At 39.6% G+C, this 70,023-nt stretch overlaps 8 protein-coding genes across 9 annotated transcripts; 3 read left to right on the top strand and 5 right to left on the bottom strand.

Annotated features, from left to right (window-relative positions):
* Positions 1 to 346: 346 nt before the first annotated feature.
* On the top strand, positions 347 to 1,994 carry LOC101309654. The gene is made up of 2 exons (XM_004304148.1): positions 347 to 783; positions 874 to 1,994. Exons 1-2 carry the CDS (start codon positions 621 to 623, stop codon positions 1,785 to 1,787), a joined length of 1,077 nt encoding a protein of 358 aa, XP_004304196.1. The 5' UTR covers positions 347 to 620; the 3' UTR covers positions 1,788 to 1,994.
* Positions 1,995 to 10,296: 8,302 nt separating this feature from the next.
* LOC101292150 (auxin transport protein BIG-like) lies at positions 10,297 to 31,304 on the top strand. The gene is made up of 15 exons (XM_004306005.1): positions 10,297 to 10,583; positions 10,778 to 11,020; positions 11,598 to 11,620; positions 11,757 to 11,922; positions 12,044 to 18,105; positions 18,682 to 19,299; positions 19,412 to 19,592; positions 21,007 to 21,241; positions 21,336 to 25,883; positions 25,968 to 26,190; positions 26,887 to 27,288; positions 27,546 to 27,689; positions 28,009 to 29,028; positions 29,351 to 29,857; positions 30,278 to 31,304. The coding sequence occupies exons 1-15, from the start codon at positions 10,322 to 10,324 to the stop codon at positions 31,112 to 31,114; spliced, it is 15,471 nt and encodes a 5,156-aa protein (XP_004306053.1). The 5' UTR covers positions 10,297 to 10,321; the 3' UTR covers positions 31,115 to 31,304.
* A 1,317-nt stretch (positions 31,305 to 32,621) lies between these two features.
* LOC101309368 (U3 small nucleolar ribonucleoprotein protein IMP3-like) lies at positions 32,622 to 34,720 on the bottom strand. Its single transcript, XM_004304147.1, has 5 exons — positions 34,598 to 34,720; positions 34,345 to 34,500; positions 34,121 to 34,228; positions 33,196 to 33,270; positions 32,622 to 32,979 (listed from the first exon to the last, which is right to left on the bottom strand). The coding sequence occupies exons 2-5, from the start codon at positions 34,476 to 34,478 to the stop codon at positions 32,748 to 32,750; spliced, it is 549 nt and encodes a 182-aa protein (XP_004304195.1). The 5' UTR covers positions 34,479 to 34,500; positions 34,598 to 34,720; the 3' UTR covers positions 32,622 to 32,747.
* A 2,934-nt stretch (positions 34,721 to 37,654) lies between these two features.
* LOC101291856 (uncharacterized protein At1g04910-like) lies at positions 37,655 to 40,086 on the top strand. Its single transcript, XM_004306004.1, has 8 exons — positions 37,655 to 37,949; positions 38,033 to 38,100; positions 38,200 to 38,285; positions 38,387 to 38,540; positions 38,626 to 38,915; positions 39,000 to 39,204; positions 39,286 to 39,443; positions 39,537 to 40,086. The coding sequence occupies exons 1-8, from the start codon at positions 37,655 to 37,657 to the stop codon at positions 39,781 to 39,783; spliced, it is 1,503 nt and encodes a 500-aa protein (XP_004306052.1). The 3' UTR covers positions 39,784 to 40,086.
* A 1,684-nt stretch (positions 40,087 to 41,770) lies between these two features.
* On the bottom strand, positions 41,771 to 45,393 carry LOC101309071 (transcription factor BIM2-like). Its single transcript, XM_004304146.1, has 8 exons — positions 45,267 to 45,393; positions 45,094 to 45,169; positions 44,914 to 44,998; positions 44,060 to 44,129; positions 43,878 to 43,973; positions 42,971 to 43,383; positions 42,262 to 42,391; positions 41,771 to 42,121 (listed from the first exon to the last, which is right to left on the bottom strand). Exons 2-8 carry the CDS (start codon positions 45,155 to 45,157, stop codon positions 42,011 to 42,013), a joined length of 969 nt encoding a protein of 322 aa, XP_004304194.1. The 5' UTR covers positions 45,158 to 45,169; positions 45,267 to 45,393; the 3' UTR covers positions 41,771 to 42,010.
* Positions 45,394 to 53,107: 7,714 nt separating this feature from the next.
* On the bottom strand, positions 53,108 to 55,152 carry LOC101308595. Of its 2 annotated transcripts, none has more exons than XM_004304144.1 (2): positions 55,046 to 55,152; positions 53,108 to 54,633 (listed from the first exon to the last, which is right to left on the bottom strand). In XM_004304144.1, the coding sequence occupies exon 2, from the start codon at positions 54,576 to 54,578 to the stop codon at positions 53,277 to 53,279; it is 1,302 nt and encodes a 433-aa protein (XP_004304192.1). In that variant the 5' UTR covers positions 54,579 to 54,633; positions 55,046 to 55,152; the 3' UTR covers positions 53,108 to 53,276. The 2 variants fall into 2 exon arrangements, with proteins under 2 accessions (XP_004304192.1, XP_004304193.1); XM_004304145.1 differs by lacking the exon at positions 55,046 to 55,152 and having other exon boundaries at positions 53,108 to 53,434; positions 53,540 to 54,845.
* An 8,007-nt stretch (positions 55,153 to 63,159) lies between these two features.
* Positions 63,160 to 64,503, bottom strand: LOC101291558. Its single transcript, XM_004306003.1, has one exon. It carries the CDS (start codon positions 64,501 to 64,503, stop codon positions 63,160 to 63,162), a length of 1,344 nt encoding a protein of 447 aa, XP_004306051.1.
* Positions 64,504 to 65,297: 794 nt separating this feature from the next.
* Positions 65,298 to 66,584, bottom strand: LOC101291270 (putative F-box/kelch-repeat protein At4g22430-like). The gene has a single exon (XM_004306002.1). The coding sequence runs from the start codon at positions 66,582 to 66,584 to the stop codon at positions 65,298 to 65,300; it is 1,287 nt and encodes a 428-aa protein (XP_004306050.1).
* Between the last annotated feature and the right edge of the window lie 3,439 nt (positions 66,585 to 70,023).

The raw sequence follows: 70,023 nt of genomic DNA, 5'->3' as shown, positions 1-70,023 counted from the left end.
CAGGAACAGAATCTCTATTAGTAAGTTCACATTCTGACCTCACTAGATAACATCTCTGCTCAAATGGCATATTCTAACACCATAGAATGATGAGTGTTGTAAACTTTGTTTGATTGGTTAAATATATAGAGTACAACTTCACTTTAGACTCATGATATCTGTGGTTGTTCTACTAATAAGTCTCGTGAACTAACATGGACCCGATTCTGTTTGGCATATTTCTTACACGTACCAACATAGAAACAAACTCCAATTAATATAAAATAAACAAAAACACCAGCAAAGCAAAACTAGGTGCATGCCTCTTTCTTAAATTTAACCAACCTCACATAACCTCACCAATACTACACAAAATAATTACCTTCTCCTTTTGGTACGGTTTGTTTGGTGGTAGGAAAGGATCACCTATACATTCACTGCTTGTAGTTTGCAGTTGACTGGTTTTTCCATGAGTGAAATAAATTAAGAAGCTTCAGGTCAGAAAATTCTAAATTTCAATTTTAACATCCAAATTAACAACCAGAAGAAACTTGAGCCCCAGAAACTTATATAAAAGCTCAACCTCTCAACTCATCTTAGAAATTAAAAGCAATAGAGTTTCTTAGATAGAGGGGTCTAAAATGTCTTGGTTTCTAACCATATTCTTCCTCATTAGTCTCACATTAAGTACTCCTTCAGAGGCTAGCCAGGAGAAGAAGCTTCAACCTGCTGTGGTTATAGGCAAAGTTTACTGTGAGACATGTTTCCAAGATGGGATCTCAAAATCCAGCCACTTCATTTCAGGTAACAAACCCTTTTCACATTTTCAACATTACTCAATCAAATCATATGTCTAAAATGTCATGGTTATATCAATTATCTTTTTTTATGCAGGGGCTTCTGTTGGTGTGGAATGCAAAGATGTGACTTCATCAAAACCAAGCTTTCAAGCACAAGTGAAGACAGATAACCAAGGAGTGTTCAAAGTCCAATTGCCTTTCTCAGTCAGCAAACATGTCAAGAAAATTGAAGGCTGTTCCGTGAAGCTAATTCGCAGCAGCGAACCGTATTGTGCTGTCGCCTCAGCAGCAGCTTCATCTTCACTTCACCTCACGTCAAGGAAGCAAGGCACTCACATTTTCTCAGCTGGGTTTTTCACCTTTAAACCTCTAAAGCAGCCCAACCTATGCAACCAAAAACCAAGCCTCATCCGAAACACCAAGGAAGTTACCACTAATTCAGAGAAACTCTCATTATTTTCTCCAACTGAGGAACTGGCATTTCCCTCACCAGTTCAAGAATCCGACTTTGGTGATTCTATCCGTAATCTGATCCCTTTTCTTCCACCACTACCACCACTGCCTCCTCTCCCAAGCCTTCCAGGACTCCCAGGTCTTCCAGGACTTCCCCCAACCTCAGCAAAACAAACAAATCCCAATTCCAAAACTACTAGTACTACCTCTTCAAAGACAGAGAGACACCTTAGTGACTTGACTGAAAAAGAAAAATTATCCCAACCAGATTTTTTCTTCCCACCAAACCCTCTCAATCCACCATCACTTTTGCCTCCAAACCCTCTTCTGCCAAGCCCACCTCCACTCATCCCAAACCCATTCCAGCCTCCACCAGCACCATTGATTCCAAGTTTACCCCCATTACCAGGTTTGACTCCACCATCTCCACCACCACCATCATTCCCAACAATCCCTCCATTACCTCCATTCCCAACAATCCCTCCATTACCTGCATTCCCATTACCACCTGTACCTCTCATCCCTGGAATGCCTCCCGCTTCTTCCTCTCCTTGATTAGTAACTATATAAAACCATGTATAAGATATATAATTTTCAAATAATGTCTTAGCTTTCACATGTTGGCATCGAGTTTTCTAGGTGTGTAAATTCTTGTAATTTTGTGCAATTGTCAGAGCATATATATAGTAGGATTTGTAAGGTTGTGAGTTGTAAGGACAAAGGAGCTTGTAATGTAGTGGACACAAAATTATTGTAGTTTGGAATAAAACTTTATGTGGATCCCTTATCTATTAGAATTTCGTTTTCTTTGAACATCACCTAGTTATCATCAGATTCTTGGGCTTCAAAGAAGCAAAAATCAGCTCTCATCAGCACAGATGTTGTTCATGTCAGCATTTTGAGCTCTCCGATTTCTAGAATAATTCTTCAAATTTGATCACTGGACAAAACAATGTGTTACAGTTTCAACTGAACGTACAATATGTCTCTGAAACTAATGGAAAACTTATCAACTTATTCTTCTCAAAAACGCTTATCAACTTATAATTACCTTCTACTGTTTTTGGGACAAATATGTATGGTTCGTTTTCGCCATCCCCATTTTGATGAAAATATGATTGGATAAGAAAACTGTAGAGTTATGTGGAAAAGTATCGGCAGAATACAAAATTTCAAAGTTTTCTGAAATTTTTTTTTATGTCTAAAGACTAATCCGTACCAGATGATCATATTAAGGAATGTATCCTTTCTACCTAGCCACCAAAAATAGATTGAGATTTCACTCCGATTAGTGTTGGATGTGTATGGGGTTCCGCACCTAAACTTTTACCAACTCGTCCGAACATGAAACATCTACGGTTGTTATCACTCGAGCCATCATATATAAGTAGAGGGATATTGGTGGAGATATGAGATTATCAGAACCACATTTGGAATTGACCAAAACATAGACAATAGATATAAAATTGCTCCTTTACTCTCCCGTCTCCAATAATGAAATGTGATGGGGTGAGGATCAAAACCTGGAAATATACTGGTTAAATCTGCTTACACCATCTTGCATTCAGAAACAACAGTCGATGGTACGGGGTGACAAATTTGCATTAGATCGAGAAACTGTGACCAAGAAGAACACATCATTTTTTCAAAACAAAAAAGAAAGAAAGGCCCAAAAACAGAGTCCAATGCCCGAGCAAGTCAAAACAGTACAACAACAAAATACCAGAACAAACCCTAACCCTAAACCACCAGAAAACACGAGCAAGCTCCATTTCTGCCTTGGTCTGTCATGTTGCTCCATATATACCTATGCCTACTGCTCTGGTCATCTCCCTGGCAGCATCAGTTCGAGTCGTGAGCAGGTGAAGTACTACTGATTATCCCAAAGAAATCCCTAGTATAGGGAACTTGTGATTGGAGAGTCGAGTTTCCTTGTGATGCCATTGCAGCTGCTGGCTGATGAAAACTGTCTACATCTGCACTACTACTGCCAGCTCCGGCTTGCCGAATCGGGAGTCCCGCTCTTTTGTATATCCTCAATTTCTGCAAATTGAACACACACACATATATATATATATATATATATATATATATATATATGCACGTTATTTGTACTAATTAGCTAGTGTCCATCATCATCATGTTAACCATTGTTGATCGAAAATTCAAGGAAGGACATGCACAGCATTGATAATGACCACACAAGCTTGAAGCGAAGAGAGCATATATAAACAACAGCTAGGATTCCTTCGTAAGTTAGCAAATTAGATAAAGCCAGATAAAACCACATGTCTGTGTATATAGTAGTGGCTCGTCTCTTCGATCAAGTTTTGGTATTGGTATAGATCTCTCTTCAGTTTAATCAGTTACACACTCGCTAACACGGACAAGATTTCACTGTGAGGAAAATTTGCCTCAATCTCTCCTTATAACATAGCACAAGGATCGATGGACTTGGGTGTCATTTTCAAACTCCAAGCACTGACTAGCTAGCTAGAATATTCTCTCATGTGCATGCTATACTGAGATAGGAAACTAAGTCAAGAATTTTTAGATTCTGAACTTCCAATCAAATCGACTAAATATAAGTTAGAGATACATTTACATAAATATAAGCAAGCACCCCATTAAATCTCTAGAATTTTGGTTTTGATGAGTGTACCATTATTTATATTATTCTAACCACTTCACATATGTATTAGTTCTTGTATAAGTTTAGGATTTGCAAATTGCACATTGTCGCAACACGTTGTCACATTTTATGCTTAATAGCAGATAGATTTCAAAGCCAATTACCTGTAGATGACTCTTCACTTGATCGTTCGTAAGCCCATCAACCCGCATCCTATCTTTAACTAGTTTGGGAGTAGCTGCTGCTCAATTTAAAAATATGGGAAATCAAATAAAAAAAATTAAACATACAAAAGGTCAATTATAAAAATTACCATGTTCTCATTTCAAAAAAAAAAAGCCGGACCTTCGGCACCTCCAAGGTCATTTATTGCCTTCATAAATCTTGAATGGAGCTCCGGCGTCCAAATCCGCCGGCCATTTCTCGAGATCTCTATCGGTAAGGGGGATACGTGATTATTTACTATTGGCGTTGAGGCGGTTGAGCAGTCATTGACGTTAATGTTGAAATTAGGCCTCAGATTTGTACTAGTGCCCTCCGGTTCTTCTTTTTTACTCCATTTGCTTGGTCGCACCATCTTCAATGCAAATTCAGTAAAGATATATCAGACGAGAAAACAGATAATCAAAAATTGAAGCTATATATGGATATCGATCTATCCCATTAGTATCGGTACCGAAACCCAATCATGCTTGGAAGGCGGAAAGCTAGGTTTTTCTGGTTGATTTCGGTTCTTCCAAATCAACGGCGCGGTATGGTGATCAGCTTCTACTTTACCATTCTTGATAATCGAAATTTGCTCATGTATCACTTCAATCGCTGTTTCGCAAACCAAAAAACATTAGAGGCTAATCAATATATATTTTTAATTAAATTGAAAAGAATCTAAGAATATCTAAATGGACTAACTAGCTTACCATCCTTCAAGAGAAGCATGCAGTGAGGCAGATTATGATCTCTATCAAATGTCTGAATTCTACGCATTTCTTCCTCATGCTTTCGCAGATAAGTTTCTAGCTTCGACAATTTTGCTGAAGCATTGTTAATTTGAGCAATCTCAATCAGTAGGTTGTTTATGGATTTGGGAACCCAGGAGGGCTTAAGACTCAATGTCAGCTTTAGATCTACAATGTTTGATGTTGAAGCCATTTTTCGTATATCACACAAGATAAATCGATTGGATGATGACTAGAGACCGATAACCTTCGCTAAATTTTTCAACAAAAATCCTGAATATAGTGAAGAGAGTTGTGAAGATATGGAGTAGTGTTTGGAGCGTTATATAGTAAAAGAGAGGAGAGGAAGTGATGAAGACCAGCATCCAGCTGAATTCAAGGTGCACTAAAGAAAAAGTTTATTTGGGAAATGCCATTAAGACAAAATAGATTACACAAGAATAGATTCCCTCATACACTACCCCTCTCATCTTTTGAACAACCTCGTTCTCACCTGACATTTGTGAAACAAAAATTATTTAGAAAATTATAAATGGTAGGTAATAATATATTAATAAAGATACCTATTTTGCAGAGTCCAGTTGCCGCATATATGTTGATAACTTAATATTCCGTTTTACCTTAGCCGCATTTCCATACTGATCGATATAGCTAGTTATTTTACTGATGAGGTCTATATTTTTATCTAGAAAGTAGAAACACTTGTATACAACAGTAGTGTTTTGGGTGTTCTGATAAAAACTCGATCTTTTTTTCTTTTTGAAATCAAACTCAATCTGTTATATATATGCATGGCGCGCACCATGAATATGCGCGCCATGAATATTTTGGTCACAAAAAAACTCTAATTCAGAAATAAATCTATCGTTGCCGACTAATTACCACGTACGTTTTATTACCTTTTTCAGCCATATATGTAATTTCCTTAAAAAGAGTTACCATCTATTCACTTACCTTTTTCAGCCATATATGTAATTTCCTTAAAAAGAGTTACCATCTATTCACTTATTTCCTAAAGTACATTACCCTAATTCAACTCTAAGCAAACCTGTTTAAATTACCTGAAAAAAATAAATAAAAAAAATCTCATCTCTTTTTCAGATACCAAATTGTAGTTGGACTACAAAATTCCATGTATTTCTATTTCCGAAGCCATATTTAGAAAGTTTTTGGTTATTTAATTCTGGTAAAAGAAAATGTGGTTGTTTTACTTTCTATTTCATCATTGAGAATGTAATAGGGAAGAAACCGCTTCCACTAACTAGCTACAAAGTTCTTAGAAATATTTAGCCATGTTGAATGTCTCTTTCCCGGCCGTTTGCTCCATCAGAGTCCTCATGCCTATCCCTCAATCTTGAACAGAAGATTCCTCCCATAAAAGGAGAAACAGATTTGGCCATCAGCTGGTTTGTGCATGCTTGAGAGTTTGTGTATGTAACAAGAAATTTGTTTGGGTGTGAGGGTTTTTGTTCAAAACGACATCAGTTTTAAAGGGTTCATACGTTATAAACGATATCAATTATAATATTTATGTTTCAACTAGTGTGCAATAAAAAAAAATTGAGGTCGAAGCTCCTTAGTTACACATAGGGAAAGAAAACAAGTAGTTGATTAATGATGGAGAACAATAATTGGTAGGGTGATTTATGTTCGAAGACGACCTCTTCGTTGGGTACCAATACTAAGATTATTCATTTGATGTCAAACCAGTCATTGTTGATTACTGATCGATATCGATGATCGGTAAACCAAGCAACCAGCTCAGTTTCGAACATTCGATCGACATCCATTTATTATAACTCATCTAAAACGAAAGGAAGGAAGAGTCGATGGTGAAGAGATTTGCAAATCCAAACAAATTAAGAGAAGTTAGGGAACTAGAAAAGAACATTGTCCAAGGAAGAATAAAAGAGAAAGAAAGAAAGAACAACAAGTAGAATATGAGAGAAGCAAACTCATAACATGCAATTGTTAGGAAATCCGAGTCACCCTCCGAATTCCCTAGCCTAGGACCGAAACCAAATGAAGACAGTAACTAGAAACAATATAACACGAACATAAGATATTTAACGAGGTTCAGTCAAATCCACATGACCTACATCCTCGGATGATGATGATGGATCCACTAAACGAGAAGAAGATTTCAACTGAAGAACAATTTAGTTCTTCCACCCTCAAATAATCTTTCTCCTCACACTCTAGAGTCTCAATAGAGAACTCTCAAATACATATGATCTTCCATAACTTCCAACTCTCAAGATCACTTACAATAGGATTTAGAACCATAACATGAATCTTAAATCATTACTTCTAAGGATAAACTCCAAGAATTCTATATACAGTAGAATAACTTCCCCAAAGCCTTTACAAGTAAAGAATCCAAAACAGAAAATGAATCAGTTTTGAGCCGCAACCCTAACAACAATCACACAATTACGAAGAGAAGACTACTTTTCTAGATCAAATGATATTGAGTAAAAAGCTTTGAAAGTTGAAGAAGAAAGAAAACAAAACAATGAAAAAATAAAGAGATAGAGAAGAATAGAAAAAATAAAATAAAATAAATAAAAATCATGGAGGCTTCTACCTCTAGTTCAAAGTTTAGAGAAAATGTGTGATTTAGTTCAAAGGTTAGAGAAAAGATGTGATTTACCAATTGAGAACCATCATAAAATGTTTTTTCCTATAATTTTCTCAAGAGAGAGGTTAATTTATCGCGGCTAGCTAAACAATGGGGGTTTTGCACTTAACGGTAGAACTAGTTGGGATTGCTATCCTCTCTAGTTGTCTTTTAATTGAGAACTCTATCTTATGTCCTGTGGGTTGTGACTTCCTTTTCTTTGCGGTTGATTTTCATGTGGTGAAGCATAATGTTGGTAGTAGATCATTCATTCATGGGTTTGTTGATGTCGTCAGTGGTGTTGATGGTGGCTCTATGTTCGATATACCACTTTTTGGTGTTTGCGGTGGTAAGTTTATTGGCGAAGGTTGAGAGTTGTTTTTTGGCTCGACTATTGAAAGATAACTAGGATATTCGACATGATTGGTAGCGGTATTGAGGATGTGTGGTGGCCGAGTGCTAATGTCATTTTGATGGGTTGCGTGTGAATAGTTGGTCACCGCTGCTTTAGACGACGACGGTAGGTCAACTGTATTCGTCAATGAAGGTCGAGATGGATGCAATGGAAGCGGCCACAGTCTGAAACCATAACGGGCAAGTCATTGTTGTACAACTTGTTGAACTCCATAATGGATGACATTTTCAACTCAAACATATGTTTTAGTGATAAGATGAACATGTATGATAATAACAAGTGACATTGTGGTCCAGTGCTTGTAATTGAGAAGGTGCTATTTTGCGCCCTGCAAATTGCAAACATAAGGATTTCATTTTGAATTATATAATGTTATTTTGGTCCTTTGGATCCAGACCTAAATATTAGTTTGCCTAACATAAATACGGTTATCATTGTGGTGAAAGGAACATCAAGATAAGCTCCGTACGAGTTGTGATGACTTTGGGCGGGTATATGCGGCTTCTTGGCGGGTTTAGACGGCCTCTAGGCGGCCTTTAGTGTGTTTAGGTTGCTCTTGGCGGGTCTAGCGGCCTCTGGTAGGTTTAGGCGGCCTCTAGGCGATTATGGGCGGCCTCTAGGCGGTTCTGGGCAGCATTTTGGCTGGTCTACGCGACCTCTAGGTGATTATAAGCGGCCTCTTGGCGGGTCAAGGCTGCCTCTACTTGGGTCTAGGCGGGCTATAGGCAAATCTAGGCGGCCTCTAGGTGATTCTGGGCGACCTTTAAGTGGGTTTAAGCGATCTCTGGACGGTTCTGGGCAGCCTCTTGGCGGGTCTAGGCGGCTTATAAGCAGTTCTAGGTGGCCTTTTGGCAGGTCTAGGCAGTCTTTAGGCGGTTCTGGGCGGCCTTTAAGCGGGTCTAGCAACCTCTAGCTAGGCAGGTCTAGGCGGCCTCTAGTCGGGTCTAGGCAGGCTATAGGCAGGTCTAAGCGGCCTCTAGGTGATTCTAGGCAGGTATAGGCAGTTTTTGGCGTGCTCTAGGTGGGTCTAGGCGGCCTTTAGGCGGTTCTAGGCGGGTTTAGCCTGTCTCTACACGAGTCTAGGCTGCCTCTAGGCGATTCTAGGCGGCCTCTTGGCGAGTCTAAGCGGCCTCTAAGCCGTTCTGGGTAGCCTATAGGCAGGTTTAGGCGACCTTTACACGGGTCTAGGCTAGCTATAGGCAGGTCTAGGCTGCCTCTAGGCGGGTCTAAGCGGCCTCTAGGTGGTTCTAGGTGATTCTCGGCGGCCTTTAGGTGGGTCTAGGCAAGTCTAGGCGGGTCTAAGCGGCCTTTAGGCGGTTTTAGGCAGCTCTTTAGGCGGCTCTAGACGGCCTTTAGACGGGTCTAGACAGCTTTTAAGCGGGTCTAGACGGTCTCTATACGGGTCTTGGTGGGCACTCTCTAGCCGAAGATCTTGGAGGTTGCACATTAATTTGGCTGGCTAGTGGTAGATCGACATCTTGATTTTAGATGCAATGCTGAAAAAATCAAAGCTAGTGGTAGCATCAATGGCAACTTGGTACAAGTACTGAGAAACTTAAGAGCAATAATTTTGAACATGAGCTTGTGTTAGGATATTGAGTTTGTTACTCTGCATCTACTTGTCCATATCTAGTATTGCTTATGTAGGAATATTATGTATAAGGCGTAGCCTAGTAGTTATTGTATGAATATTAAAAGGAGCTCATAACAAAAGGGAAGATTGCATTAGAGGGAATTAATATAGACTTAGACACTTATAAATATAATCCTGTGTGTGGAAGCCTATAATATATAACTCATAACTAATAAGACCATGACACTTAATGTAGAATTAAGTATTAATATTAAATGAATATATGTTGGTTTGGTTCGGTTTAATCACTTTTTTAGATGTACAAAACCACAAACTGATATCGTAATGCTTGGTTTTGTGCGGCTTCTGGAACTGATGGCCTCGGTTCCATCTGGTTTCGGTTTCTCATTACCGGTGAGATTTGGCCAGTTTCGATTTTTTCGGTGCCTAAAAGTACAACCCTATTTTGAGAAAATCATTTTACAATTTTAGAATAAAATTGATACATGTCATACATTAACACACTGTATAATTTTCGCAACAAAACATCGTAAGACGAGAGCCGAAACCCCAAATCCGACAGTCAACCTAACACATCACACAACCAAACCCCGTTTCCGACATCCGGTCTCTCCTGCCGCCGGTGCCCGAGCTTCTCCCCTCAACACCACGGCAACAATATTCTCTCACTTTAAAAGACCAAAAGCAAAGAATCAACTTTTGCTTGGTAAAAAAGCAAAACCTCCCTCCCCCGTACCTCTAGAAAAACCCATCAAGCAATTTAAGCACACCACGACTCATCATTCTTATATTTCTTTTTCTCTCTTCCCATTTCCATCTCACTGAAGACTCCCTCTTCGTCTCTCACTCTCACTTTCACACCCGATCGTCTCATGGCCGAGGCCTTGGCCAAGCTCGCCGACTCTCTCTACTCCTCCGACTCCAAGCCCATCGCCGCCGCTGATCTCCTCCTCTGCCTCCGCTCCGACTCCGACTCCATCACTCCTGGCCTCCACTGCCTTCTCCTGATTCTCAAACGCGGCGTCCAGCCCGCCGCTGACGGCAAGCTAGGGCTCCAATCATGGACCGATTCGCAAATTCAAGCTCTATACTCCCTCGCCTACGCCGTCGTCTCCGCCTCCCGATCTCTCTCCGGTACTCCTCCGCTTCATCTCCGTCTCCTTCTTCGCTTTTGCTTCCTGTTTAGCGTTTGAATTTTCATGCTTTTGTAACTGTTACTGATTTCGAAGAGATTCATGTACAAGTAGAACAATCGTGATTGATTTTCTCTCTGTGTTGGTTAGAAATGTGCTTACTTTTTTGTTTGCTTTTGAATTTCGCATACGTAGTGGAGCAAGCGGAAGCGATAATTGTGGCCACTGTGCAGCTGGCTCTGGAATTTGCTGTATGCTATCTGGAAAGATCAGAATTCGGCAGCGACGACATGACTATTCAGGTTTTCGCGTTTTCTTTTATTGTTTTTAAGCTATGTTGCAATGATCTGTTTAGTTTGAAGGCTCTACTTTTGTTTCGTTTCGCATCAGCTTGTATTGTGGTGATTGAACGTAGTAGTATCGCAGTAGGAAGTTATTGTTGAGCTGTATGTGTCCAGTGTCCTTTATGGATGGTGTGAGGGACGTCAGGATGCTTTGACTGGCTCTTTTCATGGTGTTCATGTCCATAAACTGTGCTTTAGTATAGTTTGGCTGTCTAATGTTACTACCGTCTTACTGTTACAAACTTCAAATGTGCGTTCTGGAGTCTACAAGTGATTCAGATGTTTGTTATATATTTTCCGAAAAAAGAAGTAAAACTTTATTAAAGAAACATATATTTAGGTGAAGATAAAGAATGTTTGTCTAAGTCGAGAAGACATAGTAGCAGAATACAGCAGAAGATTCTATGAAGGATAAGTCTGGATGCTCAACAGGCATCAAGTTCTGTTTAGTGATTACTTATAATATACATGTCATGTCATGGTTCTTTGGTATGACATTTTTCCTTTCATTGTTATCATTTTTTTTTTTGTAGGAAACAATGATGTCATATGTCATACCTTTCATTGTTAACATGATGTCATATATGATCAAGAACTTGCCTCTTCAGTCATCGCAAGCTTACCATAAAACCCATTGCAAATCTACTTTCTTCAGTCATTTATTTGTTCAGTTGGCAGAATTAATGTCCTTTATGTACATTTATGTCACTTGTGGTGGAGGATATGGCAATCAACCTTTTGTATTTAATGTTTTGCTGCTATCAGTATGCATGTTTGGGAGGGGTTAATAGTGGGTATACTTATATATTTGGGTTTGTTTGGTTTCGCAGAATAACATGATGCAACTTCTGGAGATAGCATTGGTTGATGGAATGGATAAAGCACCAGAGGCACGGAAGCCTTTCCCTCTAGATAGCCTTGCAGACTTGTCAATATCTGTTACTGGTAGTTCTAGTGGTACCGAGTTTGATAATCATATTAAGTGTGGCCCTCAAGGTATTTTGTGTGGCCTTTTATGTTTATTTATTTATTATTATTTTCTTTCTTGTAAGTCTTAAAGTGTTGCTGCCTCATGGATTTCTTAGGACTTATGATACACTTTTATGTTTACGAGCAGGTGTCAATTGCTCAAGGGCAGAGAAACCGGTGGATCACCTTTTTATGTCTTTAGCTTCTGAGTGCGTACAGTCTGATAGGCAGACCACTGGCTTTGGTGGGCCTACTTTCCACCAAGATTTGAACAAGTTGGTTTTTTTATCCCAGCATTGGGCAGTTGCTCATGTTGGGTGTATTCAACGTTTGCTTTTGCTCTGCAAACAACTTATTGTACTCCCAGATGTGTTTGATGATAAGTTGTCTGGGACAAGCTTCTGCAAGAGACTGTCCTTCACTTTGAGGATTATAAAGCTACTTGGAAGTGTTGCAAAGGACATCCCGTACATTGAATACGATGCTCCCTTGGTGCAAGCAGTTGGCTCTCTTGCTGATGCAATACCCAGGTTGTTTAGACCTGGATTTGAGTTTGTAAACAGCCATGTTCCAGTTGAGGGTAGCTTTGAGAGCCTCAGTCTGTTGTTATTGGAAGACTTTATTGAACTTGTCCGGGTTATTTTCTGCAACAGCAGTGTATTTTTGAACCTCCAAGTCTGCTTGATAGCTTCAATACTGGACAACTTAGATTCTTCTATATGGAGATATAACAATTCTGCTGCTAACTTGAAGCCCCCACTAGCTTATTTTCCGCGGATTGTTATTTACATATTGATGCTCATTCACGACCTTAAGAGGCAAACTAATCGGGCTGTCAATTGGAAGGAGTACGACACAGAACTTACTGGCAGTAATATCAGTTCTCTTGATTCCCCTTCATGCTTGGTTCATTCTGAGAAAGTTCCTTTACTTCAGAGGTACACGTTCGAACAACTTGTGAGGATAATCTTCCCTTCCTCAAATCAGTGGATGGACAATCTGCTGCATCTTATCTTTTTCCTTCATTCTGAGGGAGTGAAACTAAGGCCAAAAGTGGAGAGGACATATTCTAGTTGTGCAAAAACTACTTGCAGCTCTGAAGTGGAAAATATTGTTTGTCATGAAGATGAAGCCCTTTTTGGAGATCTATTCTCAGAGAGTGGCCGGGGTTCTACAGATGGATATGATCAGCCACCTGTTGTTGTCAATTCTAGCTCCAGCCTGAGTAATATGCCCATGGAAGCTGCTACAGAGTTGCTTAGTTTTCTTAGAGTGTGCATCTTCTCTCCTGAATGGTACCCGTCTTTTTTTGAGGATAGCTGTACGAAGCTTAGCAAAAGCCATATAGATATTTTTCTCTACTTGCTCCAAGGTCAGGGATGTTCTGAGGAGAGGAACCCCGAGTGCTATTCCATTTCACAAGAAGAGAGAAAAATTGGCCAGGTCCATGAACTTTGCTTCGACTTGTTGCAGGACCTTGTCACACGTCATGCTTTATCTGATGCACTGGAAGAGTACTTGGTTGGAAAAATCTTGAATGTTGAGAATGATATTTTTGCTTACAATAGTCAGACCCTTACCTTACTAGCTCACATCCTTTTCTGTAGGGTGGGTTTGGCTGGCAGCCGGTTGAGAGACCAAATTTTCCAGGGCTTTGTGGATTATATTATCCAGAAGACAAAAGCCATTTCTTTAAAATGTTCCACTTTTAAAGAACTGCTTGAGGCCCTTCCATCGGTTTTTCATATTGAGATTCTTCTTATGGCATTTCACTTGTCGTCCGAAGAGGAAAAAGCATCGCATGCAAACTTAATATTTTCCACTCTCAGAGCAATTGGTCCTCCACCTTTGGATCTGAACGGTGCACATTTGTCTTGCTGGGCTTTACTGGTTTCAAGGTTGATTGTAGTGCTTCGTCATATGATATTCTACCCACAGACATTTCCTTCGTCACTACTTGTACATCTACGGTCCAAGTTGAGGGTAGCTCCACACTCAAGTTCACCTCTTGGGAATGATCATTTGTCATCCTGGGTATCAATTGTATGTGACAATGTCATGGGTGCTTGGTTCGAAGAAGAGCCTGATATCAGTCCCTTGATACACCAATTGATTGACATATCAGCCCTTCCTGCTTCACTGTCTACAGATGGTCTCAATATTGATAGCTTATGCTTGAGTTGGGATGATATCTGTTCAACCATGTCATCCATTATTGGGGTCTGGAAAGATAAGAAGGCTGCAGTGGTGGAGGATCTTATTGTTGAAAGATACATTTTTGTACTTTGTTGGGATTTTCCAACCATGGGCACTTCAAAGCACAATCAGCTTCCTTTTTGGAGTGATCCACAGACTCTTGACATTTCTGACATGGAAAATTTCTTTTACTTCAGCCATTCAATATTAGGTAATCATGCTTCTGGTGTTGAGAATACAAACTTATCTAAAGTTATAGTTTATCTGCTTCAGCACTTGGATGCGGAACAAATACCTGAGCACATTGAGGAGTTAGGCTGGGGTTTTATGAGAAATGCGATATGGTTGTCTTTGGCAGCAGGCGTGCTTGATGTTGGCATCTGTAGGTATGGTGTGAAGAATACAGTTCCAGGTGTGGGTGCAAACTGGATGCCCAACATGTCTAAGGACAACGAGTATATCACCGTTGCTGAAGGGATAGTTGCCTCCTTGGTGGTTGCTGGTCAACTTCCATCGTTGTTCAAGATAATTTCATCTTTGTTGAATAAATATCTACAAGTTTATCAGAGAGCATTCATCGCTACCTTTAGTAGCCTGAAGGATGCTAATGGGTTTTCACCACTATTGCTTTTCAAACATTCTGGATTTGACATGTGCCTTCAGGATGAGCTTGAAAAGACAGGAACTGGTTTTCGTCTGGAGTCTGTTCTTGATCTCTTGGTGAAATTTGATGCTATTATTGATAAACGAGCTTCAGGAATTTTGTGTAGGACCTGGTGGAAAAATATGTATCATGGTTTCCCTCTTAATCTTCAAACTCCTAGTGGAATCCTTCTTTCTTGCATCCTTAACATAAGGCAGATCATTTTCATTCTGGTTGGTCTGTTGAAAGTAAAAGATATCGTGGGAAATGTCTGCTTGGAGAGTGATGTACTTTGTCAAATGCTTGATTCAGTAGTGACAATCAAGTTTGACAGAATCTTTGAAAGTGTTCATGGGCAATGTGAAAATATGTATGACAGCTTGAGTGCGGGATTGCTAGGGCCAGAACATTCCAATTTGATTCTATTGGAGCACCTGGAGCAGTTTTTAGGGGATATCAATTCCAAAGGTGTAAGTGACAGCAGTATCCAGGAGTGCATAATCACCAAGGCTGTTGATACAATGGATAGCTTAAGGAAAGACCCTACCAAGGTTGATATCTTCAAATTTTATCTTGGTGTGGGTGGTGTTTCAGATAAGGTGAAGGAGCTTTTCAGTTTGCAACGTGGTGATCTGCTGATTCTGATAGACTCTCTACATAATTGTTACTCAGAAACAGTTAACGTGAAGGTTCTTGGCTTTTTTGTTGATTTACTGAGTGGAGACCTGTGCCCTGACCTTAAACAGAGGATGCAAAAGAAGTTTCTCAGCATGGACTCACTTCAACTCTCCAAATGGTTAGAGAAGAGGCTTTTAGGTTGCGTTATGGAAGCTTCCGATGGAATAAATGGTGCAAAAGGAAGTCCTGTCTCTCTCAGGGAGTCGACCATGAACTTTATTTTATCCCTCGTATCCCCACCTTCGGATTTGCAATCAGTGGAACTCCAGAGTCATATTTTTGAAGCTGTGCTGGTTTCCCTTGATACTGCCTTTTTGCAATTCGATATTCATGTTGCCAAAGCATTTTTCCATTTTGTTGTTCAACTATCCAAAGGGGATACTTCTCTGAAATTGCTTTTAAAGAGAACCATAATGCTGATGGAGAAGCTGGCCGGCAATGATTCTCTTCTACCAGGCCTGAAGTTTCTTTTTGGGTTTTTGGAGTGTGTGTTAAGTGATTGTGGGTCTGGTAGGAATATCCCAGAAAGGTCATTTGGGAAGTCTCTTTCTGGCATTATTCATGATGTGGGACCTACTGCTTCAAGGCAGGTTGGATCAAGGAAGACCTCTGAGACATTGGTCCTTTCTACTAATCAAGAAGGCGGGTCAATGGCTCTTGAATGTGATGCAAATTCTTTAGATGAAGATGAGGATGATGGAACTTCTGACGGGGAGGTGGCTAGCCTGGATAAGGATGATGAAGATGATACCAACAGCGATAGGGCCCTTGCTTCTAAAGTCTGTACATTTACTTCTAGTGGTAGCAATTTCATGGAGCAGCACTGGTACTTCTGTTATACATGTGATTTGACTGTCTCAAAAGGCTGTTGCTCTGTGTGTGCAAAAGTTTGTCATCGTGGTCATCGTGTTGTTTATTCTCGTTCTAGTCGTTTCTTTTGTGATTGTGGAGCTGGGGGTGTTAGAGGAAGCAACTGCCAATGCTTAAAACCACGCAAGTTCACTGGTGTTAGTAGTGGCCCAGTCCGCAGTTCCAGTAATTTCCAGTCCTTTTTACCCTTCACAGAAGATGGAGAGCAGTTACCAGAAAGTGATTCAGATCTTGACGAGGATAGTACTGATATAGATAACTCTCTCAGACTCTCTATCCCAAGAGAGGTTCAAGATGGGATCAGACCATTGCTTGAAGATCTTGATGTGGAAGGTAAGGTGCTTGCGCTTTGCTCCTCATTGTTCCCTTATATAAGTAGTAAAAGGGACTCCACATTGTCAAAAGATAACAAAATCATTCTTGGCAAAGACAAGGTGGTTTCATTTGGTGTTGAGCTCTTGCAATTGAAGAAGGCATACAAAAGTGGGTCTTTAGACCTGAAGATAAAAGCAGACTATTCAAATGCCAAGGAACTTAAATCACACTTAGCTAGTGGATCTCTTGTCAAATCCTTGCTTAGTGTCAGTATTCGAGGGAGACTAGCTGTGGGAGAAGGTGATAAAGTTGCAATATTTGATGTTGGGCAGTTGATTGGACAAGCCACCATTGCACCTGTGACTGCAGACAAGACCAATGTCAAACCCCTTTCTAAGAATGTTGTACGCTTTGAAATTGTGCATCTTACTTTCAATCCAGTTGTGGAGAATTATCTTGCAGTAGCAGGTTATGAAGATTGCCAGGTTCTCACCTTGAATCCTCGTGGCGAAGTGACTGATCGTCTTGCCATTGAACTGGCCCTGCAAGGTGCATATATCAGAAGGGTAGACTGGGTTCCAGGTTCCCAGGTTCAATTAATGGTGGTTACCAACAGATTTGTCAAAATATATGATCTATCTCAGGATAACATCAGTCCCATACACTACTTTACGCTGCCAGATGGTATGATTGTGGATGCAACCCTTCTTGTGGCCTCTCATGGAAGGACATTTCTAATTGTTCTTTCAGATCATGGAAGGTTGTTAAGGCTAGAATTGTCAGTGGAAGGTAATGTTGGGGCTACACCTTTGAAGGAAGTAATCCAGATACAGGATAGAGAAATTGATTCCAAGGGCTCATCTTTGTACTTCTCATCGGCATACAAGTTACTTTTTCTATCCTATCAAGATGGGACTACTTTGGTAGGACGGCTAAGCCTGGATGCGGCTTCTTTGAGTGAAGTATCCACTATATATGAGGACCAAGATGGTAAACTGCGGTCTGCTGGACTTCATCGTTGGAAGGAATTGCTGGCTGGCAGTGGCCTTTTTGTTTGCTTCTCTACTATAAAATTGAACTCTGCAATTGTTGTATCCATGGGAGCAGATGATTTATTTGCACAGAACCTGCGACATGCAGTGGGCTCGACTTCACCTTTAGTTGGAGTGACTGCGTATAAGCCATTATCTAAAGATAAGATTCACTGTCTTGTCTTACATGATGATGGTAGCCTTCAAATCTACTCGCATGTTCCTGTGGGAGTTGATGCTGGTGCTAGTGCAACAGCAGAGAAAGTAAAAAAATTGGGTTCTGGAATCCTCAGCAATAAGGCTTATGCTGGTGTTAACCCTGAATTCCCCCTTGATTTTTTTGAGAAAACATTGTGCATAACCGCAGATGTGAAACTGGGTGGTGATGCTATCAGAAATGGTGATTCTGAAGGAGCTAAGCAGAGCTTGGCATCTGATGATGGCTATCTAGAGAGTCCAAACCCTGCAGGCTTTAAGGTAAATTGTTGAAAGTAACTAGTCATATTACGTGCATGCCATGCTTCAGGGTCGAGTGGTTGATTGAGGCATGATATATATAGTATATAATGGGTATTAATATGCAATTACAGAAAATTATGTTCTCATCTTTCAAAGCAAGTGAAGGAGTCTCATTTTGATGAATTGTCATTATCTCTCATCATGATGATGGAGCTAATCAGTAATTCATTGGAGGCTTTGTTCTAAGCAAATGTGATTGTATGTCTAACTAATAAGCTCATGGTGCTCAATTTTCCATGGGGTTGTTCATGTCACTGATATAGTGTTTATTGTGGACTTCCCTCAGATGGACTTCTTGTCCCTCTGCTCTTATATCCATCCCTCTTCATTTAATTCTTTTGAGAGGTTTGATTGCAGTATTGGGAATTAATTTACTTAGTAGCATAATAACTAGTCACGTAAATTTTTGTTTCTTCTGATGTTGTCTTCTTTTTTGTGCTGTCAAGATTTTTCTCTGTGGTTTTTTCATATAATTTGATTTTATATATTTAGCTTAAATGTTAAGGTTTTAACATCAATTGTATTCTTCCTCAGATATCTGTCTTCAACTCAAACCCCGATATCATCATGGTTGGGTTTCGTGTGCATGTTGGTAATACATCAGCAAGTCATATACCTTCTGATATTACTATATTCCATAGGGTGATTAAATTAGATGAAGGCATGCGGTCTTGGTATGATATTCCTTTTACAGTTGCTGAGTCACTCCTTGCTGATGAAGAATTTACCATCTGTGTTGGACCGTCCTTCAATGGATCAGCTCTGCCTAGAATTGACTGTCTTGAAGTGTATGGTAGAGCTAAAGATGAATTTGGTTGGAAAGAAAAAATGGATGCTGTACTGGATATGGAAGCACGTGTGCTTGGTTGTAATTCCCTGCTTGCAGGATCTGGCAAAAAACGCCGGTCGATGCAGTCTGCTCCTATACAGGAGCAGGTCATAGCTGATGGCCTTAAGCTTCTGTCCAGGATTTATTCATTGTGCCGGTCTCAAGGTAGCTCAAGAGTTGAAGAAGTTAATCTGGAGTTGAGCAAACTAAGGTGTAAGCAATTATTAGAAAACATATTTGAAAGTGATCGAGAGCCCTTGTTGCAGGCAGCTGCTTGTCGTGTCTTGCAGGCTGTGTACCCCAAAAAAGACACATACTACAATGTAATTTCTAATGCCAATGCATATGATTCACTGAAAATTATGCTTCTGTTCAGTCATCCTTATTTGCACAAAATTAAATGAACATACTTGCTATTGACATCTTTTTCTGTAGGTCAAGGATGCCATGCGTCTTTCTGGGGTGGTGAAATCGACGTCTGTACTATCTTCCAGGCTTGGGATTGGTGGTACTGCAGGAACTTGGATAGTCGAGGAGTTCACAGCCCAGATGCGTGCTGTATCTAAGATTGCACTGCACCGTCGTTCTAACCTAGCTGCTTTCTTAGAGATAAATGGTAGGGGTTTACATTCTCTGAAGCACCATTATTGTTTAATTGTTCCTTCTCTTGTGGTGGATTTAGTATAGAATTAAATTCAGTTTACCCCCTTGTGGTTTGGGGGTGACTTCATGTTAGTCCCTACATTTTTATTTTCATCAGTTTACCCCTTGAACTCTTCAATTTCTGTCTGCCGTGCCCAAATTCTCATATTCCGTTTGAATTGACATTTAATTATCAGCAGTTAAGGTTCGATTTGGACATATAAGATCCGATTTGCCCAAATTCTAGATACTGGCCTCATAGTTAACGTCCGATTTAGACAGAATATATGACATTTGGTCACGCTTGAGGAAAATTCAAAAGTTTGAGGGGTAAACTGATGAAATTGAAAGTATAGGGATTAACATGAAGTTACTCCCAAACTTCATGGGGGTAAACTGAATTTAATTCTTTAGTATATGTTCCTCAAGTATAAAGTTATGAATCACATCTTCTTACTTTAACCTAGAGCCGCAATAAATAATCAGCAATGCTTGTGGGTGCTAAAGTGCTCTTTGCTGATTTTTGGTACTGCTAAGTTGCTTGTTGCGGGATGTTCACCTTATCAATTTATGATGTGTTTTACCTGTGCCCTTGATTCTGTGCAAATTGTGGGGGCTAATTTCAAATTGTTCATATTCTTTATATCTAAATTTGTTGGCACACATTATTGTTTGTGCTTGCAATCTCGTTAGAGCTGTCTAGTTTATATACAATTACAATTCTCCTCTTAGTTATTTGTAGAGATTTCAGTCATGCACGAAGTGAGGATGTTTACGATACCATTTGGCTTTATCAAGTGCATCTCACATCATTCTTATGTAAATTTTCTTTGTGGTTAATCATTTATATTGTAGATTTACTTTTGTCCCTTTTCTTTTCTCCTCCAATGCATATGATTTGTTGTTATGTTTTTCTGACATTCCAAACTCCTATTGATAACTGTAGCCAGAGTTATTCCACTCCTATCTAACTTCTCGCACTCCATATTGCCACTGTTTAAAAGAATAAATTTGGAGGCAATAGCTGAACAGAAAGTTTTAATCCCACTCTCATAATTTTGCAGTTTATAAGATTTTGATGTTTGCTTATCTGACTGGGTTTCGCCAAAATGTTTCGGGGCATTTCGTGATGGAAATTTTGTCAGTCACACACCAGCACACATGGGCTTATGTTATTATTTGAAGCAGTACTCTGAGTTTAAGCAAGCCTTTGTTAATCATGTATCAAACGTTTGGTGAAAACGAAATGCAATTTTTCAATTGTTACTCAATTTCTGTAGATGTACTTAGTTTTTGGTTTACCATTTTGCTTGTCCTGGTTGTTGCACTTGTTCTGCATTCTTTTTTCATCTGAAACTGAAGAAGCTCTGTTTCCATTTCTGATGTAGGTTCTGAAGTTGTTGATGGGCTCATTCAAGTTCTGTGGGGGATTTTGGACTTAGAGCAGCTTGACACACAAACAATGAACAACATTGTCGTATCTTCTGTAGAGCTCATTTATTGTTATGCCGAATGCTTGGCTTTACATGGAAAGGACACAGGGGCGCACTCTGTTGGACCTGCTGTTTCATTATTCAAAAAGCTTCTCTTTTCTCCCAATGAGGCTGTCCAGACATCAACCAGGTAATCAATACTTCATTAGTATTGATTTTATCTTGATTTTATTTCGGTTCCAATTATTTCCAGATCTTCACGTGTGATGCCCTTTCCTTTTCAGCTTAGCTATATCTTCAAGGTTGCTTCAAGTTCCCTTTCCAAAACAAACAATGTTGGCAACAGATGATGCTGCAGAAATTGCAGTTTCTGCTCCTGTGCATGCTGATACGACTGGTGGAAATGCCCAAGTCATGATTGAAGAAGATTCAATCACTTCTTCTGTTCAATATTGTTGTGATGGTTGCACTACTGTTCCTATACTTAGACGGCGATGGCATTGTACTGTTTGTCCTGATTTTGATCTTTGTGAGGCATGTTATGAAGTACTTGATGCAGACCGTCTTCCTCCACCACACTCTAGAGATCATCCTATGACAGCAATACCCATTGAAGTGGAATCATTAGGGGGAGATGGCAATGAGTTCCACTTCACATCAGATGATGCTGGTGATTCAACAATATTGCCAATTACTGCAGATTCCAGGACCCAGGGTTCTACTCCATCCATTCATGTCCTCGAACCCAGTGAGTCTGGGGAGTTTTCTTCTTCAGTGAATGACCCAGTATCAATTTCTGCTTCAAAACGAGCTTTGAATTCCCTAATCCTGTCTGAACTTCTTGAACAATTAAAAGGGTGGATGCAATCAACCTCCGGGGTACGGGCGATTCCTGTTATGCAGCTTTTCTACAGATTGTCATCCGCTGTTGGTGGACCTTTCATAGACATCTCAAAACCTGAGAGCTTAGATTTAGAGAAACTGATTAGATGGTTCCTGGATGAGCTCAATCTCAACCAACCATTTGCTGGCAAATCCCGCTCTTCTTTTGGGGAAGTTGCAATTCTTGTATTCATGTTCTTCACTTTGATGTTAAGAAACTGGCACCAGCCTGGCAGTGATAGTTCCATGCCAAAACCCAGTGTGACAACAGATGTGCATGATAAAAGTGTCATCCAAATCTCCCCCTCTAGCTCAGTTGCTGCTTCATCTTCATTGGATGATCAAGAGAAAAATGACTTCGCGTCTCAACTGATTCGTGCTTGCAGTTCTCTTAGGCAACAGTCTGTTGTCAACTACTTGATGGACATACTGCAGCAGCTAGTGCATGTTTTCAAGTCTCCTTCTGCGAGTTATGAGAATGCAGGACCTGGTTCTGGCTGTGGAGCTTTATTAACAGTTCGGAGAGATCTAGCTGCCGGTAATTTTTCTCCTTTCTTTTCAGACTCATATGCAAAAGCCCATCGGACAGATATTTTTGTGGACTACCATAGGTTGCTTTTGGAAAATACCTTCCGGTTGGTATACACCTTGGTCAGACCAGAAAAGCAAGACAAGACTGGGGAGAAAGAGAAAGTTCAAAAAGTTTCTTCGGGAAAGGATCTGAAGCTAGATGGGTATCAAGATGTTCTCTGCAGTTACATCAACAATCCTCACACAACATTTGTTAGGAGATACGCAAGAAGGCTTTTCCTCCACCTCTGTGGAAGCAAAACTCACTATTATAGTGTTCGTGACTCTTGGCAATTCTCAAGTGAGATGAAAAAACTTTTCAAACATGTAAACAAGTCTGGTGGGTTTCAAAATCCTTTGTCATATGAAAGAAGTGTTAAGATTGTTAAGTGCCTTTCTACTATGGCTGAAGTAGCTGCAGCGCGGCCTCGGAACTGGCAGAGGTACTGTTTGAGGCATTCTGATTTTTTACCATTCTTGATTAATGGAGTGTTCTATCTTGGTGAAGAGTCTGTCATTCAGATTTTGAAGCTGTTGAATTTGTCATTTTATACTGGAAAGGATATTGGTCATTCATCACAGAAAAATGAAGCTGTGGATTCAGTTCCTAATTCAAACAAATCAGTGACACAATCTCATGATCCAAAGAAGAAGAAGAAAAGCGAAGAAGGAGCAGAATCTAGTGTTGAGAAGTCCTATGTGGATATGGAGTCGGTGATAGATATCTTTAGTGACAAGGATGGAGATGTCTTGAAGCAATTCATTGATTGCTTTTTGCTGGAATGGAATTCTAGCTCTGTGCGCGTAGAGGCCAAGTGTGTTCTATATGGTGTCTGGCATCATGCAAAACAGTCATTCAAGGAAGCTATGTTGATGGCTCTCTTGCAGAAGATCAAATTCCTGCCGATGTATGGTCAAAATATTGCCGAGTATACTGAACTTGTCACGTGGTTTCTGGGTAAAGTGCCAGATAGTAGCTCAAAGCAAAACAGCAGTGAACTTGTGGATCGATGCTTGACCCCTGATGTCATTAAATGCATCTTTGAGACACTTCATTCACAAAATGAGCTTTTAGCCAATCATCCAAATTCCCGCATTTACAACACTCTAAGTGGATTAGTTGAATTTGATGGTTACTATCTTGAGAGTGAGCCTTGTGTTGCCTGCAGCTCTCCAGAAGTTCCATATAGCAGGATGAAGCTAGAAAGTCTGAAATCTGAAACAAAATTCACTGACAACCGTATCATAGTGAAATGCACTGGAAGTTACACCATCCAAACGGTGACCATGAATGTTCATGATGCGCGGAAGTCTAAATCAGTGAAAGTTTTGAATCTGTACTACAATAATAGGCCTGTGTCTGACTTGTCAGAATTGAAAAATAATTGGTCTCTGTGGAAACGTGCCAAGAGTTGTCATCTTGCTTTCAATCAAACTGAATTGAAAGTGGACTTCCCTATTCCAATAACAGCCTGCAACTTCATGATTGAGCTGGATTCCTTTTATGAAAATCTTCAGGCTTTGTCTCTCGAACCATTGCAATGCCCACGTTGCAGTCGACCTGTGACCGATAAGCATGGTATATGTGGCAATTGCCATGAGAATGCATATCAATGCAGGCAATGCCGGAACATCAATTATGAAAATCTAGATTCCTTTCTATGCAATGAATGTGGGTACAGCAAATATGGTCGATTTGAATTCAACTTCATGGCAAAGCCAAGTTTTGCTTTTGATGATATGGAGAATGATGAAGATATGAAGAGAGGGTTAGCTGCTATAGAAACAGAATCCGAAAATGCTCATAGGAGATATCAGCAACTTTTAGGGTTCAAGAAGCCTCTCCTTAAGATTGTATCAAGTGTTGGTGAGAATGAAATAGACTCGCAACAGAAGGACTCTGTGCAGCAAATGATGGTTTCATTACCTGGGCCTGCATGTAAGATTAATCGTAAAATAGCTCTTCTTGGTGTTTTATATGGTGAGAAATGCAAAGCAGCTTTTGATTCGGTCAGCAAAAGTGTTCAAACACTGCAAGGGTTGCGTCGGGTTTTGATGAATTATTTGCACCAAAAACAGTCTGATAATGGTGTGGCTGCTTCAAGATTTGTTGTTTCTAGGTCTCCAAATAATTGTTATGGATGTGCTATTACATTTGTGACACAGTGTCTCGAGATATTACAGGTTCTGTCAAAGCATGCCAATTCAAAGAAACAACTTGTTGGTGCTGGGATCTTAACTGAACTGTTTGAGAACAATATTCATCAAGGTCCTAAAACGGCTCGTGTCCAAGCTAGGGCAGTTCTTTGTGCATTTTCTGAGAGTGATATGAATGCAGTGACCGAGTTGAACAGCTTAATTCAAAAAAAGGTGATGTACTGCCTTGAACATCATCGCTCTATGGACATTGCTCTAGCCACCCGTGAAGAGTTGTCATTGCTGTCAGAAGTATGTTCTCTTTCTGATGAATTTTGGGAGTCAAGGTTGCGTGTTGTTTTTCAGCTGTTGTTTTCTTCCATCAAATTGGGAGCTAAGCATCCTGCTATATCTGAGCACGTTATTCTTCCTTGTCTGAGGATTATATCTCAGGCATGTACTCCTCCAAAACCCGATCTACCAGATAAAGAGCCTAGCACAGGAAAAGCTTCTACCGGTTCACAAATCAAGGATGAAACTAACTCTAATATTTCTGGATCTACGGGTGGACTTGGCAATGGGAGTAAGCCCACATCAGAATCATTGGATAAAAACTGGGATGCATCTAAAAAGACTCAGGATATTCAATTGTTAAGCTATTCAGAGTGGGAGAAGGGAGCGTCATATCTTGATTTTGTTAGAAGGCAGTACAAAGTGTCCCAGGCTGTCAAAGGTGGAAGCCAGAGGCCTCGACCTCAAAGGCAAGATTTCCTGGCTCTGAAATATGCACTCAGGTGGAAGAGGCGTGCTAGTAAGACAATTAAGAACGACTTACCAGCATTTGAGCTGGGCTCATGGGTCACAGAACTTGTTCTTAGTGCTTGTTCTCAATCGATAAGGTCCGAGATGTGCATGTTGATCAGTCTGCTGTGTGCCCAAAGTACATCTAGGCGATTTCGGTTATTGAACTTACTAGTGTCTTTGCTACCAGCAACTCTTTCTGCTGGTGAAAGTGCTGCTGAATATTTTGAGTCACTGTTCAACATGATAGAGTCAGAAGATGCTCGCCTGTTCTTGACTGTGCGGGGATGTCTACGTACAATTTGTAAACTTATCACTCAAGAAGTAGGAAATGTTGAGTCTTTGGAAAGGAGCCTGCATATTGACATCTCACAAGGGTTCATCCTTCATAAGCTTATAGAGATGCTTGGCAAATTCTTGGAGGTACCAAATATTAGATCCAGGTATGACTGCCTTCTTGACTACTTTTTGTTTAGTGCATAATTGATACCATTCTTGTTATCATACTTATTATGTCTTGATGACAGATTCATGCGAGACAATCTGCTCTCAGAGATTCTTGAAGCACTTATTGTTATTCGCGGATTGGTGGTGCAGAAGACAAAGTTAATTAGTGATTGCAATCGTCTTCTAAAAGATCTTTTGGATAGCCTTCTGCTTGAAAGCAGTGAAAATAAGCGGCAGTTCATTCGGGCATGTATTTTTGGTCTGCAAAACCATGCAGAGGAGAGTAAAGGACGAACTTGTCTGGTATGGATTGTAATTTTGACATTATGAATTTTTTATGGTTTTATATGGGCCCAATTTGTTAATGTGTATTTTTGGCTGTGGGTTATAGTTTCAATTAAATATGGAATGACTCATAAAAAAAAAATAATTAAAGGTGGAATGAGGATGCCAGTGTGGGGTAGAAGAGAGCTGATAGATGTGAATGAAGGTGGAATTATTATGTAGACTGATTCATAGTATAAATTTGAAAACCAAAAGCAACTATATATTTTTTTTCCTTCATCTCTCTGTTTTAATATATTGTCCATCCCTTTTCCCTTGTTTCGGCCTCGTATATCTCACCTTCTTCCCTCATTTGTCCTATATTTTCTTGTTTTTTTGTTTTAACCAAATTGAAAAGCTGGAACCATAACAAATTATTGTCTAGGGGGCCAAAATAATGCTTTTAGACCAGTATATTAAAGTAACCCATCTATGTAGAAAAATAGCGTCACATTATTTCACAGTGAGGTAATTTTTGTTTTTTGTTTTAGTTACATATGGAGAATGTCGATATGTCGATACTTGTGGTGTTTGCATAGTTTCTACTAGCCTATTTACTCTTCTCATTTCACATGTGTGTTTTTCACACGTGTTCTTTAATTTGTGAGCACGGGAGTCAAGTTTGCTTTGTCGATATCAACCTATGTGGCAGAACTAATATTGTTATATGTGCAGTTTATCCTGGAGCAGCTCTGCAATCTGATCTGCCCATCAAAGCCAGAGCCGGTGTACCTGCTTGTTCTAAACAAGGCACATACACAAGAAGAGTTCATCAGGGGATCTATGACAAAGAATCCCTACTCTAGTTCTGAGATTGGTCCATTGATGCGTGATGTGAAGAATAAAATTTGTCATCAGTTGGATTTGTTGGGACTTCTTGAAGATGACTATGGGATGGAATTGTTAGTTGCTGGGAATATTATCTCTCTTGATCTGACCGTAGCTCTAGTGTACGAGCAAGTCTGGAAGAAGTCCAATCAATCTTCAAACGCAATGGCTAATTCTGCACTTTTATCTCCTAATGCTGTTTCATCAGCTAGAGACTCTCCACCCATGACAGTGACATATCGGCTTCAGGTCTGTTATCACTGGTCTCATCCCATGTTTATATAAATTCATACATGGCCTTAAGTAACATGAAAAGATAGTCACTTCATTCCATATATCCACCAAGGAAATCGTTACATTTATATCCAGATCCTTGGTTTCCATCTTGTTCATGCACATACATCATCATTTAGGTGACATTATGCTTCAATTTTTTGAATGTGTTACTTGTCTGCATATCACTTAGATCCTATCTTGACATCTGGTTGATATCATATATATTCCAGGGATTAGATGGTGAAGCTACAGAACCCATGATAAAAGAATTGGAAGAAGATCGAGAGGAGTCACAAGACCCGGAGGTTGAGTTTGCCATTGCAGGTGCTGTTCGTGAATATGGTGGCTTAGAAATTATATTGAGCATGATACAGGTGTGTTGCATAAATCAAATTTCTGGCTGTCTCTTCATGAAAAATTTATGTATTCATGTTTCACTCCGTTATTTTATGAAATAAGTTTGTTCCTTGAGGTTGCCATAACTCATTGCTAAGAACTTAAGAATTTTTAAGAAACATAGCTTATAGATAATTCCTCTAAAGTCGTAAATTCCCTCTGTATGGAGAAGAGGTTGTAAAGCCACATCTGGAACATTTAATGTTAATAAATGGTTTGGAATTTGCTTCACTGGCCTTTTATTTTCCTTGTTCATTCCTTTGTTTTGAAATAGCTGACTCTGTTCTGATTGTACAGCGTTTGCGGGAGAACTTCAAGTCCAACCAAGAGCAGTTGGTAGCTGTTCTAAATCTTTTAATGCACTGTTGTAAGATAAGAGAGAATAGACGGGCCTTACTGAGGTTAGGAGCTTTAGGTCTACTTCTTGAAACTGCGAGACATGCCTTCTCTGTTGATGCCATGGAGCCAGCTGAAGGCATACTTCTGATTGTTGAGAGTCTGACACTGGAAGCTAATGAAGGTGACAACATTAGTATCACGCAGAGTGCTCTTACTGTGACCAGTGAAGAGACAGGTGAACAGGCCAAGAAAATAGTCCTCATGTTTCTTGAGAGATTATCTCATCCTTCAGGCCTTAAAATATCAAACAAACAGCAGAGGAACACTGAGATGGTTGCAAGAATCTTACCCTACTTGACATATGGTGAACCTGCGGCAATGGAAGCACTTGTTCAACACTTCAGCCCTCCTTTACAAGACTGGAGAGAATATGATCGGCTGCAGGAAGCACATCAAGAAAATCCGAAAGATGACAACATTGCCCAGCAAGCTGCCAAGCAAAGGTTCACCTTGGAGAATTTTGTAAGAGTTTCCGAGTCTCTTAAAACTAGTTCATGTGGAGAGAGATTGAAAGACATATTTCTTGAGAGGGGTATCACTGGTGTTGCGGTTAGACATCTAAGAGATAGTTTTTCAGTTGCTGGGCAGGCAGGTTTTAGATCAAGTGCAGAATGGGCGATGGGCTTAAAACTGCCTTCTGTTCCACTGATACTGTCTATGCTAAGGGGCTTAGCGACAGGACATTTGGCTACTCAAAAGTGTATTGATGAGGGAGATATATTACCTTTGCTTCATGCTTTGGAAGGTGTCTCTGGGGAAAATGAGATTGGAGCAAGGGCTGAAAACTTGTTGGACACCCTTGCAAATAAGGAGGGTAAAGGAGATGGTTATTTGGAAGAGAAAGTGCGGAGGTTGAGACACGCCACAAGGGATGAAATGAGGCGCAGAGCTTTAAGAAGGAGAGAGGAATTGCTTCATGTAAGTAGCCATTTATTCTTCTTTCCTTTTTTCTTTTTAATTTTTTTTTTAATGTTCATTGGAGTTAAGGCATATGCTTCTCTGTTGAAAAATTAAGATGATCTTTCTCTATAATTCTTATCCCGAAAGTAGACCTTGACTGTTAGTGTTAGAGTAAAAGCAAATAAAGAAATTAAAATTTTAAGTAGATGGTGTAAGCTAGTCAGAAGGAATGAAGATAGCATTAATTCTTATTTGAACCTTCATTGTAATTGGTAATTTGGTATTGAAGATATGACATAATTGATGAAACTGATAGCTCCTGTATTTTCCATCAACTCAGGGATTAGGAATGCGACAAGAGCTAGCATCAGATGGTGGTGAGCGTATTGTTGTTGCTCGGCCACTGCTTGAGGGTCTGGAAGATGTGGAGGAGGAGGAGGAGGATGGCTTGGCATGCATGGTTTGCCGAGAGGGTTACAGTTTGAGGCCCACTGACTTGCTTGGTGTTTACTCTTTTAGCAAGCGAGTAAATTTAGGTGCAGGGACCTCTGGAAGTGCCCGTGGGGAGTGCGTCTATACAACTGTTAGTTATTTCAATATTATTCATTTCCAGTGCCATCAGGAGGCCAAGAGAGCAGATGCTGCCCTGAAGAATCCAAAGAAAGAGTGGGAAGGAGCGACTCTCAGAAACAATGAATCTCATTGCAATGCCTTGTTCCCTGTGAGAGGTCCATCTGTTCCTTTAGCACAGTATAGTCGCTATGTAGACCAGTACTGGGACAACCTCAACTCTCTTGGACGTGCTGATGGAAGCCGTCTTCGGCTGTTGACTTATGACATTGTTCTGGTATGTTGCTTGACCTTTGTTTTCTGAAGTATCATTATCTGGCCTTCCTTATTGTATTACTTTTTTGTTCTGTTTTTTTTTCTATGTTTTGAGAAGTATTGATAACAAATTGATTTATTGGGTATTTTTAGCTCACAAATAATTATTTTGTTCTGCATTGTCTTATATGATAAAATTCTTCAGTTTAATCTTGCTTTAAAAGGCTCGTATCAAACAAAAAGATCTTGCTTTAAGAGGTTAATCACATCAATTTTATTTTGGGGGGCTTAATCAAGAGAAAGTCCATTTTTAAAATTCTGTTTCAAATGCCTAGTGGCTATGCTTTAGGTGATGTTTTAGGAACCTCTACAATCGTCTACTATTATGAGATTTTGCATTGCATGTCTGGACCTGATATCTATCAATCGTTTTGTTTTGTAGATGCTAGCTCGATTTGCAACTGGGGCATCATTTAGTGCAGAAAGCAGAGGTGGTGGAAGAGAAAGCAACTCCAGATTCCTCCCTTTCATGATCCAAATGGCTCGCCACCTTCTTGATCAGGGAAGCTCATCTCAGCGCCATACAATGGCAAAGTCTGTGTCAACATATTTGACATCTTCTGCTTTAGATACTAGACCTTCCACTCCTGGAACACAGCCTTCTATGGGATCCGAAGAAACTGTCCAGTTTATGATGGTGAACTCGCTTCTGTCAGAATCACATGAAGCCTGGCTGCAACACCGACGTGCCTTCTTGCAGCGTGGAATTTACCATGCATACATGCAGCACACTCATGGTCGGTCAGCAGGTCGCACCTCATCCAGCTCCTCACCAGCCAGGATAGAGTCTGGAAATACCAGCCCCAGTCCTAGTGCAGAAACTGGGGGTGCCGATGACCTCTTGAATGTCGTTCGACCGATGCTCGTCTACACTGGCCTGATTGAGCAGCTGCAACGTTTCTTCAAGGTCAAAAAATCAGCAGCCAATGCGACATTGTCAGCAAGAAAAGAAGCTAGTTCTTCTACCACAGTGTCTCAAGGGGAAGATGATTCTGGAAGCTTGGAAGGCTGGGAAGTAGTGATGAAAGAGAGGCTTCTGAATGTGAGCGAGATGGTAGAGTTCTCAAAAGAGTTGTTGTCATGGCTCGATGAGATGAGTTCCGCGAGTGATCTGCAGGAGGCTTTCGACATAATTGGTGTATTGGCTGATGTGCTGTCGGGTGGCATTACACAATGCGAGGACTTTGTGCGAGCAGCAATCAATGCAGGGAGAGGCTGAGAGTCGGATGAAACTACTGAGAGAGCTGTACGTGATATCTGTTTATTGTATTGGTAACGGGGCGATGATAGACCTGTGCCATTAGTGTTAAAGTTGTGTTCCATACATACATACCCCATGAACATTGTGGGTAGAAACAGTCTTGTGTAGCACATATGGCTCCTTTGGTAATGAAAATTATTTTTCTCCCTAAACGCAAATGTTGAAGTGCATTTTTCTAGTCATTGACAGCCAGGAAGAGTTCTTTCTTAGCCGCCGGTAGTTTTCTCATTTTGGAAATCTTAGAAAACGTCGTTGGGGTTGACATTCTTGAGTTTTACCAGTTTAAGAATCAACAAAATCTGTAGAAAATTTGCTTACATTATGCTTCGTAGTAAACTTGCAAAGGTAATTACCGAGTCGAGATATAAAAAGTGAAAGATTTTGGTATATTACTATTTGCTTTAACTAGGTGATGAAGTTTCTTTCAGAAAAGAAAGAAAAATGTCCACGACAAAAGTTAAAAACCTTAAATTATAAAAACTATCTTGTATCAAAATTTGGGATAGCAAATGTTTGAAACATACATGAGGTATAAACATAGATTTTACTGCTAAAAGAAAATGAATAATCAACTGCAGTCTGCAGATGTAAAGGCTATTGCCTACAGACTAAAGTTTTCCTGAAAGCAGGAAATCAATACCGCAGTCTGCAGAGCAGATGTAAAGGTATAGAATAATGTTTTCCTAATCCAAGCAGGAAAACAATACTGCAGTCTGCAGATAGATACACATATTTCAGTTGGTCAAGGGAACACGTTCTATTCCTAGACTGCTCAATGTCCTCGTCGAAACGAAAGGATATCTATTTTTCCAACACATGAATCTATGACATTCAAAATGAGTAGTGGCATTTAAAAAGTATTAAGACATCCAAATTATGACATTTAAAGTACTGAGACGGCATAAAACGAGATTGCTGCTCCCTGGTGTTAACCTCCTCCTCCTCTCTTTCGATGGTGGCCATTATCAATCCCTGGTTTAGCTTCTTAAACTCACTGCAGCGGCGCGTGAAGATTACTGGCTTTCAAGGTTAGGGGTTTGCTCAGTCCTTGTACTTATAAGGTGGTGTACTGAGGCGGCTTGAAAGACAAGGAAAGAAACCCTAGAGAAATTCTAGCTAAAAAGATACTATTATAACTTTATTGCTTGTAAAAACTCCAAAAAATCATGTTTTAGCAACGGTAAACCTTCCTAGACATAATTTCATCAATTTTTAAAGCGCATGATTTACAATGTGTGCTACTTGACGGACATCAAAAGGTGGTGTACGATTTTTTTGTTTGTTTCAATTTTCCCATTTTTTGACCTTGAAAGTCATAAATTGGGTCGGTCAATCCCAAATGAGGTGACGTTGTATCTAACTAGTTCATGCCCTACACTTCCGAGAATAACCAATGGTCATGTCATCCAGTCAGAACTAAATGAATAGTTCCCCTAGTCTCTAAATGTCAGGAGAGGAAAAAAAGTTGAGTAATTTAAACTCCATTCAAAAAAAGGCGAGGATAAAGTCACAGTACATTAGAATCTGTTTCTTTTCGTGTACCAACAAGACAGTACCATGGGAATCTCAAATTTCCACATCAGTGATCTCCTCAGTTCATTATATCATAATCATCTAGCTTGTCATTGTACTGCATAACCTTTCTCTTGATCTTGGATGAGTCCACCCATGTTATGAAGTCTTCCATATTCCTTGTCACAAGGAATGCTGGGTCAGTAACAGTCTCTGGACCCACTCTTATATGCCCTTGCTCAATGTATGTGACAGCCTCCTTCAGGTGCTCAGCAAACTTCAATCGCATCAAAACAGTTGAGAGTCTTCGTCTATACACATAGATTTCGGCCAGTAAGTTAACAGAGAGTCAGTATATCTCAAACATTTAAAGAAAATGGTCGTGTCCCCCTGGTATGTATAGTTTACCATCAGGATAAAATTACACTTTTTTTTGTTGATGTTCTGTTACCAACTTTTTCTGTGAAATATTACAAAAAAATCATTCAAAGGTGAAAGGGAAGCCATGTGAAAGAGCAAGTGATTACCTACAGAAGGATGACACCGATAATTTTTCACATTCTTTCAAGCTTTGCCTGGTCGGTATGACACCAATATTGTACCTGGCCATCAAATGTGAACCCTTTTAACTATGAATCACAACTTAATGAACCACGAAAAACTAACTTAATACTCACTACAAACTCGCATGGGTTGACTGTAATACAAATACCCTGACTCTAGAGAATGGCCAGCATAGCAACTGGCACTTGTTCTATAGATGTATTACCTTAGCCATGTCCAGGTGTAACACAACATTGCTTTTCTATGTTCTTTGTGTAAATGCACATCTAATTCATATCATTTTAGCATAATTTCTATAAACACAGTTGCATATGGATTTAAAAACAATTACTACTTAAAGCAAGATTCTAAGACCACAAAGCTTATAATCAAAATCACTATCAATACTACTGCTCTCTGAATCAGGGAGGGAGTCTTAGACACATATGGATATGATTAGATACATAACCAACTCTGCATTGCCATTCACGAAGTTGGAAGCTGTCTGTAATCTAGCAAACGGATATGAACCTAACGCTGACCGGAACCACAGCAATTTTAGCTTATATGGTGTGTACACACTACACACACACACACCAGACGTGAGCAGCATACAAATCTATTTACATAGCCACAACAAGTACCAAGATATCAGGTTTCTGCCAGTAGCTATGCTGCATAGCTAATACAATACTTAAGTTATCTGCACTTAGAAGTTAGAACCCAAATTAGTCTCTTTTTATATGCACAAAAATGAAAAAACTCAGAACCTGAGTCAAGTTCCTCGATTTAGATATCAACATTACTCTTCAGAATAATCCACGCAGACAAACATTTCCGGTATAGTACTCAAGAAACACACACATTGCAACATAACCTCAGTAGAACAGCCATAAAAAAGAAACTCACAGCTTCTCCAACAGCTTATCAGTCAATTCAATCCGAGTCGGGTCATTCGGGTTCATCTGCTTCAACATGTTCACCATCTTCTGAGTCGTCCGGCACACACTCGAATATCTGATCCAAAATTTCAATTGGGTTCAATTTATACAAAAGCTTAAGCAATTTTCAGAACAAGAACAAAATCAATGCCATGAATTTGAAGCTATTTAAAGTAAAACAAAGAAGATTACTTTTTGTAATCGTCGCGGCCAGTGACGTGGTAACGTTGCATAACCATGGCCTCTCTGTGACCTCCTTCTCTCTTCCATGACAGGAAGTCCACTTTCTTCAACAGCTTCTTCTCATGGTACTTGAGCTTCCTCATTGCCGCTCCAAAACCCTAGAAACTGAAACAGAGAAGATTGTGAGAAATTAACCTAGAAATTCGGGCATATCTTGCAATTGGGTTACAGAAATTGTGAAAAAGGAACAAAATTTACGAACCAGAATAGTGAATCGGAGAGAAGAGAGCTCGAGGATTAGAGAGAAGCGGCAGATTGAGGGGTTTAGGGTTTATGATGGTTAGGGCTATCCGGTGTGATAAGGACCACTGTTAGAACTCGGGACAGCTCATTCAGGTGATGCCACGTGGAAATATTTGGTCGGGTCGTATGGCTATGTGAATGGAGGCCCGACCCGCGAAATTAACTACTAAACTAACTTTTTCGATACATTTTGTTTATATTAAAATTTTACAGAGGTGATCTCTATAGGTTAATTCAATTTTTGAACGGTTAAAATTATGATTTACATCCGCAAAAATATATAAATAAGAGAGAGTACAGACACGCACGTACATATTAGTCCAGACGCAAGTATTTTCCTTTCGTCTTATCAAACCGAAACCGAAACATCAAACCAAAATAGACCGACTACCGAAATCAAAGCTAACGAAAACTATTAATACCCAAAAAATGGAAGTCATGAAGATACGAGAAGTCTTTGATTTGGTTTTGATCGGTTTCTATTTTCTAACTTTCTATTACGAATTCAAATACACTAAAAGTAAGTGTCAACAGAAGATACAATTAGCACGATCGGAAATAGGTCAATTCGCCAACATGAATGGCTCACTTCATGTATAGTCTCAGTTACATGATCACAAGATTGACATTTATGTTTTGTGGTATGGTATTGGGTGGTGTTCATGGGAGTCAATTCAACACTATGCAATTTAAATTGTGGTTTTTTTTATTTTTTAAACAACTTAAATTGTGGTTTTCACTATGGCAATTTACCTAATTACTTGTACCTACTTGGAATATAATTGTCACGTCATAGCTGGAGTGAGCATGAGTGTTTGAGAGCAAGCAAGAAGCACAATGTGGAGGAGCACGGACTAAACCCTAGATTAGGAAAGGGTGTAGCTTTCAGCCCCTCATTCCGTGACTAAATGAAGGGTGCTTGTGACAAAAGGGAGACAAGCAAGCCTTTATAATATGCTTGCTCAGGACTCATATGAGATCGCCGCTCATCTTTCGGTGAGGGCACAAGTGACAAACATGAACAACTTGATGTTACTTGTTTTATATTAGAATTTTATTTTTGAATTTTCTTTTCAGCTTCACGTAATTTAGTAATTTTTCGGTGTAATTTTATTATAAATTTTAAGAGGGTGAAATCTATGAGATTGAATGTAACGGAATTGAGATCCATTTTTTCTTCTTCATCGTTGTTGGGTTGGTCAAATTGACAAGATTTATCATAAAACGACATGCTTCAATTTCCACAATATATGCCTTAAGTATTGGTTTAGACAAAGATACTAACCATTTAAGATTGATCCATCTCCAGTTTGTAAATGATAAACTTGATAATAGTTGAGTTAAATTCAAATAATTTGATCAAACTATTTTCTTTTAGCAAGTCGTGGTGAGAGCATCCTAAATTTCTCAAAATGAAAATGCAAATCTTTGGAGGGCCAACCCTAAAATAGTACAATGTGATTCATCTATCATTTGGCTGGCCAAAAGATCCTTGATCCGATGACTTTAATGGTTGTTTATCTCTGCTGCAATATCTTATTGGAGAGACCAAGGTATCCAATACTCTCATCAAATTGCTCTGTCAACAATTGACACATAGAATCACGGGCATTTGTCACAATTGGAAACTCCAAAACTGTATTGTAACAAGAATCCTATAAACATGAGCACACAGACGTAGTCAGTGATCACAGACTTATTGAAAGAACTAAGAACAAGGCATTGACTACTTCGCCCCCATTTGTAACTGCATACCAAACCAAAAATCACTGAAAACCTGCAACCATCTTTCCCTTTGCCAAATAGGAAATAAAGCTTGTAATCACGAAAAAAAAGAAGGAAATAAATCAAAGAAATGCCTTGATTTCCTCCATTGTTTATGTTGCTTTAGATTAATCAGGATTGCTGAAATTGAATTTATTTCCAGACTAAGTAAAAGTTGAGCTGGTGGCGATGGGACAGCAATTGAGGTTAGCCACTACAAGTCTACAACCACCAAATTATGGTGTCCCCTTCAATTTATAATGGAATGATGAGCAATAAAATCACAATGCTAACACTGCAACCACTAATATGTGTACCTGTCACAAATCTCAGCAAAAAGACCCCAAACCAAGAACTGAAATGACCTTTCATCCAAAGGGTAACCTAGTATTACTTTTTTGACACATTTCTCTGGTACTATCTTCATCTTTTATACAATACAAAAAAGTACAGATTTTCATGAATTAGTAGTATTTGGATGGTTAAATATGAACATGTATCAAATTATTTTGGGGTGCATGCTTACTATATATTATCCTGATTCAGTGATTCTGATTTGGGTTCACAGCCAATGGTGACTTGGACCCAGATTCTGGTTACAAACTAGAATTGTGCAAAATACCAATTTGCTATAATCCAAAGTTTAGGTAACTTTTATTTGACCTTCATCCTATCCACTTTTACCCTTAAATCCTGCTGTTTAGAGATTCTATTATCCCTCAAATAAGTTAATCATTTACTGTATTCTAATTTCCTTCTGTTTTTGCTTATAAATGCTGACACATTTTAGGCCTTGAATGCAGCCTTTTTTCCCTGTTTCAGTCTCTCTCTGAAACCACAAGACCCTTCTTCTCTGTCTTTCCCATCCACATTTCTACATGACAAAAGCACCAAGTGGTCCTTGGGTGGATTCAGTTTCAAAGATTTGAGCTTTACTCCTTTTTCTCTTTCTGGGTTTTTGATCTGTTATGTTTGAGCAGCCTTTTCGTACAAGGTGACATTGGACTTGTATCTGAGAATTGGGTTGTGATTATTTTAGTGCCAGCTTTTTCCATCAGAATCAAGAAAGCTTTAATCTTTTTCATTCTTCCGAGGCGTTTCGTCTCTACGTGTCAATCACCTTGTCCTATACATATATAACATAAGACTTAGTAGTACTTGAAGAGTGTCTGACTTTGAATGCTGTTAATGACATTTGAAGAGTTTGGCTTCTGAAAGAGAAGGGCTTTTGTGTTTGAGTCTTTCACTCACAATGTGTAAAGCAGGGGACTTTGAGAGGTGCGATTACAGAACAGAGTGGAAGATGGGGTACAAGGTTTTGAGTAATGTTGAGAAATTGAAGAACTCTGTTCTGAGGATGAACTCATGGTTGTTGATCATGAGGGCAATTGTGACAGCTTTGGTTTGGGCCTCTGCTGTTCAGTTGATTGGTATTTGGTTGATTAGAGGTCCAAGAGTGTTCAAGGTTTGGCCTCCTTGTAATCAGTTAGACTTGCATGTTGCTTCTGAATTGCCTAGGCTTCCAATCCCAGTTTTCCCACCAAAGAGTGAGCTTCAATCTGATTTCTATTCACTTTAACCATTTTCTGTGAAAATTATAGTTCTGACTTCTAAGTTACTTTTGTTATAGGGGTATACAAGAATAATGGATATCTGATGGTTTCTTGCAATGGAGGATTGAATCAAATGCGAGCTGCGGTGAGTTTCTAGCTACTTGATCAAGGACATGTTTTAACAATGCAGTACTGTTTTGTGTTTCCACAATGTTAATTTCCTCAGTTTCTTAATTTTCTGTAGATTTGTGATATGGTTGCGATTGCCAGATACATGAATGTGACTCTTATTGTTCCTGAGTTGGATAAGAACTCGTTTTGGGCTGCAAGGTGAGGTTCATTTGTGTTTGAATGTTCTCATTGTGTATGATCTTATTGAGGATAAGAATGATCCTTCGTTTCTAAGCATGTTTTTTTTTCTTGTTGTGCAGTGAGTTTCAAGACATTTTCGATGTCAATCATTTCATTAGATCATTGAGAGATGAGGTTCGGATACTAAAGCAACTGCCCCCAAAGCTCAACAACAGACCTGCATACTCATTGCCACCTGTTAGTTGGTCCAACATTTCCTACTACCTTCATCAGGTAAAGAAGCATCTAACTCATCATCGCTTTAGTTTTCGATTTTATGACAAGTCTCACTGATTTATAGAGGTTTGTTTTTGAACAGATCCTACCGCTGGTACGGAAGTATAAAGTAGTGCATTTGAACAAAACTGATGCTCGAGTGGCTAACAATGGGCTACCTCTTGAGATTCAGAAGCTGAGATGTAGAGTCAATTTTCATGGTCTGAGATTTACTTCCCAGATAGAGGAAACCGGCCGAAAGCTTGTCAGAATTTTGAGAGAAAAAGGCCCTTTTCTGGTGCTTCATCTCAGATATGAAATGGACATGTTGTCATTCTCTGGCTGCAGCCATGGTTGCAACAGTGATGAGGTGGAAGAACTCAACACAATGAGGTAATTACCTATCTTTTATTTTCATCAGTTACATTTTTTACCACACTTTGCTTATAATTGTGGTTTGTTTTGCACATTGTTTAGATATGCTAATCCATTGTGGAAGGAGAAAGACATTGATTCCGAATTGAAAAGGGTAGAAGGCTTGTGCCCTCTAACACCAGAGGAAACTACTCTAGTATTGGTTGCATTAGGTATAGATCACAATGTTCAGATTTACATTGCTGCCGGAGAAATATACGGTGGAGATAGAAGGCTGGAAGGTCTGAAATCTGCTTTTCCTAATGTGGTAAGTAGAATTAGCAGAACTAACTTTTCCAACAACTATACATAGGTCTCTCATAACAATTTTTTTCTGTTTATGGAACAGGTCAGGAAAGAGACGCTGCTCGATCCTTCAGACTTGAGGTTCTTCCCAAACCACTCTTCACAAATGGCAGCATTGGACTACCTTGTGTCCCTTGAGAGTGACATTTTCGTCCCAACATACGATGGAAACATGGCCAAAGTTGTTGAAGGCCATCGCAGGTAATACATGATATACATAATGTTTTGTGTAGTATTACTATTCTGATGTACTTTGATGTGTTTGATCTGACTTGGGGATTTTTCACATTTCAGGTTCTTAGGTTTCAAAAAGACAATTTTACTAAACAGAAGGCTTCTCATTGGTTTGATAGATCAGTTCACTAGTGGATCATTGAGCTGGGATGAGTTCTCCTCCATTGTGAAGGAAGCTCACGCTGATCGAATGGGGAGCCCTAAAAAAAGAGTTTCTATTGTTGATAAACCAAAAGAAGAAGATTACTTCTACTCCAATCCACATGAATGCCTGCAACTGTTAGATGAGCCACTGAGAACTACATGATCCCATTCATGCCAAAGTCATGGTTCCCTACACTTTGTCATTGAGAATTTATACAGCCAGTGATTGCTTCATGATGTGGTCTAACTACTGAAAGGAATGGGGCTATGTAAATACAACATTGGGTTGGAGGTGAATTTGGGGCCTCTACCTTGAGACACTAGAAAGCATAATTTATAGTCTTTGATTGATTAAATAAGCTTTTTGTAAATAAGAATAATATAGTTGTCCCCTCATAATCTCCCATTCATGCAAGCATCAATTTTTGTAAGGGCAAACTAATCATGATCATATCATCTGAATGATGTTTTGTAATGGGGCAGCTCTCAAAAGCTGATAAGCATGATTAGGTTTCTGGATATTGGTTTCATTACACGAATTAGGCATGCCTAAACTAATCAACTATTCCATTTAATTGGGTCAAGCACCATGAGTCCATGGTGCAACCGCTTTTCAACATAAGCCGAATAATGAGAGAATCAAAAAATTTTCTTCTTTATAACATACAACGAATAAGCGACACTTTATCTTAGTTCTATTTGTCAATTTAATCTCGTTTTAGATTTATTGTCTTTAAGAATATTTCTCACACATTTTTCCTCAACCTATTTGCACTCCTTACTCACTGTCCATACTAACAAAACACATGAACCTACTACAAATAATTTGAAAGGGACAAGTACCTACACTGAGACTCATTAGCTTAACCTCATGTATTATACTCCATTGAATCCAGTTTCCCAAGTTGGATTAGATGATCTCCATCATTCCATGTCCATAACCCAAGTAGTTAGAAGTCTTAGACCATAACTTGTAATGTACCTCAATGTTTAGTTACACCATTATATAAGCGTTATGGTACACCAGCTCCATGCTTTCAATAAAAAAAATAGCCCATACATAATGATACGATCCTATAATTAGTGGCCACTGACTTCTCAGAAAGACTGGAAATACCATAACTTATTATTCCTCATCATAAGCACCAAAAGCACAAAGAGATGAGAATTCACAGAATTATGAAAACCAGTGGTGGTTGAAGAAATGATGGCAGTATTATCAATGAGTGATCCAAGAAATGAAAAACTTGGTGTGTGATCCAAGAAGCCACCGTCCACCAAGAATCTGGCATTTAGGTCTTCTAGCTCCATAGTCATATTCATATATATAAATATATATATATGGAGAGCCAAGAGCCAGTTGTAGTGTTTCTACTTGTAGTGTTCCACTCAAGACGATGACGCTGGCGGCCATTCTTGAACTTTAAACGTAGCTTTCGCAGCACACAAACAGGAGAGCGTATTCAGCGCACCTGGGTGCGCCGCGCACCCGTCCATCTCCGCCGTCTATTTGACGCGGACTTTTGACTTTTTCAAAATGGAGGCGGAGATGGACGGGTGCGCTGTATAATTTTCACACAAACAGCTCCAAAAAGGTGAAAGAGAGACTGAAAGATTCAAAGTCCCCACTCCTTAGTCTTCACTCCACTCTATTAGAACTAGGGTTGGTGAGAAGCTTAGAGAGACCCATTTCTGTCATGTTTTGTGTGATATGTTATGTCAGCTGTGATCATGAGGGTTGAGATTTGAGTGTAGATTCCACAAAGCATATATGAAGTTCTACCATGTTTTTCATTGTCATCTGCTAAAAAAAGCCTAAAATCATATCATTCTTGGGCGGAAATGTGTTTCAACTTTCAAATGTCTCACTTCCACAGAAAGTATAGATTTTTCACAGAAGTGATCCTCATTTGAGCAAGGTACTCTATCTATGTCAGACATTTCCCAATGTTAAAATGAGCTCTACAAAGTGATGTCAGCTAAGAAAACTGTGTTACAGTGTATCCCACCTCCCGAAAGTAGAGAAAAATGTGACGATAAACCACTACGAGGTTGAAGTATTGGAACTCATTGTGCAAGGAGGTATGATGTGAAGAGCACTCGTACTTGGATGGCATAGAGTGGAATTTGCTCCACAATGCGAGTACACATATGTATAGATTCCAAAATCCAAATGATGGTAACATGACATTGTAATAAGAAAAACGCAACATAAACAAATGAATATCTTAGGCATCTATCTAGGAAAACCCCTGCACAAGGCGCACAAACATGTACAATTGACCCGGACCTAGTTGTCTGCGGGTCATGACCTTACAAAAATGACCCGCCCAAGAGGTCCAACCCACCAAAAAGCAAAGAAAACTAAGAAAAACTGGAGACTTGGTACACTAGCTTTCTCCTGTTCTAAATCGCTTATGAGCTTGTTCAAAGTTCTCGTTATAGCTGCTAACTTGAGAATGCGTCATCATTTGGTTGTTCAAGCATTGTCTGAGATGAGCCTGAGCACCAACAGAACATAATAGAATAATCAGGAGTTTAGAGACACGCAGTTCAACGACATTCTAAAAAGCCTAGCAGATTCAGCAATCACACTAAATTAGGCTCAAGTAGATTGGCTAATTAAAGATTCTAACAGAACCTGTGAACTAGATGCCATTGATTTCAGGCCACCGCCTGCTCGATTTCCAACATCAAGTTCAACGTTGATGCTGGCCTGGGACAAGTCCACACCAGAGGATCGCAGTGACAGGGTCAGATTATTCAAAACCCTGATCAACAAAAACCCAGCTCAGTAGTGTGTTTCTTATAAAGAAAACCCAGCTCAGTAAAGAGCACACAAGTCAATTGAATATTTAGATGAAACAAATCTATAAATTACGCAGGGACTAATTATATAACATGCAGCACGATTACATTTGCTAAAGTCTGTAGGAAAATTCTTCATTTATTAGCATAGTGCTTGGGCCAATGGTAACTGGAGAGCCTAGGTTTTAACATGTAACTTGGTCTGTATTGAATTTTCAGTTCACCCATCAGCATATAACTTCTCCTTATGAAAACCATGTATAGAATCATTGGGACTAATGAAGTGCCTATTCCTATCTCAACCAGCAATATGTCTGAAGTTTCAACTCAAAAGTTTGCATGCTTACCATAGATTATCACTTGGGGTTACTATGACACTAGCACATCAGCAGATATATGTATTGTTGGTGTATCAGCATGTAGATATTATGGCCATGTCATCAAACATAGTGGCAAACAAGCTTAAGAGTAAAGATGGGCTGGCATAAGTATTTACTCCAAGCTTATGGTCTAGTTATTAAGAAATTCTTGTGAAAGCTCACCCTTGAGAGTAGGCACTTGAGATGCTAACCGTTTTACTTTCATCCTGCCTATTAAGTTTACTGTCTGTAACCATTGTTGACGTAATACCCGGCCACAATTGGTATTGGGATTGAGAAGCCGTGTTCTCAGCATCAGAATTAGATTCTTGCAACGGTTGTGTGGGAGCTCCAAAACTCTCAATAGTGTCAAAGATGTTTTGCTGGTTCATATTAGGAATGGATGGAGTAGCTAGCCCACGAATGTGATCTAGTGCTTTGTATACAGCAGCAGAGTCCAAGTCAGATTCCACTGAGTTTTGTGCATTGGTGAGCATCGCGGGGGAGACAACAACATTATTCTCCTGACCAGAACCATTGTTCATGCCTTGAGAGTGATCTGCAAAATTTTCTCCAAGCCTATTATGATGACTTTTCTGTTGAAAGCAAATCGGAGTTCAGTAAGTTTCCACTGGACAGAACATAGTTAATCAATATGATTAACATCCATGTAGACTATGTAATAGTTGCAAGTCATATATTTATCTAAACAGCCAGAGAACAATTGTGCTGTTGTTTTAGTTTCTGTTTTTCTAGGCACGAGAGGGCATCATGCCGCTATTTACACACTTAAAACATAAAGAGCACATATTAATTGTTAAAATCAGAAGTAACCTCTTGAAATCCTAAAAATTATGTATTTTTATCCTAAGTATCTCTATACATCAATTTCACTAGAAACACTCGTGTGTTCTGTTTCAAAACTGGGTTCTAACGCGTTTAGGTGTAAAGTGAACCCCATGAAAGTATGAAACTAACATGCAATGAGAACTTTATAGTGTTGGAAAAGTAATGAAGATTCCAACACTATTGGTGTATGGCAGATGCACATGAGAGAAAACACAACACACATCATGCGTAAGAACTTTACCCATGGGGTCAATTTTGTTGGCTCTGGACTCCATTTTTGGTATGAACCCTCATACAAGTTTATCTTCTCATGCAAAAACTGTATATACTCTATAACCTGCATTATAAACACCATCATGTTTCAAAAGGATAACAAGGAAAATATATTGCCACCGCATAAGAAGAGAGTGCCGGAATATTTACCTCCAACAAGAATGAAGCCTTATCTCTTTTCTGATCATTTTCGGGTATGATCTCTCTCAACTTTTGAAATCTGCCTCAGAAAGATGTATTGCTGAGGTGAGTGAAGAGTTTATGCCCATGCAACTAAAAAGAAAGATCCGCATGGCATAAAAGAGCAGCAAAAGATGATACAACAATAATGCAAGACAACTATCACTACCACCAGGACTTAATGTGAAAACAAACGAGGCTGAAGAATCAAAGACTACATTCTATATTCAACACGCAATGCCATACCATCCTAATAAACTTGGTAGGAAAGTGCTTGCTTGCACGAAATGCCGTTGTGCTCAAGATAACCAGATATGCTGGAAATTGTTATCAAACAAGATAGAACATTTGAAAAGAATTTGGAAATATGACACCAAGTTTCAAATCAAAAGTGAAAACCAATAGACTCACCCCCCAGAATAACACTAAAATCTATTGCTACAACCAAAATTCGACAATCTATCAATTTTTCAGGAACATGTCCGTTTGCATCTTCCACAACATACGCAGAAATGAAGCTTCTCGCGGAAGTTACAGACCAGTAAAACAACACCAAATTCGATCATGGAAACTACAACACTTCAAGTTCTAATTATAGAAGGTGTCATTTCCTCAAAAAAGCAAAAAGAGCACAAATATGACAATGACTACTCAGCCACCCTTCACACATACAATTTCAGATGTCAAACCCAACACCAATTTCCCACACCTATCCTGAACTAAAAAACACAACTATTCGCATCGAAAAAAAAAAAAATCAAACAACAATTTCAAAAAGAAAAAACAACAAAAAAGAAAGATTGAGCAAAAGCAAGCAAGCTTGCCTCTCGTTAATCTTGCTCCTCCTTCTCTGCTCCGTTTCGGAATGTTTCAACCGGTTCTTCTCCCTCCCTTGCCCTTCTCCTCTCCCTGCCAAATCTCATTTTCTCATACCTCACTATCTAAATTCCTCAACCTCAAAACAATTTCACAACAAAAAAAAATTCAAAAAAAAAAAACCACACCTGCATGATTCTCCTCATCATCGTCTTCAAACTCATCATGGTTACCCTTGGAAGCCTTCGCCATCTCCAACACACACTTCAAAATTACCACAAACTCCTATCAATTCTTCATAACAAAACAAAACAAGAAAAAAGAAGCCGAATTTGGAGAGGAAGAGAGAGAAAGGGAGTACCTTTTGAGCTGGGAGGAGTGAGTGAGAGTGATGCAGAAATGCGGAGCGGGTCCGAACCCGGGTCGGGTCCGACTGGGATTTTCACAGAAACGCCTAGTCTTGCTGGAGCTTTTCTCTCTTTGCAAATAGTGACACTAGGAATGGGGGGAGCCCTAAAATAAGGGAGTTTTATTTAGTATTTAATTGCGTTTAATTATTCTGCTTTTTAGTGCTAATTAGAGAGAGATTAGAAATTAATTAATTTTCTCCCTTCTTTTCTGATGGTGGTGGCCGCTGCTAATTTGACTCGCCCACCGCGCCTAAATGGAGGGGCGGCACGCGTGGCACGTGACTAGCAGAAGGTTTTCTGTTGGGAGATGTCTCTGCTGTGGATGGTTGACATGTGTTGCAATAACATTTCAAGGTTAAAATTACCGAACTAGAAAAAAATAACATGAAAAACTGAACCGAAACTGTTCTAGGATATTCTGTATCTTTCTAGATATTCTTTATGTATGTCTTGTCCTTATGCCAATAGGATATGTAGTTAGACTAAATCTATGTATTCATATCCTTACCATATTGGTATTGTGTAATTCTCTATATAAAGGGCTCGTATCAATGAATAAGATGATGATTCTCATGTCATCTCTTTATCTCTACACATTATCTTTCATCACGTTATCATGCACTTTGTTCTAATCCTAGAACTAATAGCCCACCATTTTTTTTTCCAAACCCTAAAAATCAAACCCGGAGGTTCTCGGCCCTGCCTCGGCCGCCGCCGCCGTCGTCGCTTCCCGGCCGTCCACTCCGCTGCTTTCTTTTCATCTGATCAAGCATCCAAGTGTTTACGGTATGTTTATTTTACAATCCTAAAACTCTTCCAAGTTCAATAACCTCGGGGGAGATAAAGTGCTTTCTCCCCTTCTTCTACTCCATTCTATGCTTGGGTTGATGTATTTGCAGGTACCAAAAATCCCGGAATTTTATTCGCGGGTCAAGAGTGTGTTTGATCACTCTTGTTTCCTTGTCCGGGTTGTGTATAATCAACCCCGACCTATCACCGGATTGTGTTTGATCAATCCGAGGCCTTTTTCCGAATTGTGTTTGATCAATTCGCGGTTTTTCCGGATTGTGTGTGATCAATCCGAAGGACAAACCATTAAAAGCATTGTTTGTGACCTCTATCGAGTCTCATAACCGCTTGGTTTTGTATGCAAGAGCAATGTAACATTCTGCTCCTTTGAGTTTTGACGTACTCGATGCCTAAGGCGAATCTTTGATTGGTATATGTGGAACCTTTCATTGCAAAGGATTAAACCACATGGTTTGACCCCCAGGCTAACAAGCCTAGATGCCGAGATTTCACATCTCATGCGCTCAAAGTCTTTGACGCGCCACATCGACAAGCCTTCAATGGCAATCTGTGTAAAAAGTAATAACCACAAAGTACTGTGGAATGCACTCATGGAGCGTTTCTTGAAACGTCCATATAACTCTACTTGTTGAGTTATTAGTCAAGTGGATTGCTTACCACCTTAATTGACTACATATTGTCGATGATCTTTTGTGGCATCATGATCCATAACCTTTAGCGGATTCGATCATCATCAAGTTCTTTAGGTCCTCCAAGTTGGTTTGGAATTACCAACGAGACTTGATTTTGATCATACAAACGGGAATTATATATACGCTAATGTGATAAACTTATTTGAGATTATCCCCTAATGTGGGGACAACAATATGGGTCATGGTAACGGCAGAAAACGTCGTGCCGATGTCTAGAAAAGAGGGGGAGGTGTCGCCGGCTCTAATAGCGACACTCCCGGTCTAGACACCATTTTGTCAAAACTACTCACGTCAGCTCATGACAATGCAATCGTTGTGGATCTTCGGATCACTGGTTCAAGATTATCAAGCTCCTTCAAATTGTGAATGCATACAAAAAGGTATAGAAAATCAATATGAGGACAAGAACGTCATCCTCATGATCGCGAATTTCAAAGATTCAGATCCTGCTCTAGCTACCCATGACTTTGACGTCATCGACTAGACATTGATTTTCGTTCTAAGCTATATGTACTAAGGCGTTGTATTGATGTCCTTCGTCTATTTGAGACCTCGATGTATTCACATTAGCAATAACGAATGCCTTGAGAATTTTTTCGAAGTTATGAAACTATTCTCTTCTTATGGTTCGTATTGATTTACAAAAAAGATGTATATTCTTACATCATCCTTAGAGACATGGCATATTGTGCGGATTTTGGTCCCTTCCTTTGAAGGTGACTCATGGCACCGCATCCTCAAAGAGGATCGCCCACGTGTTTCCGGTTAAGTCTTATATCCTATAGCGGATTTTCCATCATCAATTATTCAACTAGGCTCATCCAAGCTCAGTGTGATGTCTTAGAATTGTCCGAAATTAAGGAGATAGTGGTTTCAAGTGTGCATCGCACTACCGACCCTCCACGGATATGCCTGGTCATACTGACTTGGAGTTACCTAAAGTTTTTGATTTTGGATCCCCCTACACTATTAAACCAATTGCCGTCTTGTAAAAGACGTTGAAGACTTATCAAAACTGGAAAATTATCATCATGATCGAATCCTCTTAGTCCTCTGAGTTAGTTTATGTTCATGTCAGGGAGCTTTTGCTAACTAGTCATGGAGTTTACGACCTTAGAACGACCGAAAGGACTTGGTTTTGATCATACACACGTCAGTTTGGCTAAGGCAAAAGCCTACACGCCACCTGCAAGCTTTACAGCTTCGCATATGCCAATTCTGTGAAAAACAGCAATCTGTCCCTTCTGGACAGTCAACTTCGTTTGAGTTTTGTGAACAGCTCCAGACGAACCAGACAGTGAGCTTTATATCATTGGAAAGCTCTACGAGTCTAGTTTTCAGAACTTTTCGCGGTTCATCCATATCTATTTTAACGAATAAGTTATGGCTGTTTTAGTGCGCAAAGGTCATTCTGCGCGGAAATTTTTATGCACTCTCGGATTGCAGCTTTTCGTAGCTTCTTTCAATCCTTCTAAACGCTTCAAGTGGAACTATTAACTCGCCTATCTACTCTTTCTTCTTGTAGATATGTGAGTAGATATGTCTCATCGAGACATTGAGTGCTTCGCAGATAGTGGAACTATCCATAACATTCTAAGGAACCGGCAACTATCTTTGGATTTTATGTCTTTGTAAATCTTCTGTGACTACAATGATTGAATCATACCGGTCATTCAAGGACGCGGTTTAGCTTAAATCTTGATGCCTCATGGCACCATGATCAATGTCACAGATACCCTCTATGCATTGAGAGGCAATCGAACCATATTGAGCTTTAAAGACATTCCTGCTAATAATTTTCATTTGAAAACACATTGTGAGAATGAACAAAAATTCTTTTGTGTATACCTTCTTATGAATGCAGACTGAAGCGCATCTTGGAGAAATTCATGAGTCAATCTAGTGGACTGTACGTCACTATGATTCGAATATCGAATCCCATGTTGTCACCAAACATGATATTTGGGACACTGACTCATATAGGCTTTGGTTTGACCAAATTGGTCAACCGGGAAGAGATATAATGGTCCAAATTTTGAGAAATTCTCATGGACATCCATTCTTCCGCTCAAAACGAAGACATTCGAGATCTAGCATCACCATGAAGCATGGTGGTGACCCGGGGGACATTGACGTCACCCAAACACGACTCCAACTTCTTGGAGGTCGTCCGGTCAATTCCTCAAGCAATTGAGGTGCACCGGCCTTTTCTCGATGTCGCATTGGCCCCCTGCAATACTTATTACTCGTTTTGAAAGCTTATTCTTTAGCTAAATTAGGAGTGAGACCCTCCTACGGTAAATAACACAAAAGTGAATATTCTATTCTTACATAAAATTATGTAGATAGATACAATCAACCTGCGGACACCTTTTATGCTTTATGGTGTTGGTTGAAGTGTTAACACACTGGTCATGTGTTACACTATTATTTACTATTTATGCTGCTTATACTTTTACGGGCTCACTACCCATTCTTTAAAGAAGTTTATCGGGATGTAAGTTGAAGTGTCATGTACCCCATGTTCACACGCAATACGGTCTCACCAAGGCTACGACTAAGCAACTTTAGCTTGTCGCTCGAACATTATTGATGCGCACCAATCTTTCTATTGCGTCTTGGGGCTATGCAATATTTGCATGCAGCTTTACTATTCATCTACGACCCACCATCATTGAATATTTTTGTACTACAGCTCGTGACTGTGTACCAGGATTGCAATCCTTGAGCTCAAACAAGATTAAAACGGATCTCCAATCCTTAAGCTCGGCTAGATGTTATTTCTAGGTGCCAAATCGCATTGCCACTACGTATAATGATGGGTCATTTGAGATGAACAAGTATTAAGGTTGGATGTGAACCTCCACCTATAATCCGCATATGTAGAAACCTTGCCAGGCAATCTCTTTCACCGCTATATTGTGGATGGTCACTTTGATGAGACAATATTCCCGCCGTTAGGGGGAGATAAGAACACAAGTGTTCAAATGGAACGATGTGAATTATCGTGGTTTGTCCCCACTAAGTCTCATCTTGATCCCAAATGCTTAAAGTGTTAAAGTGACAAGATCACATGCTGCAAATATGTCTGCAAGGATTGATGTCCTACAAAAGGACATGGTGCGACCAAAAGGTGTTGGTCTTGACGCCATCACCATGGATGGTGATATAGTGACGCCATATAGTGGCAAAATTGGTGTCACAAGGCCGTGTGGCTCCCCAAAAGGAGGGAGACCCTTAGGTTCGATACTTTCTCGCACTAGGAAGAAAACGAGCTTGGCACAACCTGATCCATTGATTAGTGATACTCAAATCCGTCTCATGAAGTCTGAATTGTGATTATCGTTGGGGGACGCCTTAACGTCAAATCCAATCCATATAAAGATCTCTTCAAGTATTACACTAGTGTACATGAGGACCTGGGATAATTAGTCTACTATCGAACCACCCTTCGTTGATGGATATCAACTTAGTTGATTGGCCTAATGAAAAGATGTGATCCAGCATAACAAAGAGATAGGTCCTTGGGCAGGTGATGCCGACACCGCAAGCTAAACCTTATCAACTATGCCTTTGTTAGATAGCGTAGTGAGAACAAGAGCTTAGACTCACCTTATGGCGCAAGGTCTCTCACTAACAAGCACTAAGATCGACTACGATAAGATATGCTTTCGTAATGGATGTCATTGAACTCCACTACTTTGTTAGTTTGGTAGTTTCCGAATAACTGAACATGCAGCCTATGAATGTGGTCATAATAACATCTCTACGGGATCAGAGATATGCATGAAGGTCTTGAGTAGACTTCATTCATCCGAATCAAGTGGCTCCAAACCATAGGAGCATGCGTTTGCTAAATGTATTGAAACGCATATGGACTCTACTTGATTTGGAAGGGATATGGTGAATTATGCCTTTGCGTGTTCATTTCGGATTTACATAGACTCTTGATGGATCAAGAGATGCTAATATGTATCAACATCCGAAAAAAAAGATATTGGGAAGACACAGTCTCGATAAGGCACTCGATGACTGTATTGATGATGATTTTCCATCAATCGGCTTAGGCTCTCTATAACAAGTGAGGCCTACATATACTCCCATGATTAGTCAAAGTCTTTACTCTAAAGAGAGATCCGTTGTTTTGTCTAAAGCAAGATGACAAATATGTGTTAAGAGATGGAGTTCCCATCTAAGTACAATAAGACGCATCAATGTACTCAACACAATACAAAAAACTTGACATCTTATTCGCTATGAAAAGTTGGAAAGCTAAGTGTAGCTATGCGCCCACGCAATGCCAATGTAATGGCAGTAACTCCTTTTTCAATACTTAATGGTATGAAAGGTTGAGGCTTATTCTATCCCTACATAAGAAAAACACATCAATAGCAAAATCAGAATCTGCCAAGTTTCGTAGGTCAAGCTCCACGGGACCTACAGGAAACCTCACTCACTGGAAAATGGTGAAATTGGTACCATTGGAAAGGTCTATGTGTCTACTTTCCAGGGACACCAACCATTTGATCATACCTATCATATTGAGTGAGTTATGGCCGTTTTCGTAAAATAGGACAAATCTGTCCGAGAATCTGATTTTGGCAAAACAGTCAACTTCGACGGGACTTTGTGAATAGCTCCTGACGAACCAGAACGTGTGTAATATACGGTTGGAAAGCTCTATGAGTCTAGTTTCTAAAACTGTTTACGGTTCGTTCATATATATATTTCCTAGAAGAAGTTACGGCTGTTCTAGTAACTGAAGGTCATGCTACGGGGAAATCTAATTTCCTGCACGAACTTATGTTTTGAGTTCACAAGCGGCCTTCTCCTCAAGATCTAAGTGTAAAAGATCATTTGAGGACCATACGGCATGATTTAGTTAATCATTGCCTAATGCCACATTTGAAGACATGTTAAAGAGCATTGACATGCTAAGTTGTTGAAATTTCCGTGATTAGTAAGAATCAAGAAGAACCCTATGATTGATGTAAAGATCAGGAGGAGGTGCGAACTTCAGGGGGAGTCTAGCACATACATATATGTCACTATCAAATGTGAAGGGTGTGTTGTACTCTTTTTCTCCTACGATCAAGGTTCAGTTTTTCTCCCACAGGGTTTTTGTGACTTGACGAGGTTTTTGACGAGGCAACAGATCAGCAGAATCGGCATATCAGCGCGCGGCACAAGGGGGAGTGTTCTAGGATATTCTGTATCTTTCTAGATATTCTTTATGTGTGCCTTGTCTTTATACCAATAGGATATGTAGTTAGACTAGATATATGTATTCATATCCTTACCATATTAGTATTGTGTAATTCCCTATATAAAGGGCTCCTATTAATGAATAAGATGATGATTCTCTTATATCTCTTTATCTCTACAGTTTATCGTTCATCAGAAACGGATTTATTGATGTGAATTAACTTTTCGTTTACTTGTTTTTTCAGCCAAGAAAATCGATTTAGTATGTGTTTCTATATTTTGGGTTTTGGATTTAAAAACGAAATGAGTGTAAACATAAATCGGTGTAGGATTCGTACTTTCGTTTATTTTATCGGTAGTTTTTGTTTGTTATTTTGTTCAAGTTGTAGTTTTTGGTGAACGGAGGTAAAGATTTGACGGAATAAACAAGGATTTGTTACTTCACATTTTTGACATAATGAGTGAGAACTACCACTAGACTAATTGAATCTTTACTTTGCTTCTATTCGATTAAGTAGTTGATAAGATCTCTTGACTATGCCAAATTCACTAACCTACAATGTATGTTGGCAAACGTTAAGCTCATAGCTTATCAACTATAGTGCTACACGTACCAACTGGGATGAGCTGATGAAAATTTCATCATGAAACGTGCTTGGTGTTCAACTATGTATTGGAAAACCATTTCAGCAGAACTGACCTGTACGTTGCAGTACTGAGTGCTTTGTTGACTAGTCTGCTTCCTCCAATGTTTCTTCTTGAGCCAAGTTCTTCACCACATTTCCCCTATCAAAGTCTAGGAAAAACTTTTGGCCGAACTGTGGAATTCACGTTTGTTTTAAGGTGCTATTTCCTATTTTGAAGTTTTCCAATGAAATCTCTTCCAAAAAATTCTTAACAATGATGCTTACAAAGACGATTAAGAAAGCAACCCATCACATGGGAAAATTTGCATACAGTGCTTAATGGGAACAACGCAAATGTACCAGTAGCTAGGTAGAAACTAGAAAATGAATGTACAGATTTCAAAGCTCAACAGAACGGAACAAACCGTGCCAACATAGTATTAACCTGGCTAGTAACAGTACCAAACCCAAAAGCTAACCATTTTTCTGTGTCATCATCAGCTTTCTCAAAGCTGCAGGCAGATTCAAGATTATCTTCAGGGAACTACACAACTCTCACCTCATTGCTCTCACCCAACCTCCTTCTTGACCCATATTCCACACTATAACATCAAGTTCCAGATGGAGCTCAGACATTTGTTCCCGCAGGTTGGGCGTGTTGTAGCAGTCTAGGCACTGGAGTTGGCCACCATGGGAGCACAATTGGAAATTGATAATGATAGAGGACATTCTCAACCAGCGTTGACCAATCACTTGTTCGAATGTTGTACCTGACAACGTCTTTGCCTATGAACAGATATATAACATCCTCGTTATTGGGATCTAAAAACAGTAATTGAAGTCCATCATAACCCGGAAACATTCTTAAGTCCAGTGAATAATTTTTTATACCTTCCAAACATAATTGGCCAGCTCCTCCACACAGTTCTTCTTCTTTCAACTTCCGAACAAAGAAAGTACAGGTATTATGATGATAGTCGCACATGTGTAGACACCCTCTGAATTCACCAAAGTAGCGAAGTACAAAAGACTCTTCTGGATCATCAAATCGAATGAAACGAAAGTGATCAATGATACTATTGTTGATCCTGAATGGGTCCAACCCCAATAGAAAGTTTTGATCACCAGGTTCATCACCCACAAAATACAGCAAGCCATTGTAAGTGAAGCTCCTTTCTATAGGGACGGTGTCACATATAAAGCCTGATGGTATTGATATAGTTGACGTTATCCATTCACCGGTATCAGAGGAGAAGATTTGCACTTTGAGTTTGCGGACAGATTTGTTAGGAGGAAGAACTAATCTCACTATCCTGCACCTATACTCAGCATTAACCTGAATCAAACTTCCTCCCTGATCATCTTTCGTACAGTTATAGTAAGGAAGATCACACATGAATCCCACTGGTGTATACTTGTAAACTCGAGGAGGGGGAGGAACAACAACCCACTGAATTGTGCTCGGATTGCAGATGTAGTAATCACGTTGATAAAAGCCCAACTCATTACAGCACAAAACTAAGTCATTATACGTAACTACCACGTGCGGCTCTTTTTCCAAGTGGTGGACACTCATGAGTCTCTCAAACAACAGAGCTAATGGCTTGGTGGACGATGACAATCTAGTAAGGTACTCCTCCCCTCTGTCGGTTATCAGAGTACGAACTATTGGAGTTTGGTCACGATCACTCTGGAGACATAGAAAGCGGTGAAGAAAATAAGGACCGGACATGACATTGCACCAACGCTTGGACACGCGCTTGCATTTTGAAACATACTTATAGCATGGAAGCCGGCAAAGAATTTCAACCAGCACAACATCCGGGAGATCTTCAATTTCAATATTCACCAGTTCAGAGGCCGGTGCTGCTCCCAAGCTCGAATGGGATTTTCTAGAGCAGATTCTTTTAGTACTATCACCACCTCTCATGGCAGCCGGAACCAAATAATCAAATCTAGGTGTGCTAAGATATTCCTATCACAAACTGCGGAACATATACAAAAAGTTCAAAACATCTATAGCATTATATCTAGACATACTGAGATAACCATGAATTGGCAAACAAAGTATCTATAATTTAATCACATTTCTTATAAACAGATCAGGAATACTAATCAAAACAGGGTAAAATAGAAAGGTTTAAAATTGCTGAATAGATAAACATGAAGATTAAACAAGTATTGGAAATTTAGAAGATGATATGCATACACAGGGAAAGATCAAAACTTGAAGATAATTTCTTTTTTCAGGCAATCAGAATTCAAGGATTTGTGACAATTTGGTAGACATGAAGAAAATTGAAATGGAATTATACCAAGGATTAGGGTTTAGGGCCTCTAAAGTTGAGAGCTTTAGAGAGATAATTGATGTTCAGAAAGAAGGGGAAAGTTGGGTACCTTTGTGGGTATTAGTTTGAATGGTTGCACAGGGAGATTGGGGAGCTTTCTTCTGGAAATGATTGGAGATCAAGGGAACGGCGATTTGAGCTGCATTGTGATTTGGGAGTCTGAGAGTGTGCTTGAGTGCTTCGGTTACAATTCGGGAAGACGATGGGGTTTTTTATATGGAGGTGGGTTTGGTCAAGCACGTGACTGAGAATTGAATTTTTTTTTTTTTGATAGAGAGTCTTTCACAACGTCAGAACAAAGAGTAAAATATTGATGATTATGAAAATATCGTCCGTTTAAAATATGGAAATTTCAAAAAAAAAATTTGGGAAAGCATCGATCAATAAAAATTTGACGAAAACTATGGAAACTCGCATAAGACATAAACTTTCAAGTTACCCTTTATTTTATTTGACAATTTCCTTACTCTATAAGAAATATTGTTTACATAATACATTAGATGAGGTGAATTAGTATATAATCTATATATAACTTATTATGTGATACATAAACTTTCAAGTTACCCTTTATTTTATTTGACAATTTCCTTACTCTATAAGAAATATTGTTTACATAATACATTAGATGAGGTGAATTAGTATATAATCTATATATAACTTATTATGTGATGAAGTATAAAATGTATAGACAAAAAGATAGCAAAACAATCATCATCTTATTCATTGATAGGGAATTACACAATACTAATATGGTAAAGATATGAATACATAGATCTAGTCTAACTACATATCCTATTGACATAGGACCAAGGCACACATAAAGAATATCTAGAAAGATACAGAATATCTTAGAACTCCCCCTTGTGCCGTGCGCTGATATGTCAATTGTGCTGATCTGTTGCCACAAAAACTCTGTGGGAGAATAACTGAACCTTGATTGTAGAAGAAAAAGAGTACAACGCACCCTTCACATTTGATAGTGACATTTATGTATGTGCTAGACTCCCCCTAAAGTTCGCACCTCCCCCTGATCTTTACATCAATCATAGGGCTCTTCCTGATTCTTACTAATCACGAAAATTTCAACAACTTAGCATGTCAATGCTCTTTAACATGTCTTCAAATGTGGCATTAGGCAATGATTAACTAAATCATGTCGTATTGTCCTCAAATGATCTTTTACACTTAGATCTTGAGGAGAAGGCCGCTTGTGAACTCAAAACATAAGTTCGTGCAAGAAATTAGATTTCCGCGTAGCATGACCTTTAGTTACTAGAACAGCCGTAACTTCCTCTAGGAAATACATATGAACAAACCATAAACGGTTTAGAAACTAGACTCATTTAGCTTTCCAACCGTATATTACACATGTTCTGATTCGTCAGGAGCTATTCACAAAGTCCCGTCGAAGTTGACTGTTTTGCCAAAATCAGAATCTCGGACAGATTTGTCCTATTTTACGAAAACGGCCATAACTCACTCAATATGATAGGTATGATCAAATGGTTGGTGTCCCTGGAAAGTAGACACATAGACCTTTCCAATGGTACCAATTTCACCATTTTCCAGTGAGTGAGGTTTCATGTAGGTCCCGTGGAGCTTGACCTACGAAACTTGGCAGATTCTGATTTCGCTATTGATGTGTCTTTTTTATGTAGGGATAGAATAAGCCTCAACCTTTCATACCATTAAGTATTGAAAAAGGAGTTACTGCCATTACATTGGAATTGCGTGGGCGCATAGCTACACTTAGTTTTACAACTTTTTGTAGCGAATGAGATGTCAAGTCTTTCGTATTGTGTTAAGTACATTGATGCGTCTTATTGTACTTAGATGGGAACTCCATCTCTTAACACGTATTTTTCATCTTGCTTTAGACAAAACAACGGATCTCTCTTTAGAGCAAAAACCTTGACTAATCATGGGAGTATATGTAGGCCTCACTAGTTATAGAGCGCCTAAGCCGATTGATGGAAAATCATCATCAATACAGTCATCGAGTGCCTTATCGAGACTGTGTCTTCCCAAGATCCTTTTCTTCGGATGTTGATACATATTGGCATCTCTTGATACATATTGGCATCTCTTGATCCATCAAGAGTCCATGTAAATCCGGAATGAATACGCAAAGGCATAATTCACCATATCCCTTCCAAATCAAGTAGAGTCCATGTGCGTTTCAATACATTTAGCAAACACATGCTCCTGTGGTCTGGAGCCACTTGATTTGGATGAATGAAGTCTGTTTAAGACCTTCATGTATATCTCTGATCCCATAGAGATGTTATTATGACCACATTCATAGGCTGCATGTTCAGTTATTCGGAAACTACCAAACTGACAAAGTAGTGGAGTTCAATGACATCCATTACGAGAGCATATCTCATCGTACTCGATCCCAGTGCGTGATAGTGAGAGACTTTGCGCCATAAGGTGAGTCTAAACTCTTGTTCTCACTACGCTATCTAGGCATAGTTGATAGTGTTTAGCTTGCGGTGTCGGCATCACCTGCCCAATGACCTATCTCTTTGTTATGCTGAATCACGTCTTTCCATTAGGCCAATCAACTAAGTTGATATCCATCAACAAAAGGTGGTTCGATAGTAGACTAATTATCCCACGTCCTCATGTACACTAGTGGAGATCTCTATATGGATTGCATTTGACATTGAGGCGTCCCCCAATGATAATCACAATTCAGACTTCATGAGACGGATTTGAGTATCACTGATCAATAGATCAGGTTGTGCCAAGCTCGCTTTCTTCCTAGTGCAAGAAAATATCGAACCTAAGGGCCTCCCTCCTTTTAGGGAAGCCACACGGCCTTATGACACCAATTTTGTCACTATATGGCGTCACTATATCACCATCCATGGTGATGACGTCAAGACCAACACATTTTGGTCGCGCCATGTCCTATCGCCGTGTCCTCTTGAATAGGACATCAATCCTTACATACATATTTGCAGCATGTGATCTCGTCACTTTAACACTTTAAGCATTTGAGATCAAGATGAGACTTAGTGGGGACAAACCACGACAATTCACGTCGTTCCACTTGAACACTTGTGTTCTTATTTCCCCCTAACGGCGGGAATATTGTCTCATCAAAGTGACAATCCGCAATTTAGTGGTGAATGAGATTGCTTGACAAGGTTTCTACATATGCGGATTTTTAGGTAGAGGTTCAAATCCAACCTAAATACTTATTCATCTCAAATAACCCATCATTGTATGTAGTGGCAATGCGATTTGGCACTTAGAAATAACATCTAGCCGAGCTCAAGAATTGGAGATCCATTTCAATCTTGTTTGAGCTCAAGGATTGCAATCCTGGTACACAGTCACGAGCTGTAGTACAAAAATATTCAATGATGGTGGGTCGTAGATGAATAGTAAAGCTGCATACAAATATTGCATAGCCCCAATACGCAATAGAAAAATTGGTGCGCATCAATAATATTCAAGCGACAAGCTAAAGTTGCTTAGTCGTAGTCTCGGTGAGACCGTATTGCGTGTGAACATGGGGTACAGGACACTTCAACTTACATCCTAATAAACTTCTTTAAAGAATGGGTAGTGAGCCCGTAGAAGTATAAGCAGCATAAACAGTAGATAATAGTGTAACACGTGACCAGTGTGCTAACACTTCAACCAACACCATAAAGCATAAAAGGTGTCCGCAAGTTGGTTGTATCTATCTACATAGTTTGATGTAAGAATAAAATGTTCACTTTTGTGTCATTAGCGTAGGAGGATCTCACTCCTAATTTAGCTAAAGAATAGGCTTTCAAAACGAGGAATGAGCATTGCAGGGGGTCAATGCGACATCGAGGGAAGGCCGGTGCACCTCAATTGCTTGAGGAATTGACCGGACGACCTCCAAGAAGTTGGAGTCGTGTTTGGGTGACGTCAATGTCCCCCGGGTCACCACCATGCTTCATGGTGATGCTAGATCTCGAATGTCTTCGTTTTGAGCGGAAGAATGGATGTCCATGAGAATTTCTCAAAATTTGGACCATTATATCTCTTCCAGGTTGACCAATTTGGTCAAACCAAAGCCTATATGAGTCAGTGTCCCAAATATCATGTTTGGCGACAACATGGGATTTGATATTCGAATCATAGTGACATACAGTCCACTAGATTGACTTATGAATTTCTCCAAGATGCGCTTCAATCCGCATTCATGAGAAGGTATACACAAAAGAATTCTTGTTCATTCTCACAATGTGTTTTCAAATGAAAACTATTAGCAGGAATGTCTTTAAAGCTCAATATGGTTCGATTGCCTCTCAATGCATAGAGGGTATCTGTGACATTGATCATGGTGCCATGAGGCATCAAGATTTAAGCTAAACCGCGTCCTTGAATGACCGGTATGATTCAATCATTGTAGTCACAGAAGATTTACAAAGGCACAAAATCCAAAGATAGTTGCCTGTTCCTTAGAATGTTGTGGATAGTTCCACTATCTGCGAAGCACTCAATGTCTCGATGAGACATATCTACAAGAAGGAGTAGATAAGCTAGTTAATAGTTCCACTTGAACCATTTAGAAGGATTGAAAGAAGCTACGAAAAGCTGCAATCCCGAGAGTGCATAAAAATTTCCGCGCAGAATGACATTTGCGCACTAAAACAGCCATAACTTCCTCGTTAAAATAGATATGGACGAACCACGAAAAGTTCTAAAAACTAGACTCATAGAGCTTTCCAATGATATAAAGCTCACTGTCTGGTTCGTCCAGAGCTGTTCACAAAGCTCAAATGAAGTTGACTGTCCAGAAGGGACAGATTGCTGTTTTTCGCAGAATTGGCATGTGCGAAGCTGTGAAGCTTGCAAGTGGCCTGTAAGCTTTTGCCTTAGCCACAAGTGACGTGTGTATGATCAAAACCAAGTCCTTTCGGTCATTCTAAGGTCGTAAACTCCATGATTAGTTAGCAAAAGCTCCCTGACATGAACATAAATTAACTCAGATGACCTAGAGGATTAGATTATGATGATAATTTTCCGGTTTTTGATAAGTCTTCAACGTCTTTTGCAAGACGGTAATTGGTTTAATAGCGTAGGGGGATCCAAAATCAAAAGCTTTCGATAACTCCAAGTGAGTATGACCAGGCATGTCCGTGGAGGGTCGGTAGTGCGAGGCACACTTGAAACCACTATCTCCTTAATTTCGGACAATTCTAAGACATCACACTGAGCTTGGATGAGCCTAGTTGAACAATTGATGATGGAAAATCCGCTATAGGGTAAAAGACTTAACCGGAAACACGTGGGTGATCCTCTTTGAGGATGTAGTGCCATGAGTCACCTTCAAAAGAAGGGACCAAAATCCGCACAATATGCCATGTTTCTAAGGACGATGTAAGAATATACATCTTTGTTGTAAATCAATATGAACCATAAGAGGAGAATAGTTTCACTTCGAAAAAATTCTTAAGGCATTCATTATTGCTAATGTGAGTATATATCGAGGTCTCGAATAAACAAAGGACATCGATACGATGTCTTATTACATATAGCTTGGAAAGAAAATCAATGTCTAGCCAATGACATCAAAGTCAGGGGTAGCTAGAGCTGTTGATTTTTCGTACTTTTTGTATGCATTCATAATTTGAAGGAGCTTGACAATCTTGAACCAGTGATCCGAAGATCCACAACGGTTGCATTGTCATGAGCTGACGTGAGTAGTTTTGACAAAATAGTGTCTAGACCGGGAGTGTCGCTATTAGAGCCGGCGACACCTCCCCCTCTTTTCTAGACATTGGCACGACGTTTTCTGCCGTTGCCATGACCCATATTGTTGTCCCCACATTAGGGGATAATCCTAAATAAATTTATCACATTAGCGTATATATACAATTCCCGTTTGTATGATCAAAATCAAGTCTCGTTGGTAATTCCAAACCAACTTGGAGGACCTAGAGAACTTGATGATGATCGAATCCGCTAAAGGTTATGGATCATGATGCCACAAAAGATCATCGACAATATGTAGTCAATTAAAGTAGTAAGCAATCCACTTGACTAATAACTCAACAAGTAGAGGTATATGGACGTTTCAAGAAACGCTCCATGAGTGCATTCCACAGTACTTTGTGGTCATTACTTTTTGCATAGATTGTCATTGAAGGCTTGTCGATGTGGCGCATCAAAGACTTTGAGCGCAGGAGATGTGAAATCTCGGCATCTAGGCTTGTTAACCTAGGGGTCAAAATATGTGGTTTAATCATTTCCAATAAAAGGTTCCACAGATACCAAGCGAAGATTCGCCTCAGGCATCGAGTACGTCAAAACTCAAAGGAGCAGAATGTTACATTGCTCTTGCATACAAAACCAAGCTATTATGAGACTCGATAGAGGTCACAAACAATGTTTTTAATGGTTTGTCCTTCGGATTGATCATACACAATCCGGAAAAAGCCGCGAATTGATCAAACACAATTCGTAAAAGACCTCGGATTGATCAAACACAATCCGGAGAAAGGTCGGGGTTGATCATACACAACCCGGACAAGGAAGCAAGAGTGATCAAACACGCTCTTGACCCGCGAATAAAATTCCAGGATTTTTGGTACCTGCACACACAAAATCCCAAACATAGAATGGAGATGGAGAAGGGAGGAAAGGATTTTATCCTCCCCGAGTTATTGAACTTGGAAAAGTTTAAGGTTTCAAAACATACCTTTCTGGTTTCCTTGGAAGACGAGCAATCTTGAAATCTTTGGTTTCTAGAGGCTGCCGAGAGAAGAAACAACGTTTTTCCTACTTATACTTCTAATTTGGAGCTGAAAATTTGACAGGAGGAGCAGCTCTGGATGAGGAAGCTGCTGTCAAAATTTCAGGTTGATCGGAGCAAGGGAAGGTGGTGAACCGGTGGTCGGTAGCGGCGGCGGTCTGGAATATTCCGGGGGCCGATTCGGAGACTTTCCGGCCGGTTCTCAGGGTGAGGCCGGCGGCGTTGGATCCGGGACGGAGAGAGCTTTCTGGGGATATAAAACTTCTGCAGAGGGCAGTCGGAATTTTGGTCGGAAATCGGGAAAAATAAGGCTGTCCGATTTTAGGGTTTGGAAAACAAATGGTGGTCTATTGGCTCTAAGGTTAGAACAAAGTGCATGATAACGTGATGAAGTATAAAATGTATAGACAAAGAGATAGCAAAAGAATCATCATCTTATTCATTGATAGGTGCCCTTTATATAGGGAATTACACAATACCAATATGGTAAGGATATGAATACATAGATCTAGTCTAACTACATATCCTATTGGCATAAGGCCAAGACACACATAAAGAATATCTAGAAAGATACAGAATATCCTAGAACATTATGTGTTTATTTTGAACAAGAATTTATAATCTTCATATTTTTCTAAGTCTCATATAAATACAAATTATAAATAGATAAGTCTGATTAGTTACAATAAAATAAGGTAAGGGGAAAATAAAAATAAAACAATTGAGAAAGAAGAATATCTAAAATAACCAAAATGATAAGATTGAGGAAGAGTTAAATTATTAAATGTGAAGAAAATAACCAAATGCGCTAGTGGGAGAGATGGCTGGGTGAAAGTGGGATAAGCCGAAAAATCTTCACCAAGTCCTCAACTTAAGAGTCTTCACTAGAAGGGCTTCCATGGCTAAATTGCTTATATTATATTTGAGTAACCGAAGTTCGAGCCTCATAGGGATTGTTTGTCCCATTTTTCTGAATTTTGGGTTCAATTCGTGCAAGTTGGGCCTTCGGGCCACGAGAAAAATGGTGAAATATCTGGAATTTCGCCTAAATTCTGAAATTTCCGTAATATTTCCAATATTTCCTACAAGATTATCACGGGAAGTAGCTAAAATATCGGTCATATAAAAAAAACGATAATTTCAAATGTCGATTTTTAACACCTTGCATTAGAGTAACGAAACAAGTTCATGACTTGTTTTTTATCAAGAATTTTGGAAGGATTTTGATACACTTGTGTTGGAGGTAAAATTTGTCCATCTTGATTTGCTTTCTGTAGATGACGAATCGTGAAACTAGTTTATTTGATATGTCTTGCCTAGATGATGATTGTATCACTGATTAACTATACTCGATCTTGACATTTCAGTTGTTTATCTGATAAAAATAAAATAAAATCACTACAAGAAGCTTTCTTATGCTATTTTAGTTTAGGAACCGGTGTCGGCCACCATGGAATAGCGAGCGGGTACAAGCCACCAGAAACTTGATTCACTTCAGCAACTGTCGACCATGTCCTTGTACGAATATTCCACTTAAGAATATCAACACCTCTTACCAGATACAAAACATCGTCATTATCTGGGTCGAAACCTAAAATTGCGACTTCTATATCATCTTTGTCAATTGGAACCATTTCTTCATTCAGATTATAAACCCTCATCTGATTCAGACACACTCCTCCTTCATGGATTTCTTTATCATTCAAGTCCACAATATATAGATTACGCATTTCAGTATCATACTCGAATATCCGCACGCACCCTTTGTACACTCCTAGGGTTGAAAAATGAAGATCCTCCTCATATTGGCGTAATCCAATGAAACATTTGTTCTGAATGTGATCGATAGTATCAACACCAATAGTAGTACTGCTGCTGCTAGTACCATACAAACTAGTATTATTGCTGTTTTTGATTATGAACGGATTCAATCCAATGAGAAATCTCTCATCAATAATTCTATGATTGCCCCAATATAGCATTCCATTGTTACCATAGCTTCTGCAATGACAATAGTCACAAGGATGAAAGGGTAAAGGGGATGATACAATTGTCTCTATCCATTCAGCGGTCTCAGAAGAAAAGATCTGCACTTTAATTTCACTATAAACTGTGCCTAGATCCTCAGGATAAATTATTCTCACCACCCTGCATCGATACTCAGCATTAAGGTGGAAGATACTTCCTCGCTGATTACCTGTCGGCCTAAAATCATAGTAGGGAAGATCGCAGATGAGTCCCACCGGCGTGTAGTAGTAGACATGAGGAGGTGGAGGAAGAGGACACCATTGGACTGTGGATGGATTGCAGATGTAGTAATCACGTTGATCAAATGTGCTTGTGCTGCAAAGAATCAGGTCATTATAACTGGCGACAATAACTGGTTGTCTTTCCAAACCGTGAAAGCTCATGAGTTGTTCAAACAAGGGAGTTAGAGGTTTGGTGGAAGATGACATTCTGCCGAGGAATTCTACTCCCCTATAGTCCAGCAGAGAGTGTTGTATTGGTGACTGCTTATCATTTTTGAGACTCACAAAGCCACCAATGAAAGAAGGCTCAGACATGAGCCTGCACCATCGCTTACAGACACGCTTGCATTTAGCAACAAACTTATAGCAAGAGAGTCGATAAAGGATCTCAAGCAAATCATCATCAGGGAGATCATTGATATCACTGTTCATTAATTTTGGTGCGGCTGATCTCATATCCAGAGCAACTCCTTGTTTAAATCTTTTAGAGTAATTAGTATGATCAGAGGCCATCAGTGCTCCAAAGAACCACTTTTTTTTTTCTCGATACAGATCCAAAGAAACCACTTGGAAACCTATATATACACACATAGAATTAAGTAACACGGCTAACATAGTATTCTAGAGTAGATAGGATATCAAATCCATATCGGACAGGAAACAGTAAAAGTGTTTGACTAATGAGTTGGCTGGATTTCAGGACTATTAACACTGGTCCAATCATGAAAATCTCCAGTATTCACAACAGAATAATAACAATAAATAGTTACATACAATCCGTTTAACTTGTGGCCCCTAATAAATTTTAGGAAAACTTGTGGCCAAAACTAAGAACTACATTACAATCCACTACTCCCTATCAATTCTTAAGAAAAACCTTTGGCAAGACTGTGGAATTCATGTATGATTATGGTACTACAGTACAGAGATGCTAGATTTCCTGTTTTGAAGTTCTCCAATGAAATTTCTTCCCCAAAGGTCTTAACAATGATGTAAGCAAAGACAATTAAGAAAGCAACCCATCACCTTGAAAATTTGCATACAGTACTTAATTGGAACAGAGAAAATGTACCAGTAGCAAGGTAGAACTGAATGTACCGATTTCAATACTCAAACAGAACAGAACAAACTGTGCCCATAGCATCCACCTGACTAGTAACAGCAGAAAACCCAAAAGCTAATCACCTTTCTGTGTCATCGACTCAACATTCTCTTCAGGGAACTACACAATTCTCACCTCATTGCTTTCCACCCAACCTCCTTTTTTACCCATATTCCACACTGTAACATCAACTTCCATAGGGAGCTCAGATATTTATTCCCGCAGGTTGGGCGTGTTGTAGTAGTCTAGGCACTGGAGTTGGCCACCATGGGAGCACAACTGGAAATTGAACAAAAGAGAGAACGTTCTCACCCACCATTGACCAATCTCTTGTTCGAATGTTGTACCTGAAAACATCTTTGCCTATGTACAGATATATAACATCCTCGTTATTGGGATCTAAAAATAGTAATTGAATTCCATCATATCCCGGAACCATTCTTAAGTCCATTGAATAATCCTTTATACCTTCCAAACATAATTGGTCAGCTCCTCCACATAATTCTTCTTCTTTCAACTTCCGAACAAAAAAAGTAAAGGTATGATAGTCGCACATGTGTAGACACCCTCTGTATTCACCAAAGTACCGAAGTACAAAAGACTTTTCTGGATCATCAAATCGAATGAAACGATAGTGAGCAATGACACTATTGTCAATCATGAATGGGTCCAACCCCAATAGAAAGTTTTGATCACCAGGTTCATCACCCACAAAATACAGCAAGCCATTGTAAGTGAAGCTCCTTTCTATAGGGACGGTGTCACATATAAAGCCTGATGGTATTGATATAGTTGACGTTATCCATTCACCGGTATCAGAGGAGAAGATTTGCACTTTGAGTTTGCGGACAGATTTGTTAGGAGGAAGAACTAATCTCACTATCCTGCACCTATACTCAGCATTAACCTGAACGAAACTTCCTCCCTGATCATCTTTCGTACAGTTATAGTAAGGAAGATCACACATGAATCCCACTGGTGTATACTCGTAAACTCGAGGAGGGGGAGGAACAACAACCCACTGAATTGTGCTCGGATTGCAGATGTAGTAATCACGTTGATAAAAGCCCGACTGTTTACAGCACAAAACTAAGTCATTATAGGTAGCTACTACTCTCGGCTCTTTTTCCAAATGGTGGACACTCATGAGTCTCTTAAACAACAGAGCTAGTGGCATGGTGGACGATGACATTCTACTAAGGAACTCCTCCCCTCTGCTACTTACGAGAGTATGAATTATTGGTGTTTGGTCACGATCACTCTGGAGACGTAGAAAGCGGCGAAGAAAATAAGGACCGGCCATGACATTGCACCAACGCTTGGACACGCGCTTGCATTTTGAAACAAACTTATAGCATGGAAGCCGGCAAAGAATTTCAACCAGCACAACATCCGGGAGATCTTCAATTTCAATATTCACCAGTTGTGCTGCTCCCAAGGTCGACTGGGATTTTCTAAAGCAGATTCTTTTGGTCCTATCACCACCTCTCATGGCAGCCGTAACCGAATAATCAAAGGTAGGTGTGCTAAGATATTCCTATCACAAACTGCAGAACATATACACAAAGTTTTAACATCTATAGCATTATATCTATACATACTCAGAAGCTCAGTCACAAAACTTTGAATTGGCACAAAAATTACCTATTGCTTAATCACATCTATTATAAAAAGATAAGAAATACTACTCAAAACAGGGCAAAATAGAAAGGTCTAAAACTGCTAAAGACATATGCATGAAGATTAAACAAATCTTGTTCAGAATAAACTATATCAAAATTGAAATAAAATTACATACACAGGGAAAGATCAAAACTTGAAGAGAATTCATTTCCATCCAAACAGAATTCATGGATTGAGACAATCGGGTAGACATGCAGCAAATTGAAAATTGAATTTATAACAAGGAAAGTTGAGAGGTTTAGAGATAATTGATGCTCACCTTTGTGGGTATCTAGTGGAATGGTTGCAGAAAAAAACTGGGGAGTTTTCTTGTGGAAATGATCGGAGATCCAGGGGATCAAGTGAACGCCGACTTGAGCTGCATTTCTGAGTGAGACTGTGAGTGTGCTTCAGTTACAATCGGGGTAAAAAAGAAATTTTTTGGCGGGCCTGGCCCAGTCCAATTCTATGTTTCGGGCTAAGCCCGACCCGGCCCATCCATCACGTCAAAATCGAAAACGGAAACTCAGATCAACCCAGTCTCAGATAGTCCACATTCTTCAACGCCAAGAAACCTCTCTCCGGAAAACATGGAACCCGACGATGAAGAACCGCCGGAGGAGCTAGCACCGGTTGAGAATCCGGCGTTCGTCCACCGGTCCATATCGACGCGGTTGTTCACGGTGGCGATGTCGTTGACGCGGCTCCTCCGGTGCAGCTTGACGCCGCCGTGAATCTTGAGCGTGAAGCAGGCCAAGCCGATACGTCGAACGACGTCGTTGTGCCTCAAGCCCCTGAGTTTTTGCGCCGTCTCTATGATTTTCTCATGCGTTCAATCGATGATCCCAACCTCTCTTCGGCCATGGAGTGGATCGATGACTTCACTTTCCGGGTGTTAGACCATCATGCCCTAGCAACTATACGTAAGTCGATCTTATATATAATTTCGATCATATTTTTTCATTTATGCATGGTTGAATTAATTGGTTTATTGTTGTTTGTCTGAAAACTTGGTTGCATTATGAAATGTTAGGGAATAATGCAAATTAGGGATGATGTATGGAGGCACTGCCAGGGTTACCTACGCAGAGGTACGCCGGGAATGCTTCAATCAATATTACTGCCTCAACATCCGTTCACTAAAGAATAGTGATATGCAGCACTTAATATGCTCAGAATATTCGTGTTTGTCGACGGTGTAGGTTTTGGTATGTAGGGTCGTTCTTCTACCAGCAGCTAGGGTTCGCTCTCTCGCTGATCATGGTGGATGATATGAACATACAAGTCATGCATGTTTTTCATTTAGTTTCTAGATGTTCTAGCTCATCGGGCAAGTGATAAATGCTTAGATCGATCAAGATTAAATTTGATGATTTAAGTTCTAGTTGTTTCAGTGAAGACATTTGTTCCGAGCTGTGATCTACTTATGGATATTTGTTGCAAAATATATAGCAATTCGTCATGTTCATGCAAGGCTTCGATCTCTTCATAGACTAATATTTGCTACTACTGCGAACTAAGCTTTCTTGCTCCTCATTCGTCAACTACAATAGACTTTGCACTTCATGTAACTATATATGGTTTGACCCAATATTAGAGGTCAGTTAGCAATACTCTTTTTGTTCTCGTAGTTTGCATTAATACTTCTCTTGATACAATATATTTTGAAAGATTTTGATAAACAGAACTATATAAGCGTATGAACTTAACTTTGGACCAAGGCAAAATCATAACATAACCAAGAAATTTATTGCTAAAATTTGTCATGCATGTTTGCGCTTTAGCTTCCATCGCTCTATGGATGTGGAGGGCTTCGGTTGGGATAGCAATGTTGTGGTAGCTTAGGAATTGGTGTTGGCCACCATGGGAGCACAAGTGGGAGATAGATGGAGCTGGAAACAATTCCACCCTTTTCAGGCACCTGACTATGTCTCCGTCTGCAGCTCTTTTGAAATACAAGATATCGTCCTTTTCTGGGTCAAAACCTAGCATAAAATTTCGCACAAGATCAACAACCGGCGTCATTTGCTTGTCTAATGAGTACACCTTCACCATATTATCCACACACAATTTAACACTAGTTCCGCCATGGAATATTTCTTCTTCATTCAAATCCCGCACAGACAAAACTCGAGCGTCACTGTTGTACTCACACACACGCATACACCCTCTGTATGTACCTACGCATCGAAACAAATTAAAGCGATCTATTTCTAATTCAACCAAATGACATCCATAGTGATCAGTAGTATCATCAGCATTAGCAACACTACTACGGCTGGAGATCATGAACGGATCCAATCCAATTAGAAAGTTGGCTTCATACAAACAACTCCAGAAAAGCATTCCCTTGTAAATGAAGTTAGCTGTGCAGTTGATTCTACGAAACTTAATGTCTGTTGGTAATGATACAATTGACTCTGTCCATTCACCTGTCTCGGTAGAGAAGATCTGCGCTTTGAATGTTTTGCATGTAGTTATAAATATTTCCTTACAACGGGGAAAGGTTAATCTCACAACCTTGCATCTATACTCAGGATTAAGCTGGATAATATGTCTGCCCTGATCGTCTTTCTCACATTTATAGTAGGAGTGATCACAGATTAATCCTACTGGTACATTCACGTCACCTTCAAATGGGAGAGGGGGAGGGGGAGGAAGAGGAACCCATTGGAGTGTGTATGGATTGCAGATGTAGAAATCACGTTTTTCATACTTGTTTGCACAACACAAAACTAGGTCATTATATGAGGATACCACCACAGGCTCATTCTTCAAAGAGTGAAACTTCTTCATTCTTTCCAACAATGGGCTTAGCGGCTTAGCCGAGGACGACGACATTTTTGTCAAGAATTCATACCCGCTTTCGTTAATCAGAGTACGCATTATTGGTGGTTGTTGATGATCATCACTTCGAATAGATAAGAGGCGGGTAATGAAGTAAGAACTAGATGTGAGAGCGCACCACCTCTTGGACACAACCTTGCACTGATGAACAGATTTATAGCAAGGAAGTCGACAAAGAATTTCAACCAATACGTTATCAGGGAGATCATCGATACAAATATTCATAGGTTTCGATGATGGTCTTCTTGCCACTGCTTTTTTTGAGTGATCATAAATACAATCGGATGCTGGTAGTGCTTCAAAGGAAGGCAACCGGGATATTCTACTGTGACTTCTTTTCAAAGGAGTACTAGTACTATCACCACCTCTCATGGCTGCATTCATGAACCTGTACGTAGATCTTGGAGATGAGATATATATAT

The sequence above is a fragment of the Fragaria vesca genome, linkage group LG6 (genome assembly GCF_000184155.1).
Source record: "Fragaria vesca subsp. vesca linkage group LG6, FraVesHawaii_1.0, whole genome shotgun sequence".
In the NCBI taxonomy this organism is placed as follows: Eukaryota; Viridiplantae; Streptophyta; class Magnoliopsida; order Rosales; family Rosaceae; genus Fragaria; species Fragaria vesca.
This window is presented reverse-complemented; position numbering and strand designations above follow the sequence as displayed.

What these genes read in the sequence shown, in the direction of transcription:
- LOC101309654 (XM_004304148.1), top strand. Translation starts at nt 621, where the DNA reads ATGTCTTGGTTTCTAACCATATTCTTCCTCATTAGTCTCACATTAAGT. An exon ending in ATCCAGCCACTTCATTTCAG is followed by an intron (nt 784 to 873) that starts GTAACAAACCCT and finishes TTTTTTATGCAG; the next exon opens with GGGCTTCTGTTGGTGTGGAA.
- LOC101292150 (XM_004306005.1), top strand. Translation starts at nt 10,322, where the DNA reads ATGGCCGAGGCCTTGGCCAAGCTCGCCGACTCTCTCTACTCCTCCGAC. An exon ending in GCAGAATTAATGTCCTTTAT is followed by an intron (nt 11,621 to 11,756) that starts GTACATTTATGT and finishes TTGGTTTCGCAG; the next exon opens with AATAACATGATGCAACTTCT. An exon ending in GCTGTCCAGACATCAACCAG is followed by an intron (nt 21,242 to 21,335) that starts GTAATCAATACT and finishes TTTCCTTTTCAG; the next exon opens with CTTAGCTATATCTTCAAGGT.
- LOC101309368 (XM_004304147.1), bottom strand. Translation starts at nt 34,478, where the DNA reads ATGAGGAAGCTCAAGTACCATGAGAAGAAGCTGTTGAAGAAAGTGGAC. An exon ending in GGCCGCGACGATTACAAAAA is followed by an intron (nt 34,229 to 34,344) that starts GTAATCTTCTTT and finishes ATTTTGGATCAG; the next exon opens with ATATTCGAGTGTGTGCCGGA. An exon ending in GATAAGCTGTTGGAGAAGCT is followed by an intron (nt 33,271 to 34,120) that starts GTGAGTTTCTTT and finishes TTTGATGGCCAG; the next exon opens with GTACAATATTGGTGTCATAC.
- LOC101291856 (XM_004306004.1), top strand. Translation starts at nt 37,655, where the DNA reads ATGTGTAAAGCAGGGGACTTTGAGAGGTGCGATTACAGAACAGAGTGG. An exon ending in TGAATCAAATGCGAGCTGCG is followed by an intron (nt 38,101 to 38,199) that starts GTGAGTTTCTAG and finishes AATTTTCTGTAG; the next exon opens with ATTTGTGATATGGTTGCGAT. An exon ending in AATCTGCTTTTCCTAATGTG is followed by an intron (nt 39,205 to 39,285) that starts GTAAGTAGAATT and finishes TTTATGGAACAG; the next exon opens with GTCAGGAAAGAGACGCTGCT.
- LOC101309071 (XM_004304146.1), bottom strand. Translation starts at nt 45,157, where the DNA reads ATGGCGAAGGCTTCCAAGGGTAACCATGATGAGTTTGAAGACGATGAT. An exon ending in TCAAGTGCCTACTCTCAAGG is followed by an intron (nt 42,392 to 42,970) that starts GTGAGCTTTCAC and finishes TTTGTTGATCAG; the next exon opens with GGTTTTGAATAATCTGACCC. An exon ending in CAATGGCATCTAGTTCACAG is followed by an intron (nt 42,122 to 42,261) that starts GTTCTGTTAGAA and finishes GTTGGTGCTCAG; the next exon opens with GCTCATCTCAGACAATGCTT.
- LOC101308595 (XM_004304144.1), bottom strand. Translation starts at nt 54,578, where the DNA reads ATGAGAGGTGGTGATAGTACTAAAAGAATCTGCTCTAGAAAATCCCAT.
- LOC101291558 (XM_004306003.1), bottom strand. Translation starts at nt 64,503, where the DNA reads ATGGCCTCTGATCATACTAATTACTCTAAAAGATTTAAACAAGGAGTT.
- LOC101291270 (XM_004306002.1), bottom strand. Translation starts at nt 66,584, where the DNA reads ATGAGAGGTGGTGATAGGACCAAAAGAATCTGCTTTAGAAAATCCCAG.